Here is a 72,089-nt window from a genome sequence, read left to right on the forward strand (position 1 = left end):
TCAGAAAGCTGCCATGCAATTCATTGGTAATGCCAAATTTGCCATATTTACCATTATATATGGTTAGCTATGTCTTTGGATATTTCATATCTGGAGAAATTTTTTTTAATAGTTTTATTTAAATGACATTAATTTTGTTGAAATAGGGGAGGATCAAGGGAAATGGTTTGATATCTCCTTTTTAGATGCATCTGTTAGAATTGCATATGTTTGCACATCTTTCAAATCGTCAAGAATTGACCTTCTGGATTTATATCCTAAAACATTGATGATAGCCTTGCTCATTTGTGTTCTACAAAGTATACTTTTCATTTATATTAGTCGTTAAATATTATGGGGAAAGATTCTACCAACATTGTAAGTAGCTCTCTGAATGTTGTACTGCATGATAGGTATTTACCATTTCCGCACATGTAGTTGCATCTGTATTATTTCTTATTTTTGAAGAATATTTTTGTTTTGCAACAATATATGTTGATAGACTGCCCTGTACTGATTTATGCTTTGAAGATTTTTGATGCCTCAAAATATCATATTTCTTTCCTCCATTGTATTAACTAAATACTGTAGAACAACTTCCCCGCACTGATTATAATTATTTTTTACATTGTAAATTTAAAATTGTTTGTTTTTTTATAAAATCTTATTTATACATTAGCATAAAATATATTTTTTTACATTGTAAAATTACAATTTTTTTATAAAATTTTATCTTGTTTACATTCTTTTGTATTTAAAAAAGATCTTTGGTTATTATTTTTAAACAAAATTAATATATTATAATAAATCAATATGTTATTTTAATAATAAAGATAGTATTTAAGAAATTTTGTGTCGTACTATAATTACCTATTTTGAAAAATAGTTGCGTATTACCTTGTAAAAGAGGTTAAAAAAAGGAAGTACTAGATAATACCAAGGTTTAGGAACTCCGTAAGTTCCAGGTTTCACCGTCTCTATATACATTCCCAGGGTGTAAAAAATGACCAAATCAATAACTAACATGAGCATACAATAGCTTATATTAATTGGCTATGGCTTTCATGTGAATCTTTGTTCAAGTTTTCCCATTGAACTCCCTCGTGCGCCAATTCCCATCTGGCGATTTGCAGAATGCTAGCCGACATTGCCATCATTCGAAAGGAGACACTTGATTGATTGAAGGGTGGTTGTTTTGGAATTAAAGCACATAAAAGAATAGTTTTATTAAATTTGTAAAATTCTTAGTACTGTAAATCACTCTTGAAAACTGTTAGATATGTGAAATAGACATCATTATATTATAAATTTTTTTTTTATCAAATAACAGTTTATTTATAGCGAATATCTGAATTTTACAAACATTTTGAATATTTAACAGTAACAAATTATATTATAATTAAGAATTTTAAATTGAAAATATTATGCTTTTATTTTTAAAACAATCATATAAAAAAAATTCTTGTTATATTATTCTTTTTAGGCATCTTTAATTATAAAATTTAAATATAAAAATTTGTTATCATAAAATGACTTACATATAGGAGTTTCTCAGTTAAAGACAACAAACTTTCGAATCTGAAGAAGTAGCTGAACGGGAGATAAATTAGGAAATAGGCTATGCCCCCGACTGTGGCTGCCATTATAGATTTGGAAAAAAAAGAGCTTACGAAAAATGAGAAACAAATGACGGATATATTGAAGAGGGTCAACAATAAAAACACGACTAACATGTTGGAGTAAGTAAAAAATTTTCCGTGTATCAGCAATAAAACCATTAGGATTATAAACTATATGTCTACTTACTTACTTTTTATTATACTTTGGGCCTTGAAAATATTTTTAGGAATAGGTATGATAATAAAATTTAAAAATAAATATTGATTAGTCATTTTGAATTCAGCTAATTACAATATTAAATTTTTAGTTTTCAATTAATAAATGATTATTTATTTAATTAGGGTTATAAAATAATTTAAATAATAATAGTCAATTAGTTAATGCTAAATTAATATTTAGTATAAGTGATATTGATATTCTATTTTAAACACAAAATTTGATTGCTAGCTGACATAGTGAAAATTATTAATTTAATATAATATTTAAAATAGTATTCATTTAATAAATATTTAGATAGTCTTATTAAATTTTAAATAATAAAATTAAATCTATATTTTACCTAATAGAATTATAAAAGAAATCTTTCAGGGGACGATCAAAAAAATTTATTTTTGGTTCAAGGGGTTAAGATTCCAAAAAATTTTTTGCTTCAGTGGGCTATTCAAATTTTCCAGGGGGCTCGAGCCCCTGCGCCCCCTTTAACGATGCCACTACCACATAATAAAACAAATATTCGATAATAAAGTTTTTATACAAAAAAAACTTACTCTACACAGAATCAAATGCAATTGAAATACTTAATTTGAAAATGAAAATTTGAATCATGGGAATTTCCTGGAAGTGATTCGTATTATATCAAAGAATAGATCCATTTATACGAGAGAGCAGTCTATTTTAAAGAGAAAACGTAGAAAAGAAAATCTTAAACTCTCTGACAAATTCACTCATAACCTTATTGCCAAAAACAACTGTTAACAAAGTTATTGATATTGTTTTTGAACAAATCAGGAATTTAATAAAAAAGTAAATTGGTAACAAATGGTTTAGTTTGCAAATGGATAAAACTCAAGATATTAGCGTTAATGATCAAGGAACCGTTTGCCTACAATACATTTATAATGGCAAAATAACAGAAAGGCTTTTCGTACTTACAAATCTAACAAACTCTTCTGGAAAAGAATTTTTTGATATCTTTAGTGAATCAAATGAGAAATATAATTGTTGATGGTGCTGTAAATATGCGGGGTGAATTTATTGAGTTACAAGTTCATATTAGACAAGAGGTTCTAGGTAGTTTGTATATTTTGTGTTACAGTTACTCATTAAATCTCCATATATGTGATTCATGCGATAATATTGAAGACAAAATGGGTGCTTGGGTGAAACAGAATAATTCATCTGGCTAAAATAAGTTGAGAAGGCTGCAAAAAATTGGTTAGAAGGTGGGGGGCACGTAAAAAAGCTTTAAATCAACAGCTGATTATGCTTTTTATCTTTGATGTAGATGGATTCTGCATCTCAATAAGTTGTGAGTTGATTGGCTTCAATTTTCTTTTATTACTATTCAAATGTTCAAATCTCTTTCATTTTTGTGGAATGTACAGTCGATAATTTTTTAATTAAAATATTATTAATTTCTGAATTTTTTATTAAAAATAACTTAGCTTTTTTAATAATTGAAGATAATCTTTTAAAAATTTAATTGCATTTCTTAATCCCGAAAATAAAAATTGAAATTATGATTGCCAAAGATAATTTTTCAATTTCTTATATTTTTCAGATCAGAATTATCATTAAAAGATTCAGGAAAAATATCTAAGCTCCGTTCTCTAAAACAATTTTATCTTTTTACCTTCATATGTTTTTGTTTGAACTGCTGGACATTAAGTTAAATATTTGCGTTGGGACATAATTTATATTTACAAGTTGACTTGTATATTCATTTTCTTTATTGGTACAAAATATGTTTAAAATTGGATCCAGGGAAGGGTTAAATCCTCTTCATCTAAAAAAAGTAAGTACTATGGACATAATATTTTTAAAATAAATTATAAAATAGAATAATAATATTATTATTAACATTTGCTCTGAATTTTGATTGAATATTAAATAGATTAACATTCAACTGAAAATTTAAAGTATTTAAAATAAAAATGAAGGAATGGTGGTTGATATGATTTAAAAACTCGGCTTAAATTATTTAATTAAAAAATAAAAAAAGTAATTTTATAGACATAAAATATATTTTTCTTTTTTAAATAATTTTTAAAGAAAAATTTAAAGTAACAAGTAACGTTATGCTTTACCGTTACTCAAAAAAAGAAACACGTTACCGTTACTCGTTATCTCTAGACAGCGTCTACATGACAGGATTTTCACTGGATGCAAATCCCCTTCAAAAACCTTTGATTACACCAGATTTTGGTCTTAGATGGTACAAAGGTTTGGACAGCGTCTACATTACAGGTAAAAATTCCCACCGCCTTCGACTGAGGTGTTTATTATTATTTTCACCTTTTTAATTTATTGATACTCTTTTCAGAGAATTAATAAAGGAAACATTAATCTATCTCTACTACCAACTATCGATATTTTGTGAATATAAAGAATTTATTTTTTAGATAATAAAGAATTTATTTTTTAGATAATAAAGAATTTATTTTTTAGATAATAAAGAATTTATTTTTTAGATAATAAAGAATTTATTTTTTGGATAATAAAGAATTTATTTTTTAGATAATAAATTCAATTAAAACCTCCATTATTTACAATGAATTAATTATTATGGCATTATGAGCTTGCTGAAATATCTAAACCTTTTAAATTACATTACAAAGGATAGCAGAAAGTTTTATTTGGAAAACAATGTGTATGATTGTTTGCAATATATAGATTTGGTCGATGAATTGTATTATAATAATTCTATAATTTAATTTTTACAGCAATAAATTTTGTCCTATTTGATCTCAAAATTTAATAGATAACCCACCAAAAAATTTATCATACCCCCAATAAAGCAGCCTACCACCTACCCCTCAAAAAAATAGGATGCAAACTGTTCTTACCCCTCCCGCTCATGTAGACGCTGTCTCTAGAAGAAGGTAACGAATGGCGTTCCTTTTCTTCAAAAAGTAATGAAATTAGTAATGACGTTACTTTTTGACATTACTTTACAGCACTCTATATAATATACATTTACTCAAATAAAAAAATAATTGCATAAGATAAAAAAAATAGTATTATTTTTAGAGGGTATTTTTTAAAACACATGTTAAAAAAAATAAGATGTTTTTATTATATTTTTCTTTATGTAATACTTAAAATACTTAATTTTGTTAAACAAATATTGAACAATATTTTTTTAAATGCCATATTTAAATTTTACTTGTATAGAAAAATATTTATTTTCAAAAAAGTTTAAATTACATATTCCATTGCACACTTGGTACATTCACCACGGTATACTCTGCGCCCTTCCCCCCTTAAAGAAGTTGCTAAGGCACTCGCTATCATCAAAACACATTCCCATGCTATCGGACTCTCACTCAATGAACAAAAAACCGAAATCTGTCTATTTCATAGCTTCATCCCATTTACCCAGAACTTCCACAGAACAGAACTCTCATATCCCTCACTAATCTCGGCTCTCCAGTAGGTGGGCTGGAATCCATCAATCACTTCTTCACTAACGCATTATCCAGCTTACTTTATTTCAGAAACATCTCTAAGTTTCTCCCTCCTCATCAAGCTTTTTTTCTTCTCAAAATTTTTTATTACATTCCTAAAATTTTTTTATATCCTTCGATCCACCTCAATTTTCAAATTCCCCTACTCATTAAAATCATTTGAAACCTCTGTCAAATCTCTTGCTGAAAAGATCCTTAATCTCCACTTTAACCATAATTCATGGTTACAAGCATCATTTCCATGCAAGCTCGGGTGTATCGACTTACGCTCACCTCTAACTCTTTCCATTAATGGTTTCATGCCTCCTGTCTTTCATCTGACTCACACATTAGCTAACTTTCCTCACTTCCCTGACCCCTTATTAGCTGAAGCCCAGACTATTTGCTACAATTCCGTTGTCCCAAATACTTCAGAACCCTCCTCATGTTCACAAAGAGACTGGGATATTCCACTCAACGAAGGTTCCGTCGCTTACCTAAAATCGAGCCTTCACAATGACGATCTCATAGTTTCACCTGAACCAAGGATCCGGTAACGAGTTTCTGAAAACCATGCCCTCTAGCAACCTTGATTTGTTGCTTTCCGCTTACGAGCTAAGATTCGCTATTGGACTACGGCTTAATTGCGAAATTGTTCTACCGTACTAATGTAAACTATGCGAAACTAGCGTCGATAGTAAGAGTGGCATTGCCTCCATTGTCACTTTTTTCCAGGCCGTTTTCCACGGCACACCAAATACAACGACATCATACTACGTGCCCTCAAATTAGCAGGCATTCCATCTAGACTTGAACCTACCTGAATTTTTAGAACAGATGGAAAACGTCAAGATGGAATGTCCACGATTCCTTAATAAAGGAGTAAGCTCCTGGTTTGGGATTTCACCTGCATTGACTCAAATGCACCATCTAACTACAGTGTCGATGCCCTCGCCCTCGCAGAATCCCGAAAAATAACCAAGTACAGTTCCTTAGACCCTTCTTTCTTATTCATACCCATCGCCTGCTCCATTCTCACTACCTTCGGTAGCAAAGCTCAACGTTTTTTTAAAAATTAGGCAAACGGATTCGTGAAAAAACCGATCAGCCTAAGGAATCACTCTTCTTAAGACAAAAACTTGCTACCGCCATTATTCGCTCTAACTATTTAAGTTTTATCTCTTCCATTGTATAACCTTCCATGTCTATTCCTAGATTCCTTTATTTTTTTATCCCTTATCCTTTCCCATAAACTCTATTTATATATTTTCCACCTTTATTAATTTTATTTTTCAAATAATAAAAATTTAATTATATGCTATTACATTTTGATAACATATTATAGCAGCTATTATTCAAATAAAGTAGTATTGTAAACGAACGCGTTCAAAATGAACCAGTTCATGAACGAAGTTCGTTTTTTTGAAAAAATGGTGAACGGCGTTCCTTTTATTTTTGACGAACTTTGAACGTGAACGTGTTCGAATTTAATGTTCGTTCAATTTTAAAAACCCTTTTATTTTTATTTATTTGAAATTTAATATTAATCCAAATTTTTTAAGAAAAATGTCTTATATTTTATAATCAACTGTTTTTCCTTTTCACATTTAATTTTTTTAACACACCATTATTATAGTTAATTAATTTGAATATTATTGTTTATATTTTAATTTAATAGATTTTCATCATCATTATATGATTCTGAAAATTCAAAATCAGATGAATTAACATTACCATGGCCCAAATATGATAAATATTTTACGGTAACATTCTATATTGAAGGAACTAATTGAATACTAACCAAATGTAAAATGTGCCCAAAAAGTATTATATAGTTTCAAAATCTTCAAGTTTCAATTTAAAACGACATTTGATTGTAATATTAATTATTTTATTTTATATAAATCATTAAATTTGAAAAAAAAAATGCATTTAGGTAATTTGACCCCAACAATAACGATAGTTATTTTAAAATTAAAAAAAATTAGTGGCCATATGGTCAACTATTAATAGACGCATTATTAAATGGGATTAATAAAAATATTAAACATATTACTATCAAATTAATTACACATATTTTATTTTTTAAAGATTTGAACATATATATGAAGATCAATATGTTCTTTCTGCAATTATACATCCAATATTCAAGCTTCAATGGTCATGGATAAAACTTCCTCAGAACGAACTTATAAAAAATAAACTTATAGCATTATTGAGAAAAAATGCATTGAAAACCCTAGAAATGATAATGCAAGAACTGTTAATTACGAGATATCCTTTTTTTACGAGTAAGTAAAGGATGGATTGGAGGAGGATAACTAATCTCAATTCTTTGAAGTAAGGACAAAACAATAAATGTTTTTAATAAATTCCCACGTTAAAAGAGTTGTTTATTAAGTATAATACTGCAATCCCCTCATCTGCCCCTGTAGAGCGCGTTTTTAGTATAGCTAATGTCGTTATAAATGCCAAGTGTTCTGTCTATCAGATGGAAATTTTGAAAACAATTGTTATTAAAATTTTATAAGAAAAATTATTTATAAATAAAAATAAAAATAACTTTTTATTTACTATATTATATTATATTTATAATAATATTATCAAAATAAAACGATATTATTTTTTAACATGGCTAATATATTGTGTTAAAATATATGACATTTATTTTATTTAATTGAATTTAAAAAAAAATTTATCATAAAATATTGAACGAACGTGAACGCGAACATGAGCGTATTCGATTTTTGTCTATGAACGTTGAACGCGTTCGATTTTTTTAGAAATGTTTACAGCATTAAAATAAAGTAACATATGACCAGGGAAAAAATTATTATTATTAATTGTTTTAATTAATTTATTTTTTTTATTATCATTGGCATCTTTTATTTATTTGTCCGTCATTTGATTGGTTGAATTTTATTTATTTTATTTTTTTAATTATTGGTTGTTATTTACACATATTTTTTATTGAATAATATTTTATTATAGAAAATTTATTTCGCCATTTTTTATAAAAAGATAAATACAAATGAGATGGACAGGATAAAATTTAAATAAAGGGAACGGCAAATTGGGCAAAAAATCTTTATGAATTATAAAGATGCCGTGCAGATTTGTAATTTAGATACCTTTAATTATTTCTCAATGTCACTTATATCATTACTTATAAGCTTTATTTCTAATTACTTTTATCTGAGCATACAATTAAATACTTGACTCTTTATTTTAAATATTTATCTTACATGTATATAACAAAATATATATTTTATATATTTATAATAGGAAATGCTTGAACAATATCTTCTAAAACATTTTTAAAGATATTCTATAGATTTATATTTTCTCTTTTTTAAATAAATATATTTTGCTAAGCAATCTTTTATAAACTGACTTCCCAGATTTAACATATTTTGTTTTGGGGTCGCGCCAAAGAGGCTCTATGGACCGGGTATTTATGCTTCTATTAACCGGGCCCACAAAAAAAAGCAGCCAATCATATGACAGATAAATAAATAAAAGATAGCCAATGGTAATTATGGCATACAAACCATAATCTTATCATAATACTTTAGGCTGTGTCTTAAATAAAAATATAGATAAATAAATTTTGAAGAATAGCTATTTTTAATATAAAAATAAAATAGTGTTCTAAATCATTTTTTATCATATACAAAAAAAAAATTTTCGAAAAATGATTTAAAAACTAATTTATTTTTACATTAACTCTGGAATACTACACATTCGTATTTATTATGAAGCGTATTTGGCAAATTTGTTTATTTAGACCCGCTTTAATATAATAATTTTTTTCCTATTATTTATTTTTATTAAAACAATATTTTCCAATAAAAAATTATTTCTATTGTCCGCCATTATTTTCTGAATTAGAACACTTTGCTCGTAAAAATTAAAAGTCAACACGTAAGTATTTTTTTCCATCACTTTGAGACCCCTATATAATCATATCCGAGATATTCTGGGGAAACACCCGAAGAAAGGGAAAATCTTCCCAAATATATTCGCACTATTTGCAAGTTTTGCCTATCAAAATTGAGGCGTATGACGAAAAAATCTGCGGACACTTCTTAGGATACATCAAGTATCATGCTGCCACGAATGCTATTTATAATTAAATTTTATTTTACTACATATTTGTATTTAATACGTTTTATTAAATTTTAGAATAAAAATTTTTTTCCAAAGCTCAATTGGTTCTTGCCATGAAGCGATTTTTATAATTAAATTTTATTTTACATGAACTTTGTTTTATTGTTTTATGATTATTTTACAATAAAAATTTTTACCAAAGCTCAATTGTAAAGTTATTTAAAATTTCATATCGTCGTAATTTTTAAGATAGATTAGTATTAAAGTGACTTGTTCATAAAATTAGTAATGCAGGATTATAAATAGTTTTTTATTATTTTCTTCTAAATTAATAATTTATTTTTTGTATTTCGGATACAGCCTTATTAAAAATTTCTATATTTAAAACACTTTACAAAAAGTAAATATAATAGGATCATTTTATTTTTTTCATAATATATTTTTTAAAAAATATCCTCTTTCACTGTATATAACATTGTTTTAAAATATCCTCTTTTACTGTATATAAGATGTGTTTTAAAAAATATCCTTTTTCACTATATTTCAAAATAGGATGTGTTTTGAAAAATATCATCTCACTATATAAGAATAAATATATAAAAATTGCATTAAAAACAAATAAATTTCCTGACAGTGGAATAGTCTAGAACATGCAGAATTTAAAAGTCTAAAATTGTCAAAATTTAATGGCACGTTATATAGTAAAATAAATGAGTTAGTTATAATAACATTTTAAATTATTTCCTCAAAAAAAATAATATAAAAAAACCAATGAACAATAACTGTGCCACACCATATATAAACATTGACCATTAACGTGTAAACTAAATTAAAAATGTCTAAAGTAACGAAACCAAGTTATCTGATAGCGAATATTTTGTCACTTAATAAAAATATTAATTTTGAATGATTATTTTATAACACCTATCGGCTACCTAAAGTTATTTAAACTCGACCACCAATATTTATTTCATGTTTAAATTTTTAAAATACAAAAAAGATATTTAATTTGTAACCTCATAGGTAATATTGTTAGTTATATATATGTAAAATTTAATAAATTTTGATAATCTGGAAGTAATCAGTTGACCTTAAATTTTACCCTCCGAAAATGCTTGACCACTACGCTAATAGCGTAAATGAGGAGAGTACAAATTAGAGTGAGTAAAAATAAAGAAACAGGTCTGACTATGTAATACTGTGTTAAAAACAAGATACTTTGAATTTCAAAAGCAAAGATAAACTTTTGTTTTGAATTTACAAATCAAAAACAAAACAAAAACAAATATTTTTTGAAAATCTCAAGCCAAAAAATTAAATAATAATTGATTTTAATTCCAAAATTTCTAAATAATTGCATTATTTTGAACAACTAAAAAATAACCTGTTTTAACATTATTAATGATAATATTTTTTTATTATTAAAAATTAAGTTGGATCGGAGGAATTAAGGTTTATATTTTATACAATTTATTTTGATGCCAAATAGCAAAACTTACCAGATGTCTATTATTCCTATTCGTATAAAATTGTGATCTTGACAAGCTTTCTTCGGACGGATCCGTTACGTTTCTAATATCTTTTTAAAAATCTTCTTTTAAAAATATTTTTTTATATATAAAATAGCTAAAACGGAAAATGATGCAAAAATAAGCAAAACTTTTAAAAAACAAGCAAAATGACGTAAACAAAAAGTCAACTATTTTTGAGTTCACCTTTCAATTCTTTTTAATTTCATTTAAATTTTGCGAGATGAGGACTAGTCGGTGCAAGTGGCTTCACAATTGGGCGGATTTTATTTTAAAAATAGTCATGTTTAGAAGTTAAAATATATTTGAGGCAATTATTCTTTTTATTTTCATGATATCAAGTGGCATTAAAATATAGAGTTTCGAGTTAAAAGGTGACATTATATGAAGTTCATAACTCTTTTTGTATTTCGAAAAGTTTCATAATCCTATATCATGTTTAAAATTTTATTTAAAGAAGGTATTAGTGATATTAGTAACCTAGGGGAAAAAAGGATCAGGTCGGATCTTATTCTTTTAATAAATCCCATTTAAATTCATACTAATATATATTTTATAATTCTACAAAAAAAAATTTAAGATTAAATTATAGGGGAGACCGGGGTAAAACGATTAGCATTTTAAATTTTTACGATAAAATATAAACATATACAAATATATTTATATATAGCCAAATCCTTTATCTACGAAATTTAAAAAAAAGTGTGACTCTCTACCTGTAATACAGGGTAAAATGGCTCATTAAGAAAAATATATACTCTTTAATACTCATATGTGGTGACGATAAAAAATAATTCGGAATCATGCTTACTACTATTCATATTCAAGTTATATAAATTTAAAAAAATATATTACAATGAATTTAAACACTAAATGATCTTATCCAACTGTAGAAGTAGTCAGTAGTAAATAATTTGCTTAGAATTCGATTTAAATAAAATAATTAGTTTTTGGCTAGCATAAATCTTTAACGAATTAATAACTAAAATATCTTTATTTTACCATAATTTGGAGGCTCAAATGGTATCAATTTAGCAAATAGATCATTAAAATCCGTAGGCAGGAATTTGGTATCTGGATGCCCTATCATAAACTGTTCAATATCTCTGATCGCTAACATAATTCTATAGTATAATTGTTTACCAAATAATTTTAAATTGAAATAAATTAAAAAGAATACAGTAAGGTTACCTCTTTTATTGAAAGGATAGGGTTATTAGGGAAAAGGAAATTTGTATTTTTTTATATACTTAAAATTTACCTATAAAACTTAAAAATCTACCTGTTATTTATTATTTTTAAATTATGAAAAATAAGAAAAAAAAATAGTGAAGACCGGGGATGGTATAAAGTGAGGGAAAAAAAATAGGAAGTAAAAAAAATCAGAAAAAGAAAAATCCATATTTATAATTATAAATTCTTGAACTTGGTTAAGAGTCAATACTAGGTTAGGCGGTGCTTAATAAACTCTAAATAAATTGTTATTCATAGATGAATTAATTCAATAAAATTGGTAAAATTTTAAAAATATCAGCTGCAATTGAGTTCTATAAATATATATAATTAAATATTTTTAATTTAATTATAATTCAATGAGGTGCAGGCGTAAAGCGTGCACTTTTGAAACCGAGGTTTGTGGTTCGATAATCTTTAGCCAAATCCCAATATATTGTTAAGGTGGATCAAATAATTTGTACAAATATATAATTTGAAGAATGAGCGATGTATTTAATGATTTTCAAAATTTAAGCTCTGTTTATAACGTCTTTGTTAAAATTGGACGTATATTCAGGAAAGAAAAATTCCATATTGAAACTTGTCTTGTGACTATGAAATTTAGCGTGATTCTTATCTAGAGGTCTATTTTGGGAAAATAAATATTTTTATATTATATTCGGGCTTTCCAAAATATTTCGAGAAAGTTTTGGAATTACCGTTCCATGTCCTTTTATTCCTTTTTTACTAAAAACTGGAGAGTAAATATATTTTATATTTGGATAATTTTATTTGTTTATTTTATAAATAGAAAAAAATACTTTACTTTGATAATTACATTTATTTTGATAATTCTGATATTAAAAAGGTCATTCAAAATATAGATGTTAAATCTTATTAATAATTACGAATATAAATAATTAAGAAGAATTTTTAATATTTATAAAGTCAATTATTTAAATTTTTTATAATCCTTTTAAACATTTGATAATTTTTTAGGTATTAAAATTCTTGGCCCTATATTTAATTTAGCTATTTGAAATGCATTGGAGCAAAAAACTGCTATTTATCTTTCATTAATCTTCCTATTGCAAGGGATTATACGTATATAGATATATTCCCTAAATTAAATACCCATGAAAATTCCATTTCTCAAGCTTTAAATAGCATAAATAAATATTAATTCCCAAGCATTATCCACGAAGATGATGGAAGCAAGTAATAATTATACTTGACATGTAATTTAAAATTATTTCTTACTTGGAATCTATATCAGTATAAAAATTATCTTCAATGTTTTCGGTCTTGCAAGTATTGTTGAAATTGCAAACGAATTTCTGGAAAAAGTTAAACATACCGGCAGAAAGTAGAGCTTTACTATCGAAATGACCTTTTTTAGGATAGAAATATAATATTAAAGAAAATATAATTAGATTTAAAAAAAAATATTTTTTCCTATTTTTTTAATTAAATAAGTGCAGGCGATTTCTAATATATATCTCGTATTGGAATATGAATTTTATGGGATTCGGTATCTCTCCTCTCCTCTGATTTTCCTTTTCTTTATTTAATACTGATAAAAATAAGTCATCTATATATATTACATTCGGATGCTCCTAAAACTAACAATTCTACATTCTGTTTTCTGACCCATACCATAATTATCACCAAAAGCAAAGGCCAGATTATATCGAAAGAAAAACGGATCTGATAAGAAAAAAGATAATTTTTTATTGTTGTTGAATATTTCAGATATAAAATAATATATTATAATGAAAAAAAAAATGAAAGAGATGAAAATAATAAAGTAATATATATAATTACTAATGCTGAATTTAGCTATCAAATGTGCACTCTAGAAAGTTTTTAAATAGTGATCGGTACGCCCTATATCTTCTCTGTAAAAGATTTTTTATATGTAAATCTTTTGTAATTTCTATGCATAAAAATCTTTCATTATGAAATCAAATATTTTCTAAAAAATGATTTTGATCTTTTTTTAAAAAAAACTTATATTTTGTGATCCTCAAAGATTTTTTCAAAATTTGGACAAAAAAATCTTCTAAAAATCTTTGAAGTTATTTTCTAAACTGTGATTAAAGCTATAGCACTCTATTTTTTTCAAAGTAGTAAAAATATATTTTCTTAGTTTACAGCATATTCTAGTTATACTGCATAAAAAATTATGAATTTATGCATAAGGTTTTAATTTTATTTGTCAACACCCAATCGTCAGGGGCCCCAAACAAGAATATTTGTTCCTTTCCAATTTTTTCCAGCAGTAATAAAAGTGTCTGGTTGCAATTATGTTGGAAAAGTATTTGATTTTTATTTATTAACCATCACATTATCTATTACCCAACGTTAATAATGCTTGACCACCTTAATTTTTTAATCTTTACCTATCTTCTCATTTATAATATTGGTATGAAACAAATTTTAATTAATATTTATCAGAAAATATATTAAATTAAGATGTTGATAGAACTGACATTGAGTTATCATTGGGGGAAAAATTTATATTAAAATGCCCTTTAAGTGGTGACCTTTAGATTTAATAATTAATTAGATTTTGACATTGAGTTATAAATATGGAATTCTAAGTAATTTTAACTTTTAATAATCCTCTTATTTTTTAAATAGGAGTTAGGACAGGACTTTCTGCTGACCATTTCTGAAGTCGTAATTTTTTTGTCTAATAATTTATGGATTTACGTCTGCGTCTGCATAAATAATATTATAATATCTAAACCATCCCCAAAATTGTATAGTTTCTTTACTTTTTTAAAATTATTCTTTTATTTAATATGGTTACCATAAATAGCACGTAACCGAGTAATTTTTTATTAGTATTTAAATGAATAATAAAACTTTTATCCCGCTAGAAAAAATATTCTGTACGAAAATTGATGCATTTTAATATTTTCAAAAGTGATAAATGGAATATTAAATTTAAAATAAAATTAATATAGAAATAAAGTAAAAAAAATTAATAGTTCCACAAATTACATGAATAATATTTTCAGAATAATTTCAAATATTATCGAATAATTTTATTGAATATTAACAGGCTATTATCTGACAAATGACTTAAGCAAGTATAATCCCAACCAAGGAAATTTCACAGCCTAAGACAAATATGGCATAAACTCTTCGTTTTTTATTTTGTAGAATTAGGATGGAAGCTACTTTGAGGCATTTCTTCTCCCGGGATTTAAGAGTAATTTGGATCAATGGTAATAAATTTTGCGAAATTTGGCGACTGATGATAGATAAGAAAGATGATACGCGGTGGCATATTTGTCGAGTGAAGACCTAGACTATCGATCTTTAGTGGTAGGGTAGCTTACATCCAAGATAGGGAGGATAAATTTAGATTTAAAATGTATTCGAGAGTTTTTTTTAGATATATTTCAAGTTCTAACAATTTTCCGAAAACATTAAATTGGCCAAGAGCAATTAAATTTGTTCAATATTTATCAGAGACCTTCATAGGTAGGTCCATATATATTATAGCATTAAGTTGTAAATGAAGTTAGTTTAGCCTTTGTCATTATATTAAAATATAGACAATAATGGAAAAATAATTTTCATAGCTGAAATTTATCCTATCACCTTATAAATTGAATTGAGATATTAGTCCGATTATAAAAAATCATACATTAACGAATAATATAAAGGTACTTTATATCATGTCATTAATTATATTTGTATTATAATAATTATATTTGGGAATAATTTACACAAAAAAAATAAGAGCTAAGGTCAAACTACCAAAATCTTAACCGATATAACATTGGGTAGAACTTTGAATGGCTAAAAAAAATTAATTAGGGATCATGGAACTAAATCGCTTTTTCTTTCTTAATAAAACTATTGAACCCTGAAACTTATTTATAGTTTTTTATTATTTTATTTATTTATTTCACATAACACCTAATTAAAATATTATAATTTATAAATTATAATTATATAATTAAAAATAAAATTCTATAATTGAGTCCCCAAAAAGGAACCATAATTGTGTCTAAAAATTTCTATTTGAATTTTTTGTCTCATTCTTCAAGGCTTAAAAATTGGGATTGAAACTTGGTTTTCTTTTTTTAATTCACAAAATTAATAATATAAAATGAAAAGTAACCTTATTTTTCTTGTATATTTGTATATTCTTCTATACTAGCAGAAGGAATAAATTGAAATCTTGGTTAGTCGCCTAAAAAAACAAAAAATAATTATAATTTTTTATAAAAAATAAATATGGCTTACATGATATCTAAGAAATATTTTTAATCTCCTATCCACGTACAAACGCGTCGTGTTTTCAAAATTTCTAAGCATTTTATTATAAAAATTATTAATTATTTTCAAACAAAGAATAATAATTTGTCGTATTAAGTTTTTGCATAAAGGCTTATCCAAAACATTAAAAAATTAAATTCACAAACTTTTAAAACTTTAATGAAAATAAATAAATAAGCTATTTTAAATATAAAAATAAAACCATGCCCATAACATAATTCTAGAGAAATTTTATTAATTTCAAAAATTTTAAATAACAATTAAATTTCTTAAAGTTTATAATCATTTTAAATTTTTAAAAAAGGCAGACTATTAAAAATAAAGATCTATTGTTTCTTTTACTAACGAATAAATAGCGTCTGAGATGCATCTACCCTGAACAAGTTTTTAAAATTTTTATCATGCCACGACAAATTATTATTGTATGGTAATAAAATATGTATTAAAAACGTTCCTAGGGAACCATTTTCAAAAAGAAACTATAGAATAATTATATAAACTATTGTAATCAGATATATTTTTAAATTAAAATTTAGTATAAAGTGTTTTGCAAATTATTTACAATTGGAATTTATAGTAAATTTTTTTTATGAACAGCAAAAACTAAGTTTAGGGCTAGCATTCCAAACCTTAAAAAGTAGAGGAGAAGTGCCATAAATTGTCATGTTTTGGCCATCACCTTTTAACTTTTATGTATTGAATTAATTTCTCTCAAAAATTTATTCTAAAATTCAATAAAAAATATACTTTAAAATAGGGTTTATAATACTTCTTTCTAGAAAGTACCGTTAGACATTTTTTTGTTTGGTAAAATAATTACTCATTTAAATTACTGATATTTTATACAGTATCTCAAATTGGCGACAATTTTTATTATTTATTACAGGGGCGTCGCAGCCTTCACAATCTCAGGGGGCTCAACTAAAAAAATTTTATGAGGGGCGAAGCCCCCATATTCCCCAATTTGCGGCTTTTTTAAAATTTGTTAACTCTGAATAATTATTCAGATTTTCATATTTTGTCATTTATTATATTATGCATACAAAATAGACAGGCATATAAATAATCACATAATGCAATAATATAATTCTTAGCAACTTGCATTGACAAAAGGTTATCAAACTAGTATAATTCTCTGTAACCATTTTAGACAATGTTTTGTAGAATGAATTAATAAGGAAAAATTTATGGGCCTAAACCAAATAAACTTTTTGAAGGAGAGAGTATAAACGACCAATCCAAATCATAAAACTTATGGTGGTTAGAGCTTCCTCTTAGATGACATGATGGAAGCTAGATAAGTAATCGAGAAAATTAATGTGAGATATTAAATTTCTAAAAGATTATCTTCCATTAAATGCTATATAAACGACTACACAGTTGACTATTATTGTTTATCTAAAATATGCAATTATATGCTTTTAGCCATTATAGTAATAATCTTAAATTACATAGCAACACAAATAATAGATGCTGGTTAATTTGCAATAATAGCCATGACACTCACGATGTAAACTAATATCAGAATTTATTATGTTGGATAAATTGATAAAATAAAAACACTAAAAATCTTTGGAAGAAATAATTATGCAAATATATTGAAGCCTGGAGTTATTTACACTGCATTGCCATATTAGAAATGAAACAATTTCTTACTATAAAATAAGGACCAGAATGATATGATGAAACAATTAAGATTTTATATATTGTCGCACCGCCTTGGTATATTATATTTTAAAATAATAGTAGTTTGTAATAATATCAAAAATATACTTGTATTAAAAATTTAACTCAAGACTGTTTCGAAAAAGAAAAAAAAATAGCTTTCCTAAAAACAAGTAAAAAATGAGACAAAATGATATCAAATTTATTACATCTATTGCAGAATGAATAATAAAATGTTTAATTTTTAAATCATTTATAGCTAAATAGATGGCGTAAATACTTAAATGCAATTTATTATTTTATTTATTATCAAAACCATTTATTAGTAAAATTTATTATAATATTGACTGTAATATATTATATTACTGTCAAATACTTCTATAAAAGTGGCATTATATTTTTATAAAGAAATCTATCTCTTATACTTATTTGGACTTTGAAAATATATTTAAGGTACGATAATAAAATTTCAAAATAAATATACACTTGATTACTCATTTTAAACTCGGCTAATTACAATATTAAATTTGTTAATTTTTAAATAATATATGATTATATTTATTTAATTGGGGTTAAATAATAATTTAAATAATAAAAGTCAATTAAACTTCAACTGTTAAAGCTAAATTAATATTTAGTGAGTTATTGATAGTATATTTTTAATACAGAATTTGATTGCAAGCTGACATAGTGAAAATATAATTTATATGTATTAATCTAATCTAATAATTAAAATAATATTCATTTAATAAATTTAAATAGTCTTATTAATTTCTAAATAATAAAATTAAATCTATATATTACTTAATGGAATTATAAAAGAAATCATTCAGTGGGCAATCAAAAAATTTATTTTTAGTTCAAGGGGATATTAAGGAGCCATTAAAAAAAATTTTTTTTGCTTCAGGGGGCTATTCAAATTTTTCAGGGGACTCGAGCCCCTGCACGCCTCCCCCCCCTAGCGACGCCACTGATACATTATCTATTGAATTTAGCATTTAGCATTATTCACATAGAAAAATTAAAGCTATTAAGTCTTATTTAATATACATATAAAGGCATTTGATAATAGGCAGGTGAGAGTCATGCATCTACTGGCCAATATTCATACATTTCTATAGAAATGAAAAGCTTGCACAAAACTATACTAATTAGTCTTAAATAAGCATACACAAATATGGATGGCTTTATTGACTGGCAATCACCTGATATATATATTAATATGATTGATTTGTATGTATGACATTTATAACATTGATAATATATAATATAAATCTCATTTATAACATATCCCCACACATATGATCTTACAATTCCTCAATCAGCCGATTTGTAGGCTTCCTGGCTCTTTGTGATTTCCGCGTTTCTAGTTTTCCGTTATCTTCCACATTTTCTAAAATCTCAATTATATCCGACTCTTTATTTTTTATATTTTCCTCTTCTCTCTCTGACTCCATATTTTCTCCATTTTCTTTCCCTGGCCCAGACTTCTCAATTTCTTTAGCTACCTCCCTTTTTCGAAGTTGATCCGCATGCTTTCGTACCATTCTATCCTTGCTTTCTACCAAATAAGAATATCTGCCAGTTCTGGATTTTATATCTCCTTCTCTCCAACCTAAATTTATTTCATTATGCACCCATACCGGTTGTGCAATCTCAAATTCTCTCATATGACTATGTTCATCGTGTGCCACTTTTTGTCGTATATTCGATCGTTCCATTTCATAACTAACATTAGGACGTAACCAATTCAATCCCGTTTTTAAATTTCGCCCCAATAATAACTTAGCCGGTGAACGTCCAGTTGATTGATGCTCACCCATTCTATATGCTAGCAAAACTTCTCCCATGGCTTCCTCGGACTCCCTGATGTCTTTCCTAGTTGCAAAATATCGACTCTTGAGGGTTCGTATCGTTCTTTCCGCTAAACCGTTCGTTTTTGGATGGTACGGTGTTGTATGTATAAATTTAATATTTTTCTCGAAACAAAATTTTAGAAATTCTCCAGAAATAAATTGAGGTCCATTATCTGATACGATTTGTCTAGGTGTTCCAAACCGTGCGAACCATTTCCTTAAAACCCTGATCATTGTCGTGGACGTGGTCTCTCTCATTAACTCAACCTCAACCCAATTAGTATGTGCATCAACTCCAACTAACCATGAATACGAATTAATAGGCCCCGCGAAATCCAAATGAATTCGTTTCCATGGTATATTAGATATGTTCCACGAATATAAAGGAACCTCCATAATATTCGACCGATTACTTTGACAAGGCATATATTGACGAACATATTGTTCAATATCTTTATCGCAATTCGGCCACCAGCAATACATTCTAAAAATTGATTTCATAGCATTTATTCCTGGATGCCCTCTGTGTATAATCGTTAAAATTGATTTCCTCAAAATGGTTGGAATTACCAACTTCCCATTCCATTCAATAACATCATGATCTACTGACAATTCCTCTCTACGATTATAAAAACAAACTAACTCTGTATTTTTTTCGCATCAAAATCCACCCATCCATGCTCAATGTTTTTAACTACTTTTTTAAACAAGCTATCATTCCTTGTTTCCTTTTGGAGTTCAACTTGACTAATATTTATATCGTGCAAATTTATAGCTCTAATTTTTAACGCGTTTTTTTGATCATTATTTGATTTTATGCCATCTATTGGCAGTCTAGATAATGTATCAGCTACTTTATTTTCTTTTCCAGGAACATATTCAATATCAAAATCATATGCGGACATTTTCCAAGCCTAGCGCGTTAATCGAATATTGGATATTTTTGGTAGTTCCTGTTTATCACCAAATAATTGTTCCAAAGGTTTGTGATCTGTTCGTAATAAAAATTTTCGACCAAAAATGAATGTATGAAATTTTTCCATACCAAACAAAAGTGCTCGTGCCTCTTTTTCTATTGGTGCATAATTTCTCTGACTCTAGAAGTGTTCGCGAGGCAAATGCGATTGGTCTGCTAATATCTTTTTTCACTAAATGACATAACACAGCTCCAAAACCAGTGTTGGAAGCGTCACATTCCAATATAATTGGCAAGTTTGGCGAATATGAAATTAGCGTTTTATTTGTTGACAAAGCTGTTTTATTTTATCAAATACCTCTTGTTCCTTGTCCGACCAACCCCAGCAAGATTTAATGCTTGTTAATTTATGCAGAGGAGCGGCAATTCCATGTAGATGTGGCAAAAATCTCTCGTGATAATTCACAAGTCCTAAAAAAGATCGTAATTGGTGTATATTATTAGGAGTTGGTATCCTTCGAATAGCATCTATTTTTTCTTTCGCTGGATGTATTCCATATTTGTCTATTACGAAACCCAAAAAAGAAACTGATTCATTTAAAAAACGTATTTTGGCCCATTTTGCCTTCATACCCACCTGTTTTAGTTTCATTAGTACTTTTTTTACGTTATTCAAATGTTCTACATCATTTTTCCCCGTTATGATAATATCGTCAAGATATACTCCGGTCATTTGGCAGTCTTGTAATAAATTGTCCATATATCTTTGAAATATGGTCGGCGCACTAGAAAGACCGAAAGGCATACATTGATATTGGAAATAACCAATGTGGGTCGATATGGTTAAGTATTCTTTTGAACTTTCTTTTATTGGTAATTGTAAATAAGCATCTTTCAAATCTATTACCGTAAATTTCAATCCATCTTTTAATTTTGGTTAAAAGTTCATCCACCGTTGGTATAATATGATAATCGTACAAAATATATGGGTTTAATGTCACCTTAAAATCTGCACAATCCTGATTTCTCCATTTGTTTTTCGTACGTTTACCGTTGGAGTGGCCCATGTCAACCGTTTTTGTGTTGGATCAATCGCCTTCAATATTGCTGATTTAATCAATCTATCGAGTTCCATTTCAATTGGTTTTCGTAATGGAAAAGGTACTCTACGAGCTGGCCATGATTTCGGCTTTGCTGCCTCAATCAAATGTATGCTAACTTCTATATCATTCACCCGTCCAGGCTTGTCATCAAAAACACTAAAAAATTATGTTGTCATGCCAGCAATTTGTTTATTGGTTGTTATAACATCTTTATTTGTGATACTACGTATAGTCACTTGTCGTGGAATAAACATATTAAATGTCAGTATCCATGGTAGTCCAAATAATGGAATGTCATTTGAACAGATCACCACAATCGGAAGTGATCTGCTTATCTTTTCAAGACGAACCCTCACCATAGTTTCACCAAGCACATCTAGCGGTTGGTTACCATATACTGATAAAGGTTTGATTGGTCCAAGTTTGGGTCGGCCAATTTCATCCCAATATTGTTTCCCAATCACCGATACCTGTGCCCCCCGTATCATAGTCAAATTCTATAGGTACTCCATTTATCCAAACAAATATCTTTGCACTATTTCTACCAATTTGGGAAATATTATTAATTGAATCTGATGAATCATTGTCATCTATATGCATAGCATGTAACTTCTGTCCCTTACAATATTTAGCATAATGCCCTACCTTTTGGTAATTATAACATTTCACCCTTGATACAAAACATTGAAAAGGGGGATGAGTTCTTCCACATTTTGAGCATTTATTAAACTTATACATATCATTATTGTTAAATTTATTGTTATCTCTAAACTTAAAATTATTATTATTGTTATTGTAATAACTAAAATTACCCTTTTCTTTGTTATTATTATATGAGTACTTTTGATTCGAAAAATTTTCTTGATTATTCTCTATCTGCTCCTTAGGTTTATTGACTTTTTTTACATCATATTTGTCACTTCATCCTCAGCCCTTTCCATTGCCAAAGCCATATTTAAAACCTGTTGAAAACTCACCCTTTCTCCCAAGTCATTTATTCCATCTGGAAATCTAGTGCGAATATCTTTCTCCAATGCACCCATTTTGATTCCAGCCACCATCTGATCCCTCAATCTCCCATCTAGGTCAGATTCAAATTTACATTCTTGAGCCAATTTTTTTAAGTCGAGCTGCAAACTCCGCAACTGATTCACCAACCCCTCTTTCTATCCGAATAAATTTAATTCTCGAGCTAAATAATGTTGAAATAGGCTTAAAAACTTTCTTACCCATTTCAATAATCTCTTCATAATTAAGATCTTTCAATATTTTTGGATAAACAAAGGACCTCATCTCTGCTAAATTAACCCATATACGCAAATCATATTTTTTTTTTGGTTTCATTATTTACTAATATACCTCTTATCTCCAACATATCATCAATATATTCAATGTAATCAGCAAAGTTGTTTTGATTGTCGAAGTTATCAAATTTGATCATAATGTTATCATTTTTTTCTTCTTTATTCATAATTACTTTATTTTTGTCTTCTTTGTTCATAATAAGATCATCGACAACGTCTCCAATATACTAATTAGTCTTAAATAAGCATACACAAATATGGATGGCTTTATTGACTGGCAATCACCTGATATATATATTAATATGATTGATTTGTATGTATGACATTTATAACATTGATAATATATAATATAAATCTCATTTATAACAAAAACAACATTTGGTGTGAAAATGCAAATGATAAACAAATTCAATTAGCGATGGATGATATAATCATTAATTAAAATCCCACACTATCAGTATCCATTAAATTTAATATAATAATATAAAGAACAACTTTAAAGCAATGCAGTAATACAAAGAAACAATGTAATATCCCCATATGGGTGGAATTAAAATAGTCACAAAACATCAGGAGTAAATTTAGATTATATAACAATTCACGGGGTTTAGCATAAAATATTAAAACTAATAAATTTATAAACCATTTTTTAATGATATTTATCAGGGTTGGCAAGTCGGTCAAATCGATCAATTGACCGAAAGTGTTTTTGACCTGGTCAAATATTCTAAAATATTATTAATGAATAAAAACATTGATTTAATTAACAAATATGTATTTAAAGCATGTTTATCAATCTAATTCGATTACATTTATTAAAAAAAAAAAATTTGTTTTATCAAGGTATCGATTATATTATTATTTTTTTTAAAAATATAAGTTTTTTAAAACTAAAATATAAGATTTTCATACAAACATATTAGAATTTCAATTTAAGATATAAAAAGAAAAAAAATTTTCTCATCATTAATTTGATTAGATCTCAATATATAATTAAATATAATAATTTTGCTAAAGCATGGTTTGAGAAAATTACTAATTGACATTTTATATACATTATGAACAGTTATCCAAACAATGGGCATCTTCAATAAAATGTAAGAAGCATGCAAATATGCTAGATAGCCTTGATAGCAGCTGTTAGAGATTGAATATTTGTAAATTACCAATAATATATTACATGAAGAAATATTTTGAATGAAAAATTAAAAATTGCAAACAATTCGAGAGAGTCATATTTCAATGCGCTTTCACTTTCCTAATATTAATTGAGAATTAATTAGTTTTTATAAATAAAATAAATGTTTGGACAGGTATAAAAATTATCTATTAGATATTTTAGCTTCAATACATTTATAAAATTAAATTTATTCATAACTTTTTTATTTATAAAAGTAATAAATAATATTCTATGCACTAGAAGACGTCTTTAATTATTTTTAATTTCTATCATAAAATATAAAAATAATATTTTTGAATGTGTTTAATAAATTTTGTCTTATTTTATCATGATGACTAAAATATTTATTATTTTTTTTATAGAATTATCTATATTTAGGTAAAAAAAAAATTAGTAGTTTATTTTAAATTTTGCAATTTTTATTAATTAGATAAATAAATAATGATAGTAATTCGTTTTATTTGCATAACATAATTATAAATCATAATTATTTTTACCAAATTGATATAATAATATTGTTATAATATAATTATTGGGTTCATAAAATATAACTTGTTCAGCAGAGAAGATTTAAGTATAAATTTAGGATAATTAAATTATATATATTGACGAAATATATTCAATATTCAACAAATATAGGAAATGTCTTGGTCACTACCAAATGTGATATTTTTAATATTTATTTTATTTTTTAAAAGAATGCAAATGAGAAAAAAATTATGATATGTGATCATTTCAGAATCTCCTTGAAATATATTGGTCCTAAATATATAGGGGATTCGTCTGTTTTATATCTCTTAACTACTATATGTTTAAATACTATGCAGTAAGGTATTGATCACCCAAATTAGATGTTTTATCAAAACATAATATGCAGAAATCAGATTGGTTTGACAAAAACTTGATAGTTTTAATAATAGAATGAGTATAGCAAATTATCCGTTGTGTTTTGTCTTTGCTATGAATGATTGATTGGAATGGCGAAATATGTAGATCATTAGTAATTTGTAAAATATTATCCGCAAAATTTAGAGGTACTATTGTATCTCTTTTAAACTTATAATTTAAGATAAATTTGTTTTAAATTTCTTTGATTTAATAGGGTATTTGAAATATATAATTATTATAAATATTGCGACATGTTTGATTGTCCTTTATTTAAAAGCCTTTAATGAATTTGACGGGCAAAATATGTGAATTGGTTTGCCAAGAGCTGCACCTAATGCGCATATATGAATTTTCTCAGCCCAAACATTATATTTAGAGCCGAATCGAGTATTTCATGATACTCATCCATATATTTCGATTAATTTTATAGGTTTTGAAAAAATTAGAATGATTTATATCATAATATTTAGGCTTCATAATTATTTCTATTGCCGTTATCAATCTTAAAAAATATGATGTATTTGTGTTTTATATTATGACATTGAAACCGTCCGGTAAAAGCAATTGCCATCAGATTCAATTTCCTGCGGAATATAAATTTCTAAGATTGAAGATTGCGTCATTTGTATAATTTTTTTACTTATAGAATCTTTATTTTCTTTAACATTATTGGTTGTGGCTCTCTTAATTTATTTTTTTCTTTTAAGGCCATAGCTGGATCTCTTTTTAATCTGTAAAGAAGAAAAAATCAATAGATTGTCATGATACATTAAATAATTTATTTAATAGTCAAAGAAAAGATAAATTACATAGCCAAAAGGCTTAAAAAAACCACATAAGCGATAAAAAAATTTACAGCAGAATGGACTCGAAAAAATATTTTTTATAAATTTTAATTCTCTATTTTTTCCCAATTTACCCTTGCTCATTTCTTATATTAATTTTATTACCCTAAATTTATATTTAAATCTTCTCTGCCAAGCAATAATTATATTAGAACAACATTATTATATCAATTTGGTAAAAAAAACGAATTACTATCGTTATTAATTTATCTGATTAATAAAAAATTGCAAAATTAAAAAAAGATTACTTACCAAAATATAGATAATAAAATGCTAAATATTTTAGTCATCATGATAAAATAAGACAAAATTTATTAAACACATTCAAAAATATTATTTTTATATTTTATGAAAAAATTAAAAATATTTAAAGTCGCCATCTAGCGGATAGAATATTATTTATTACTTTTATAAATAAAAAAGTTATGAGTAAATTTAAATTTATAAATGTATTGAAGCTAAAATATCTAATAGATAATTTTTATACCTGTCCAAACATATATTTTATTTATAAAAATTAATTAATTCTCAATTAATATTAGGAAAGTGAAAGCCTACTGGAATATGATTTTAAATATAATACATAAATAAAGGACTATTTATAGCCGATCGATGTTTAGAAATAAATCATTAAAAACGCTGGGCAAATTAAATAAATTATTTATTATGTTGTTAGCTGATGTCCATTTTCCAATCGGGCGATATTTAATAATAAATGATTTATAAAATGGTTATCCGAGCGATATTTTCAGCTGAGCAATAAATAGACTCACTAAAACTATTTTTCAATATTTAGCTATCTATTGTTGTAAGTGCAAAGGAATAAATGTAATTTGGTCTACCTAAAAAACAAGATACTTTATTTGAAAACCACATAATTTAATCGTGCCATAATTATATAATATCTCAGTCTGAAGAAATAAAAACTAAAGATACGTTTGAAAAATAAAAAGCAATCCAGATACATGTGCTCACACTGTTGATCATTTATTCAATCCACATCTTACCAACAATGAGTTTGATGAAGCATGTGATATGATACAATAATTAGGGATTTTACAAGGTGATGATAATCAAAATATTTTGAATGATATTATAATTTCAGAAGTAAAAGTGGGAGGAGGGGGGGGGGTACTTAAACCAAAATATGTGGGTAGCAGTAACTTTCATAAAAAACAATCAGATTACGTTGTTAGAATTGACTTTGCTTATCTTGAACAAGAAATATCTAATATCTTACTAACAATTCTTAGTTACACTTCTTTTTCAGAAAGAAATCGGTTTGGGATAATACATATGAACTAAAGAAATCGATTGAAGATCTCGACAACAGGAAAATTGGTAAGAGTATATCATAATCTTAAAAAATGATAATATTGAATATAAATCGGAACAAGATTCTGCCACAAGAGGGAAATATTAATGATAGAATTAAAAAAATATATAATTTTTGATTCATTTTTATACTATTTTATATAAAATAAAGTTAATATTGTCTTAAAAGCATTTATTTGAATATGTCAGGTCAAATATCGGTACCTAATCATATTTAACCGTACATGTTAGCAGAGGCGTAAACAGGAGGTAGATGTACGTAATTTTTCTTTTAATCTACTGTCGTCCGAAAAATTATATTTTTTATGCAGTTTTGATACTCTTAGGTACCATTGCATGAAATTCTCACTCGAGTTCTGCTGTAATAAGTTAAATTTGTTTATTAGTTTTTATTTTGTACAGGTAAAAGGAAGTTAACTTTTTAGTCACTATCTTAAGATCTAATATGTCGGTATCAGAGCAAATTGATTTAATATTATCAAACACATCATCAGATAAATTATTATAAAGTATTTATTTTAATAGAGTCAGGTAATGTGCTGGTCGAAAAATAACTTAATATTCTGTCTAAGTAAATCTCAGTGAGTGGTCCAACCAATTTTGGAATTTTGTATATTAATTCTGGTTTAGTGTCCATATTTTATTTCATATACATATTTGGAAATCATAATAACACTTCAAAATTTTTTTTAATAAAAAATTTATTTATATTGTTAAACAAATTAGTTATTTTGTTGGGTCATTATTATAATGTCCTATATCTTCATTGGGTAATTCCATGATAAATAGACCAAAATAACTTGATTTTCGGACTATCATTTTTAAAATGAATGAAGCTTGGCATGAAGGTTAAATAGATCGTATATTTTATGCAAATCAAAATTTTAATGCCCTAGCTTAATTATATTCCTAGTTATGGGCCTTCAAAAAGTTTGATGAGAGCCTTTTCTACTTTTACTAAATCTTGAATACTCAAAATATTTCTGGCCTAAAGTAACAAATTTTAATCATTTTGTAGCCCTTAAATTCTCTTTAAGTAAATGCAAAATTAATTTTAAAAATATCTTCAGTGTCGTTGTATTTACGGTAAACAAAAAAATTATTTAGAAAACAGCTCCATTTAAAATGATGTAATTCATGAAATGTGTTTTTTTTACCAATGTATTTAAATATTTAAGTAAATTTATAATTTAAATGTTTTATTTATATTTTAATTTTATATAAAAATAAGTATAAATTAATTTTTAAATATTATATTAATTTATATTTAAATAAATTATTCATTACGCGATTAAAATAATATAAAATATATTCTAATCATCATGTGAGATGAGGCTGCCAATGAAGCTGATGTAATTGGCCCTGTGAATTGCTATTGCGAGTCTTTGTCTTAAGAAGAAGCCTTCACGAAGTTCATCTGTTAGTTTGCTGATTAGCGATCCAAGTTCCTTGAAGAAAGAAAGAGCACGATTTCCAAAGGTAGTCATGGTAGTGGAAATGATGGGAATGAATAAGTGATCTTGGGATATCTCTGAATATTTTGCAATTTTTAGAAGCTTATTATTCTCCAGAATGTTAAGGGATGGATTGGAAGGGGCCAATAGATCAATACAAGAGTAATCCCAGACCAAGAATTGACTTAATGCAGAAAATAAGAATTTAAATTTTATATTTTAAGTTAGAAAAATCAATTATAAGATTCTATAAAAGTTATTTTTTCTATTTTAAGTTATAAAAATGCGACACTGATAGTATAAGGTTAGAGAAATTGAGTTTTTTTTATTATAAACAAAAATATATTAAATTGCAAATAAAGCAGGCGATAAAATTACAAAAGTAGAAGATAGTAGAAATTACACAATTATTTTAATATTTGAACGGTCGGATATTGTTTGATATCTTTTAACCTTATAATCTCGAACGATCTGGTATGGCCATTAAGTTTAAATTAGGTTTAAACTTTCCTTTTTCAATATACAATTAAAAAAATATTTAAATCTGAAAGAATATTTTAAATAAAAATTTATATATTATTAAGAAAATATTTCAACAAAAAGATATTTAAGATGGAAAAGTTACAATCGGGATTGACATTTTCGTGTTACGTCGATTAAGCGTCTTTGTTACATAGAGCATCCTAATGTAATTTTAATATTTATTTTTACCGAAAAAATACATAAATAACATAAGGTTATTTAAATTTGTATGTAATATATTAGACCGTAACTAAAAGATGTATTTATTTTTATCCAAAAATAAATAGAAGTGGATATGATTGAGCTTAATTTTTAATTTGGGTTATCATAATATAAAGAATGAGATATAATTTAATATTTTATATTTAAAAATGCAACGATAGTTTGTGCGCATTTTATTTATTAAATAAGTAACTATAGTTCTTTATCAACCAAATTATATCTACTGTAAATCCAATTAGCATTAACAACACAAATTAAATTAAAAAAATTTTCAGTTTCCGTATTATTTTAATATTTTGTTTCAATTTCATTTTTTTTTAAAAAACATGAAAAAATTTGACCTAGCAAGATTTGAAACCAGACCTCGAATTACTAGGCAGACGTCAAGAGCAGTAGACTAAGTGAGCTTTTTTAAAAAGTGGTTTTAATTTGTACATTTTATATTTACTATTCAATTTTCACTCTATTTAGACCTAAAACAATAATTATGAATGTCACATTCAAAAAATAATTAACTGTATGATGTCTATTAAGTCTACTTTATTAAAAAAGAAGCGCTTGTACATACTTAAAACAAACCAAAATACGATGTCCTATTTCAATATTAACCTAAACTGAACGTGAACAGCAATAAGTTAGTGTTGTTAAAGGGCTCGTTTTGAGCCGATTTTTTAAAACTGCTAACTCAATATTTTAGCCAAAAAGAATATTGCCTAAGCCTCGATATTTCGAGAATATATGTCTTGACCTATGTTCCTTCTATAAACAAAATCTTTAGGCTTGTGTAATATTTTACATGGATGAAATATTGAAGCGGTATTCAAAAATCGGCTCAAAACGAGCCATTCAACAACTAGAATAAGTTTCAAAAATGAGTCGAACCAGAGCCTTTAACATAATTATTTCTTCAGAACGATAATTCAATAGTGACTCTCATTTTGGCCATTTTATTAATGTAGCAGTTAGGCAATTCTATTACTGGGGAAGCTAATTCTATTGCTAAGAAATTAATACTCACATTTCTTGGGGTAAATAACGAAAGCGTTTATAAAAATCTCAAGGAAAACATGGTAAAGGTCAGAAGTAAGCAATCGATGATTTTTAGCCAACTAGCCCCCCCCCCCTCGTTTGGTTGTTTTATATTTTTTTAACCCACCGCTAAGCGATAGAAGCAGAATACCCCCCTGAAATGTAGAAACTCCCCTTTTGAAAAAATGGTTTATTATTTTTTGACATCCTTATTTTAAAAATAATTTTTATTGCATCAATCTTTAATATATATGTAAAAAAAATAGATACTTTAAAAATAGATACTTTAAAAATATTATTTCTAAATTAGGGGAAGAAAAAGCGAAAGAATATATAATCTCATCAATATTTAATTGTTTAAATAAATTTTTTTCCATTTATAAAATGGTTATATTAAGAAATGGATCTTTCATGATACTACAAAGTCTTGTTTTAATTAATTTAATTTTACTCATGAATGACCCTTTCTGCAGTACATGAGGTAGTAGGAATGATTAATAAATATTTATATAAAATTATTAAATGAAAGCAGGAAAATTTTAAAGTGACGATAAGGTAAAATAAACGAATAGTCTTTCCAGTCTGAATCATAAGTCTCAGAATTAACATCATCATCAGAAGAAGAAGCTAAATGATGTTTTAGTAAAAATATTTTAATTAAATAAATTTACAATTCTCAGAATCGAACAAATCTTTAGATTCTTTAGCCTCTAGGTCATGTGTAATAATTACATCCCCCGTTTTAGCCATCTTATAAATATTTCGAAACTTCAACATTTCTTCAAAAATTTGACTTGAATTTAAATGGTAAAAGATATCCTCGATACCATCTTTAACATTTACTTTTCCACCATTCCCTTTGGTGTAAAAGTGATGTTTGATTTAAAAATTTCATCGATTCATCATTGAATCTTTCATTAAACTGCATAATAATCAAATCAAGTGCAGCATAAAACACACTGGTTTTAAAGCTAAAATAAAATATTATATTTAATGATAGTATATATATACCTCTCCTCTTTGGATTGTAATGTTTGAAGTCTAGAACTTTCAAAATCAAATGGCAGATTTCTCTCCTTCATAAAATCTTGTGCCTTTGAAAAAACATCTAAAAATTCAGTGTTATTATCTATTAGTTAAAAAATAATAAAAGATAATAATTTAAATTATACTTCTCAAATTAATCAGGCAATCTTTTGCCAATTGAATTTGATTTATTGCAAACCCTATATCCTTCTAAATGGTTTAAATTATTAAAAACGCTCGGCAAATTAAATAAATTATTTATTATGTTGTTAGCTGATGTCCATTTTCTAACCGGGCGATATTTAGTAATAAATGATTTATTATATGGTTAGCCGAGCGATATTTTCAGCTGAGCGATAAATAGACTCACTAAAACTATTTTCCAATATTTTATTGTTGTAAGTGCAAAGGGATAAATGTAATTTCGTCTACGTAAAAAACAAGATAGTTAATTTGAAAAACACATAATTCAATTGTGCCATAATTTTATAATATCTCCGCCTGAAGAAAAAAAAACTAAATATACGTTTGAAAAAGAAAAAGCAAGAAAATCTCTTGATTCATCAAGAAATTCATACAAATCTAAGTCAACATATCTCTATATATATTAGCCCTTGCACAAATGAATGAACATTTTATTTTTTAAGAACAATCAAAACATGACATTAATACTATTTATTTAGCAGATTTAAAAAGATCAAAATTTTAGCGACCCAAATATAAGCTTCGAGATATCCTCAAAAAGAGGCTAAACCTTTTTGCAATGTTTTAATGCAATCTTGAGGGCTAGATCATTATTTTTGGCTAAAATTGTGATTTTACTGTTTTTTTTTAAAATCATCTTCGAGTTTAATAACATAAACAAATACTTATGAAATCATTTAAAGAATTAACTCAATCACAAAGTAGAAGGCATATATATTTTTTATAATTAACTTGTGAATATTTTTGTGTATTAATCTACATCATTTTAATTTTTTAAATATAAAATATATCGTAGAAATTGGGTCATTTTTTTCTAACAAGTACAAATTTTTTTAATTCATATACATTTTAAAGGTACAAAAATATATTTTTTTATACAACTTTATTTAGCACATATTTATTTTATAGTGATTCATATAGTAATAGCTCTATTTTTAAACGAACCGATTCCAAAAATATGACAAATTTTTAGCCGAGGAAAATCCTCAGCCTCGGGTTTATAACCTTGTTATACACATTTAATAATTAGCTTTTTGTGAACAAAATAATAGAATTTGAATAGAGTTTGAGTATTCTACAAAACTAAACGTTAATTTCAAAATATTTTGAGCTATGTTATACTAAGAAATTTCTAAATATAGCTCATATTGGTTAATAGTTTTGAAGGCAATTTGTGACAATTGATTATATGATATAATTTAACAAAATATACAATTTTAGCGATATATTTTTTAAAATATTATAGTTTTGAAATAATTTCTTATTTTTATTTTCCATTTCAAAGGTGTAAAAAACTTAACCAATTTCAATATAACAACAGCATACCGTCTATGCATATTAATTTGCTATAAATTTTATGACATATAAGGTTTATACCATATAATACTATCAAAAGTTACAACGAATAATTAAAAAAAAGTAAAATTGCAATTATTAATAATTTTTTTTATAATTTATAGACATGACAATGTTATAAAAATCAGGTAATAAAAAGAATGAGAATTCTATTTATATCGAATAACCCTTTAAGGTTATATGAGAGTGCTATTATTAATGCGTAATATGGATTTAGATTTAAATTATAATATTATCATATAGTATGATGAATTTTATATTTTTTTTATAGCTTTCGCGATAATAATTTTATTTTATATTATTTAATATAGTATTACATCTGATAAATATTTATGTAAAAGTAAAAAAATTTGAAATAGATAGGCATTATTATAATATAATTGTTCAATTTTTTTTTACTTTTCCTCTTTCAAAAGTTCAAGAACGTTTATTATGTCAAATATTTAATAAATCGTTTTCTTTTTTTATACTTATTATTTTAATAACAAAAACTTTTTATCATTCATAATCCACTTTGTTATCATTAATTTTCCTTCTGTGATATTAAACATAATTTTTTTTTAAATATTAAATTTTGTAATTTACTTTACATATAATTTAAAAAATATATTATATTTTGCAATTTACGCATAATTCATATAAATTACTTATAGATTTCATAAACGACAGGAATTCAAAGATTCAGCTATAAAATGTCAACTATTTATCACTCAATTTGCTTTATCATTTACACAGTAATATAATCTCTTTATAAATAGTTTAATGTTTATTATATTATTTTAAATAATTTAAATATGGTAATTAATGTTTGAAAGAATTATTCTGATCTAAAAAGTGTTGTATTATGAAAAGTTAATTACTTTATCAATAATATTTTTAAAAATTTATCATCATAATCGATTTTTCAAAATATATGTGAGTTTTAAGAGTGGTATGTATAAAGATTTACTTTCTTATTTGACTTTCAAAATTTTATTAATATGGCCCTAATCCAAATAAAATGATAAATATTATAAAAATATTTTTGTATACAAGGGGTTCCATATTAAAAAATCTGAGGACTTGTAAAAATTTGAATTAAAATTTATATATGGCCAATATATATAGTAGAATTTGGGACTCAAATTTTAACAAAGTTACTGGGTATTTATTATCCTCGAGATAATATTTTATGTTTCTATATTATAGAGAAAAAATTTTTTTAGTAATATTTGCCTAATTTTTATGGATTATGTCATAATTTTTTAATACATAAAAAATGAATAATTTTTTTGTGGATAGTTAATTATAATGGCTAGTATAATTAATTGTAATGGTAATGAATCATTTTATCATAAAATTAATTATTTCTCCCTTTTTGCCACCAAACCAAATAGATAACCTTACTTAAAATAATCCGATGCCAAGTTGTAAATAACCATGAAAATGCTTCCCAAGCTATTGTTTCATTGGTTTTCGATGTATTTTACGAGTCTTTGTGCCCCGATAGCAAAAATCTTATAACCAAACAAGTATGGATTTTAATACAAAAGTTGCGCAATGAAAGTAACGATAAAAAGGATCTGGTCAAGTTTCGATTTTGGCCTTATGGAAAATCTAGCGTGAGCCTTAATTTTGGAAATTATTACTATGCTTTCATTTCACAATGAGTGTGTTCTTATTTAAATTTACATGCTTATATTATATAGTATTTCCATTCAAACATTTTAAAATTTAAATTAATTTCTAGATCTAATAAAACAGATGAGGGCGAGACTATGAATTACTAGCTAATAACCCATCCAGAATGAGGGGGTTGAGGGGTAATTAGGTAGTTTGTGTATATTGTACTAAATATACTTTATTAATATATTTTATGAAAATATTAAAATTTAAGAGAAAAAGAGGTAAATTTGTGAATCACATTTTATACATCTATCATCAAATAAGGGAGAAAAGTATGATGACCCGTCTTTCTTGAAGGGCAAAATGAAAAATATATAACTAAGAGTACCAGAGCTCCCGTTAGTCAGCATTGCTGACCCTGTCAAAAATGACGGGGAATAAGAATTTTATCCTTACTTTTATGATAGTTGTTACCTGTTATTTGAAAATAATATCCAATTTTTATTCTTTATAACCCCCTTCTCCCTTCAGGCTAGGTCCAATCCATTAGAACTAAGTGTAAATACTATGTTTTGAGTCAAAATATAATTAATTTACTTGATACCCATATCAATATTATTTGTTAAAATATTACATGCCTAATATTTAATTTTGAAAAAATTTACCCAAGCCCAACCAAAGAATAATAATTTAGGTAGTTCAGAACTGGAATAAAATATTTAAAAAATCATAATGAATTTAAAAATACAATCAAAATCAGATTTTCATGGGCCTTGGTTTATTGATCAGGCCGAGCCCAAGCCTACAAAAAAATTTCTTTTAGGTCAATGTCTGATCCATAGTTAACAATAAAAAAAATTCCCAAGCGTCCAAGTTGATTTGAAAAATTTTCCTCAAGCCTAGCCCAATATAATTTATTAAAATATTTTCCAAGCCCAGCCATACCCATTATAATTTTAAAAAATTTTTCTCAAACCTGGCCAACCGATAATAATTTTGAAATTTTTTTCAAGCCTGGAGCTAGGTAAATCTCTAAAAACTTTATCTATTTTATATTCTTTTTAATCCCGCTCAATCCTACTTCAGACCATGGCCAACCCATTAAGACTAAGAGTGAATATTATTTTTTGAGTAAAATTTATTTAACTTAGCTTTAACCTAAAACCCATATAAATATTCTGTGTTAAATATTATAAGATCTAATATTAAAAAAATTTCCAAGCCAGTTTCATGCATATAATATGTTGGGAAAATTTTCTCAAGCCCGCCAAAAACCATAATAATTTTGGTAGCAGAGAACTGAAATAAAATATATAAAAGTCATAATTCACTTAAAAATACAATTACATTGGCCTTGATTTTTGATCAGCTGCAAAATAAAATTTTCAGGCCATGTCTAGCCCATATTTAAAATTATAATTTTCAAGTATCTCTATTTTAAATTTTACCCAATATGATTTCTATCATAAATTTAAATTTTATTCTAAATATAAAATTAAATTTAAGACAGTGTTATTAAATTACAATAGAAATAAATGGCAAAATTTAAAGTTGTATGGGACTTGGTTTTTTGATCAGGCCTGTCTGCATAAAAATATTTTCAGGCCAATGTCTATCTTATTAATGTTAGATATTACCAAGTCAATGTAAAAGGATTTTCTAAGTATTAATACCAATCTAATTTGCTAAATACCGACCAAAATTTATTTAAATTTAATAAGACTCTTATTATTTGACATATATATTTTAACGGAATCACGTGGTCGAGTCCGGCATCCTATCTATCATTCCCCAAATGACGGAACCACCAAATTAGATTTAAAAAAAGCATGGACTTGCTGGGATTCGAACCCAAAACCATCGCACCAATGAGGCCACAGACGCTTTTCAAAATTCACGATTTTTTAGGTTAGATGTATGCTTGGAAACAGAAGGTCGCAGAGGACGCAGGTTCAATCCTGGTAAGGAGCATAAAAACTTTCAGGTTTTTCTTCGATGACTGATGTGTAAAGACATATGGTAAGATAAATTTCGGAGCTTAGAGATGACACCCCGGTCACCGACAGGCCTGGACAGCTGGGTGCTAAGGATACTTGTTCTATAAACAAAATGAAGGAAACAAATGAAATATGAATATGATAGCTAGGGCGTTCCTTCCATGCGACACGCAGGGTGTAGACCTCCATCTTGCGAAAGGTAAAATAAAGGTCAAAGCAAAGAAGACAAGGTTAACAAGTTTGAATATTGGGACACTTAAAGGTAAAACGAGAGAATTGGCATCAATGTTGAACAAGAGAAAAGTTGATATAGCGTGCATACAAGAGACGAAATGGAAAGGACAGAAGACTTTGATAATTGGAAATGGGTATAAATTGTATAATGGAGTTGTTAGCAATAGGAACGGTGTCGGCATCATCCCCAGTCAAGATCTAACCTCCTCAGTAGTAGAAGTCAACAGGATCTCTGATAGACTAATGAAGATAAAACTCTGCATTGGTCAATCAATACTACACATCCTTTCAGTATATGCTCCTCAAACTGTTTGCAAGGAAGAAGAGAAAAATGACTTTAGAGCTATCCTTGATGAAGCTGGAATGGAAATCCCTAAGGATGACCTAGTCATAATAGGTGGTGACTTAAATGCGCATGTGGGAAAAACAAGAGATAGCTACAAAAGGCATCATGGTGGTTTTGGATATGGAGAAAGGAATATGAAGGAGAGCATGTACTAAAATTTGCGCAAGCCTTTGATCTTGCCTTAACCAACACCTACTATAGGAAAAAAGACAGTCATATAATAACATATGAAAGTAGTACAAGGAAAACACAGATAGATTACATGCTAATCTCTCGCAGAAGATTAAAAGATGTAATAGACTGCAAAGTCATCCCAGGAGAAGATATAGCCGGTCAACACAAGCTACTAGTCAAGGATTTACACATCGCAAATAAATCCACTCAAAACAAGATAAAACTGGAACCATGCATCAAATGGGGTAAATTAAAAACAATGACAGATGCCTTTGCGTCAATGCAAACATTGAAACAATAGATTCCTCAGAAGTCAGTGAAAAATTGAGGACAGACCATTCATCTAGATTAATAGACACTGCCAAATCAACACTAGGCTTGACAATGGGAGGTAACAAATCATACAAAGAACTATGGTGGTGGAATGAAGAGATACAAACCACTATACAGGAGAAAAAAGCCCTTTATAAAATATGGTACAAATCTAAAAACCCAGATGACAAGACAAGATACAAAAAATCCAAGAGAATAGCTACTAAGGCGGTGGCTAGGGCCAAATCTATGGCATACTGTGACATGTATGAAGTACTACATACCAAAGAAGGGCAAAATAAAATATACAGATTAGCCAAACAGCGAGAAAAGAATTCTAGGTATATACAAAAACAAAGATGGGAAATTGATAATAAAGGAAAAAGGAATAATGAATAGATGGAAAGAATATTTTCAGGAGCTTCTCAACTTTAATCCCCACATACTACATCTAGATGAACACTCCCCATTCAAAACCTTGCACAACCAATAACAGAACAAGAAATAATCACATGCCTCAAGCCTATGAAAAACAACAAAGCTAGGGGTCCAGATGATATTCCATTATAAAGCCTTAAAGCACTAGGAGATGATGGAATACATTTCTACACAAATCTATACAATTAAATACTTGGAAATGAAGAGGTTACTCAAAAATGGAGGCAGAGCTATCTAGTTCCTATCTTCAAAAATAAAGGGGATCCACACAATTGTCAAAATTACATGGGCATAAAACTAATGTCACACTGTCTAAAACTATAAGAAAAAATAATAGAAAAAAGTTTAAGAGACATAATCGAAATAAGAGAGACTCAGTTTGGCTTTATGCCTGGAAGATCAACAACTGATGCTATCCACGCAATTAGGCAAATGAGTGAAAAATACAGGGAAACGAACAAAAAGATACACATGGTCTTTCTCGATCCAGAAAAGGGCTTTATAGAATCCCAAGAAAACTTATCTGGTGGGCGCTACGCCACAAAAAGGTTCCATAAGAATATATAAGAATAATACAGGATATGTATTTGGGCCATACAACAATGGTCCGTAGCACAACAGGTACTTTAGCACGATTCACAATAGCCGAAGGAGTTCATAAAGGGTCGGCTCTCAGCTCACTTATCTTCATTACAGTAATATATGTATTAGCACAGTCTATACCTCAAACAGTCCCGTGGAATATGATATTTGCGGATGATACTTGCCGAATCCAAGGATGAAATGAAAGAAATATCAGTGAGTTGGATAAATATCCTAGAAAAGCACGGACTAAAAGTAAATAGAGAAAATACGAAGTATATGGTGATAGGAGGAGATGAAACAGAGAGTATTGATATAAATGAATGGCAGATATCGGCAATTGAAAGCTGCAAATATTTTGCTCCCAAACAAACGGCACAATATAAAAAGAGGTAAAGAGTAAAATTAATCAAGGGTGGTTAAAGTGGAGATCTTTATCTGGAGTACTATTTGACAAAAGAATCCCACACAAATTAAAGGGAAAAATTTACACTTCCATAGTATAACCAACTATTCTATATAGTTCGGAAACATAGCCAACCAAGGAATTAGACGAGAGAAGTCTCAAACTATGGAGATGAGAATGCTGAGGATGATTGTAGGGGTAATAAGAAAGGATAAAGTGCGCAGTACAAGAATACTAAGTACTTTAAAGGTAGTGCCCATAAAGACTAAGTTAATGGTAAACAGATTTAGGTGGTATGGGCACACAATGAGAAGGCCTATGAACTACATAGGAAATAAGGTTGAGAGTTTGGAAGTGATGGGCAAACGTAAAAGAGGAAGGCCAAAACTTGGGCCATAAAGTTAGAGCCAATATAAAGAAGTATAAATTAGATAAAAGAGATTGTATGAATAACATAAAGTGGAGAGAGATGTTGAAGGAGCTAACCACCAGAAAGGTGAACTAAAGAGAAAAAAAAAATTTGGTTGTGCCTATCCAAATGAAAGATAAACAAAATACAAATTTGATAAGTACCTTAAGGCAATAATCAATAACCTGTATAGCCCATAATGAAAATAATAAATGCTCTTAAAACAAATAAAAAATATATATGGTTTTTAGCAGAGTTGGGCAGTACCGCAAATACTTTTATCTAAGATACAAGGTCCTTTTGTATCTTGTACTATATCTTTTTGACATTTTTAATAAGATACTAGTATATGTATCTAAGATCCTTTATTCTGAAAATGTATCTTTTTCATTTTAATTTTCTTGACAAAAGATACAGATTCTTTTAATATTCATGTTTAAAATTTTACATATCACAGTATATATCTTATTTTCTTCGAAAATCTTGTATTAATTTCCTTATTTTTTTTTCACCATATTTTAAATATAATGACAATCAAAATTAGCTGGAAAATTTACAACTCATATTAAGGTAGATAGATAAAAAAAATAACAATACCAAAACGAAATAAAGATTATATTTTATATATAAATGTCACTCGATGAATATCGTTCCAATTTTATGTAACATTTTTTTAATTTGTAGAATGATTAACATTCATGGTAGTAAAATTTAAATTATGGAAATAAGTTCCCGTGAATCAAATCCAAATCGTAAATTTTATATGGAAATTTTTTTTAAATAAAATTTAAAAAAGACAAGGTACAGGCTAGATATAAACAAAAAAATGATAAATGGTTAAACACAAATTTTGTTAAACATATTAAAGTATATTATTTATGTGTGGTTAAAAGGGGCATAGGTTATCTTAAATATTTAAGTTTATAATATTGCTACCTTTATTAAAAGCTGCCTAGATGGTATGGGCAAAAGATTTTAAGAAAATATTTTCCTATGATTTGAATATAATGAGGCTTTTTTGACATCAATATCACATCCATATTTTAATGGATTGAGTCAGATGATAAAAGCAAATATTTTCAAAATATATTAATAAAAGAAGCCCTAAATGTAGAACCAGAGTATATACAAGTTCAAACTATAACACCGATAGATTTAACATATTATAAAAAAATGATGATTATTTTTCTCTTAGTGAAACAAATTTTTCTGAGTTCAATAATACAAATAACATTGAACTGGAGGTTTTAAATTATATTAAAGAAAGTCGAGATACATTATAAATGCTTAAATTATCCTTTCTTAAAGAAATTTTTTATAAATATAATTCAGCTCATTGAAAGATAATTTAGTTTTGGCACAATGTTAAGTAGGCTAAAAGGCAATCTAATGATAAATTATTTGAAAAATTTGATTATCTTATAAAATAATGAATATATTTTAAATAATCTTTTGCAAATTAATATTTCAACTCCCATTATAAATACCAGTCTCCCTTCCCTATCTTATGTAATAATGGGCTATTTATTACTAATATTAAAATGCCTGATTATTATAATTAACTCATCATTAAATATTTTATTAATTATTGTAAATATTCATTCATATTATATGCGTATATTATGTAATTCACAAATAAATAATAAAAATTGTAATTTATAAACTATTAATTGATAGTGATAATTTTAAAGTATCTTGTATTTAAGATACTCTAATTATGTAAAAGACAAAAAGTATCTGTATCTAAGATTCCTTTTTTAACAAAGAATCTGTATCTAGATTCTTTTTTTGGAGGACCTGCCCAACTCTTGTTTTTAAAGATTTACTTACCCCTGGCTTGGGAAAAAATTATCTCCTATGGGAATAATTTTTCAAAATTATTATGTCACAAAAATATGGCAATATACGGCAAAATTTAAAAAATATCAGCTAATTAATTCAATTCAATATGGTAATAAATGAGAAAATTTTAAAAATATCAGTTAATAATTAAAAATATATTTATTTTGATGTTTAATATTTATTTATTTTTAATCTATCTTTCATTTATTTATATATAAATCATCAAAAATATATAATTAGTATAATAAGTAAACAATTACGAAAAAAAAAATCATAATAACAAAAGGACAATATTGAGGCATAAGCGAAAGCAGCAGAAATTATTCAAAACCTCCTTCATCTAATCATCAGGAGGGATCGAATTAATAAAACAAACATAATTAGCCTTAAGAATGGCTATTGCGATCCTCTGCCTTAAGTAAAAACCTTCGCGAGGCATCCCAGAATTTTTTCTGATTAGGCGCCAACGTCTTTAAAAATTTTTTTAGCCAAATCACCATTAAGGTGGAGCAAATGATGGGTATGAATATGTAATTTGAGGAATCAGCGCTGTATTTGCTGATCTTAAAATTTTGAGCTCTGTTCAGAGCGTCCTTGTTAAAATTAGAGGGGAAGTTAGTGTCCAGACAAGAGAAATCCCATATTAAAAACTTTCCTTGAGACCATGGAATACGTGTGACCCCATCAGGACGCCTACTATCGGAAAATAAGCCAGAAGGCTCTATTTAGGTAGGAAAACCAGCTGACCTAAGTGCAAGAGATATAATTTGATTGCATTTCTAATGTCGAGTTTGCCGGCCGGGATTACGATTGCAATGTAAAGGATGAAGCGCCATATTGTCATCAACAGTATGACATTTGCTGCATTTATATGATAATGAAAAGGGAATGTTGAGCCTGATACATAAAGCATAACTGAGCTCATGGTTGTCCAATTCGAGTTTGAGATTGGTAGATGGAATAACATCTAAAAATTCATATCCCCGATCTTTGATAAGTTCAATAAATAAGGATTTAGCCAATGGTAAGAGACTCGAAATAAGGTAATCAACGGAGTTTTTCACAAGTGGTAAATCCCAATCCTTCTGCTTCACAGAGATCGGAAATAGGGTTGAGGTTGTGACGGATTTTGCCCATTCTATCTTAGCTGTATTCAAAAAAGGATCGTGAACCGACAGATGTCGGTCAATTAATATACGTGGCTGAAGGTGGCTGGCAATGAAGGCACATATTGAGATCGACAATGGGGATCTTATACCAAGGCCGCCATGTTTGGAAGGAAGTATGGCTTGATGCCAAGCTATGTCTGTAAATTTGAAATTTAAGCAGTCGCTAAGGATGACTTTTATTCTGGTATATATAATACTAGCTGATAGCCCGTCAAGTATGACGGGTAATCAGAATTTTCTCAATATGGATAAATAATAAATTTTACCTTCATTTGACGATGGATGAATCAGAATAAAGTCAAATGAGAGGAATAGATTATCCATATTCATCCTTCCAAGATTTCTATAAATTTTTAGAGAAAGGGCCAAATATATTATGAAAAATATGTAATAAAAAAAATAGGATTTGTGAGTTATGATATTTATCAATTCTTTTAAGAAATTTTTCACATCCAGACGCAATGGTTTTTGCTCTCTCACTTCGTTTAAAATCTACATTCTTCTCTAAAAATCATTTAAATGCATTTAAAACCTTCCTAAATACTCTTTTAAAAAAAGACCTGCCATCATAGATTCGAATCAATTATGGGAACACCTGGTTATCTCACAAACACTGTTGTGGTATCCACCCCATTGCAATGGGCTATTTAGAAGATTATTGGCAAAAATAATTGTCATGGGTCAAAACTCAGGGTCTTAACTTATTAAGTATACTTATCACTTAGGATTTAGTGTTAAGGGAGAAGACATACCTTCGCATGCCATTTGTATTCCAAAATCCTCCTCCTAACATGCTATTATCAAAGTAGACTTTAAAAATGCTTTCAATAGCAAATTTCGTGAATATTTATTGTTTTTATCCCAAATTTCCTGTTTATTTAAAATTCCTAGAGACATATAACATTAAAACTCCTTTATTCAGCCCACATATCATAGATTCTGACAAAAGGATCAGTAGGGGGAAAACGTCCTCGTTTATATTACCTTGGTATTCATTATCTCATCCATTATCTTAAATCTAAATTTGATTTGGATATAAATATTTGGTATCTTGATGATGGAACAATCTGTGATGCTCTTCCTAAAATAATTGATTTTCAATTTCTTGAAGCCAATTTTAAAAGACTCATTCTTATAAGTCAATCCGAAATCTGTTTCCATGATAACAATATACAAAACCCTCATCTAGCAAAATTAAATTTTTAATTGAGTACATAAATAATAAAATTAAAAAAAAAGGAAATTAATATAATTAAAAAAAACTATACAAAGTTGGATTAACCAAAAATGCATAGCTGTGATTCGAACCCAAAGCTCAGATTCGTAAGCGACGCTCTTGCCAATTAGGCCACAGACGCTTTTCAAAGTTGACGATTTTTAAAATATATATGATAAATTGTGACACTGTGACTATGACACCGCTTTTTTATATTTTATTATAGAATAGATATATGTTTATGATGTATAAGATGGTAATGTTAGATATTATTTTAATGGATGCTTTGATGAATGATTGTTTGATATGGTATGATGCTTAAAAATACTATTGGTTATTACGTTGTGAAAAATTTTAAAATATAAGAATACCTATTTAATAGTTTGAATTTTAAAATAGCAACAAACTATGTGAATATGTAACACTTAATTATTTTATCTTCTATTTAATTAATTTTGCCAGATTAAGTAAAAAAAATTTTTTACTAGGTTTGAACCCCATGTCCTTCACATTTGTGAGCGAGGCTCTTGCCGATTAGGCCAAAGACGCTTTTAAAAAATCGTAAATTTTTAAATATATATTATAAGTGACACTGAGAGTGACATTGTGACTGTGACACGGCTTTTATATATATTATAGATTTTTATTATAGATTATAGATGAATATTATTAGATGTTAATTTTTTATTATATAATTTATAAGTTTAAGTAAAAAACATTAAAATAATACATAAAGAGCCAAATCAATCAATATAATAATTTTTATACATTGTACAGGCAAGTTAAACGAAGTTTTTAAATAAGTGAGCAGGCAGGTGTACCAAAACTTTCTCATTGCAGACCTCTAATCAGGATGACATCGGAAACAACAGATCATAATGGATTTTACCTCTGCCAAAGAATCCATTTATAAATGATATGCGTCTGCCACTTTTATTTTCCCATGCATTTACCACTAGAGGTCTGCAAATGACTCAGGTCCAGTGGGAATTTAGTTAACATCTCAAAGGACGGAACCACGAAGTTGGATTAATAAAAAAAATAATCATTGTTGAGATTCGAACCTAAGTCCATCAAATCGACGCTCTTACCGATTAGACCATAAACACTTTTCAAAATTCACGATTTTTGTGATGTGACTCTGACACTGAGATTATGACGGCTTTTATATATATTATAGATATATCAGTTAGTTCTAGTATATATATATGATGATGTATAAGATGGTAATGATTTATGGTAATGGAAGATGAATGATTGATAATATATGATTCTATGGTGATTTATTGGACGAATATTTTTTAAAAGAATATTAGAAATTTAAAAATATAAGAATATCTATTTAATAGTTTGAATTTTAAAGTAGCTACAAATTTTGAATCGTATCTATTTGATTAATTTTGCCAGATTAAGAAAAAAAAATATTTTGCCATATTAAGAAAAAAAATTCTTTGCCGGGATTCAAACCTAAGTCCATTAGATAAACGACCCTCTTACCGATTGGGCCATATGCACTTTTCAAAATTAACGATTTTTTAAATATATATATTATAAATTGTGAAAGTGTGACTGTCACAGTTTGACTAGGTTTTTATATATATTTTAGATTTTAAATTTATTATAATTCAAGTTGGTGCAAAGTGTACACTTTTGAAACGGGAGGTTTGTGGTGATACTGGTAGATGGCAAAAATTTAATATTTTACTATATAGTCTCCTTAAATTTTAAATACATTAAGAACATACGAAAACGATCATGTTTTGATTATGGAGATTATTTATATTAGATACATAAAATTTTTCACCTCTGTTTCTTTTTTAAGATATTTCCTGTAATATAATTTATTTTTTTAAAACAGCGGATTTTATTTTTAAAAAACTTTCTATTCTAATAAATATTCTTTCAGCTGATTATTTTTCTTATCATAAAAAGGAGATTTATAATAATGAAACTTTGAAATGGGAATTCAATTGTCACCATGGTGCAGAAGAGTGCTTAGGAAATCTATGGCACGTGAGTATTGTATATATTCCATCTTTTCATAAAGGTTTAAAATAATATATATGTATAATTCAATTTGTGCAATCTATATACATTAGTTTAATTAGTTTTTCTTTATGTAGTATATATTATAATTATATAATATCTATGAATAAATTTCTTAAATAAATAAAAAGGGTGTCCTTATAAAATATTTATAAATTTTTCATAGACATGTGCGTTGTATGGAAATTTAGCTAAACAGGGAGACGCAGAGAATTTCATAGCCTGCACTTTTGGATATACAAAAAACTTGTCCGTTGGACTATCAGAGGTGAATCTTTTTCTTTTCTTTTCTTTTCTTTTCTTTTCTATCTTATTTAATAAATGAATGTATGAACAAAATAATAACATATTTTAATGGTTATTATCTACTAAAGGTTATATATGTATACACACATTTTTTTAAATATCGATTATTCCCGTCCTTACCTTTATATAATGCAATTTGAAACATTGATAAGGTTTATAACTTTTATAAATTGATATTAGTGCTCTCAATTGGCAAATTTTAACTTTAAAGAGCTATCTATCTGCGCGAACTCCATCGAAGCTACTCGTTTTTTGAGAAAAACAGGCGTTAAAACTAAAGAATTAGCTCCTGCAATTAATTACATACCATGGGTCTTGATAAACAATGTAAGAACAACTTTAATAATGAATTATACTATATAATACTGTATACCTTAAAATAAAGATCATCTAATTTAGACCTGTCTCTTCTTGAGTGATAGGTTTATGTAACGAAAGTTGTAAAGAAAAATAACGCGAGAGGTAAGGTGGAGGCTTTTAAACCTTTATTTTAGAACTCACATGTTTATTTCATATTTTTATATTATCTTTGATATTAATAAAAATGTAAAAAAATTTAATATTAAATAAAAATCCTATAAGAATTTTTGTAGAAAGTGTTGAATTGCATTAAATAATTTTATATTTAATTAATATTTAAGGCCGTATCTTGATCTAAACAAACTCTATTTAGCCATCTATATAGCTTCCTCATAGCCTTCTAAAAAGAAAGAGACTATTTAGATTTAAGAATGCCACTCATTTAATTTTCTAAATAGTACATATCTATATAGTAAATAAATATATTAATTAGAGATTGCAGAGGTACCATTTGTCAGGCCTGGGTTTTCAGATTTTTTAAAAATATATTATATTCGGTTTTAAAGTACATGGCCCGGCCCTGATATTTTTTAAAAAATTTTTTAGGCCGACCATAGTATATTTAAAAAAATACGAGGTCTCTTATATAAATATACAATATTTAGAAGCTTAAATTTAAATGCGTTCTGAACTGCAAATTTAAGAAACTGAGAGCTAGGTAGGCATTATAAAAATTTTTTAATTATAAATAAATATAACTTTAAAATATGCGAATACTAGAAATTACAAATAGTAAGCAGACAATAAAATTTTTAATGCATAGATTAGTAATATTCAATTTTTTTAAATGATATTTAGAAATACTTTAATTTTTGGGATATAATCATATAAAGATAATGAATGAAATATATTAATTATATTTTTAAAAATACAAAGTAATGAGTTGCTTTTGTAATATATCAACAAATGAAACTAATTATGTTAGTATTTACATTTTGTCAAAAGTAACTAGTTATAGTTATTTTTGCACAATTATATTTTCGGTATAAATAGCTATGGACCATGTTGGCTACAAAAAGTGGTTTTAATTTGCATATATTAAAAATTAATTAATTGTTAGTCTACTTATTATACCATATCAGCCCGGGTGGGGTATTGTAACACTTTTATATAAAAAAACAGTTATAAATGATTGAGCATGGCAATCAACTTTATTGTATTATATACTGTACTTACTTCTTATTATACTAATCATAACAAAATTTTAATTCTTTAAAAATATGCTATTTACTTTCCAATTTTAACTTTATTTAGATTTAAAACAAAAATTAAGAACAATTAGAACACATTCAAAAAAGATTCGACTATTATTAAGTTGTTTTTTTTAAAAAAAAAACCAGCTTATACACACTTAACACAAACCAAAATAGGGTGTCATTGTCATAGTTCAATATCTGAATAGCAGAAATAAGTTTCAAAAATACGACGAACCAAGAGATGGCCTAAATATTTATATAAACTTGCTTTAAAATGCATTTTTTTTAAATTTAAAAAAGTTAAAAGGATTTGTTTTTGCTTCTTAAAAATGTTTATATTTTACTTTTAATAAAATTTCATGAAACTTTCAGAAATAAAAAATCAAGTCAAATTATCTACAAATTATTTTATAATAGCAATTTTAAAATCATTGCTGTGTGAATAGACTCTACCCTAAAGAGTTAATAAAGAAAATAAGATGAGGAATATGTTATTTAACAATATTTTAGATTATTAAATAGTAATTATAAAAACATAAATAATAAATAGCAATATGATGTCGAAAGAAGAATGCAAGCCGAAAGTCGCCTTCAAGAGCTTGTGTGCGGAGTTATGGTTTATAATTTCTCGATTATTTTATATTTAAAGAATGAGTGACTCGGAATTAAAACAATTTTTTTTAAACCTAGTTAATTTCATGCTTTTTAAAATTTATTTATATCTCAACCTTTAATATGAAACATTTGAATAAATTTTTAATATGTTAAGACTTTAAAATTGGAAATGACTTTAGACAATAACTATTTTCTATGTTGTGTCCATTGAGGCAGGTGTCAGTATTTTAGGCCCGGCCCAGATTAAAAAAAAATTAATCATCCTGGATTTAAAATTTTTTTTATTTTCAAGCCCGGATTGGCCGGGATTAAATTTTTCGGCATGGCCCGGAATTTATGTATAATTTTGGCTCTTCTTTGCAAATTGTTTTAATAGGAAATTGAAAATATGAGCAATAAATCAATATATAATACTCTGCTATATGATTTTTCAACTTTGATATAATTTTTTTAAAAAAATTTAATTGGCTTGGCCCAGATTTTAAAGGTACGTTATTAATTTTTTTTATATTTTTAAGCCCAGCTCGTATTTTATAAATTATACAATTTTTGGCCCATCTTGGTCCAGGCTCTGGACCGACCTGACCTAGGTCTCTGTTTTTGCTTATATTAAACACCATGCTTGCTTTAAATCATCAAAATAAACTGGTTAAGAACGTAAGAGCAACTTCAATTCTAAATATATAAATTTCTTTAGACAATTGCATAATGGTCACTTTTAGATTATTATATAAATTATCGATATCTTCTATAAATTCACCAAGAATAAATCCCAATCTTTATGAATTATTATTCTAAGCCTCGATTATCTTACAATATCATTTTTATATTATATTCAATACAGAACTCTCAATTCTCCTTCTGTGGACAAGTATGAAGATTTTTTCTCCATGAACAAGGCAACTGCATCATTTTTTATCCCAATTCTCTTATAAAATATATTTATTTAAATATAGAAAATCGTTATCGATAACTTTTTTTAAAAAATAAATAAATTTGTTGAATATTTTATTATCCCATCTCCTCATTCAGTATGAGAATCTATTCTAATATAATGTTGCAAGTAAACAAAGTATGCTGTAGCACTTATCGCTCAAAAACTTATAATTAAAAAATTAAACACTGTATAGTACTCGCTTATTTTAATAGTAATATCTAGTTATGTATCGATATTTTTTATAGGATCGGGCCGATTTTTCATCTCTTTTAAAATGTCAGTTGTCGGCCGATATTGTAAAATTATCCGATCCCATAAAATGGCGTATTCATTTTAAAAAAATTTATTTCAAATTTATAATATAATTTTTATATTATTTATGTAAATAAATTAATAATTTTATATACTTTTAGATTCATTAATATAAACTATAACTGATCATTATAATATATTTAAATGATGTTATGGTATAGTTAAATAATAGATGTTATACCAATATGAGATGAGTAGATGTATGTAGTAATGCAAAATCGCTCCTTTTGAGCTGATTTATAAAAACGGCTGACTTAATATTGTAGCCAGTAAATATTGCCTAAGTCTCAAGATTTGGTTAATGAATGTCCAAACCTCAGTGTTACCCATAACTATAATTTTCTGGCATGTGCAATATTTTTCTGGTTAAAATACGTAGTTAACCGTTTTTAAAAATTGACTCAAATGTAGCCATTTTGCAACACTAGATATATGTATTAAAAATTAAAACGAGTAGTATATTTATCGGATAGATAATTGACCGATATCAATATAATTTTGGGATCCCAAAACATGGTATTGGTACACGCAATTGACATTCGACTATCCTATATTAGTCGATGTCTTTGGAAATATTAAATTATTGAAATTATACAGAAGGATTCAAGTTTACATATACTAGTGCCGTTTAATGTTATCCAATAAATTATAACCTATCTATTGCGTAATTATAAGGCTCAATCCCAATATGTGTAATATATTACTATGCTACTGTATACTACATCTATTGAGAATTAGACTCTAGTAATCCATTTTATTGAGTTATTATTCGTTTATTAGGATTCTAGAGGAATGTGTAATACATGTCTTTCAATTATTAATAGATATAGAGATTGAGTAAAGAAATGTATGAACAAAGGTGAATTCAATAGCCCATCATTGCAGGGACTGGTTATGAATATTTTTCGAAATGTGGGGGTGCCTCAAGATTCTCAAAATTATTGTGAGGGGCCATGAAGTTTTAGTTTTTTGTTGTGCATTTTTTGATAAACCATAAGATTTTATATATATTCAATTATTTGAATAGATTATTTTTTCTGTTGATTTATCACGACAATCGATATCATAATAAACAAATATTAAATATATAGAAATCAATCAAGCAATTAAATCGGTATTGTAAACTATTTTAGGTGATAGATATTTTATTATTATAATAAAGATAAATTAATTCATTCAAAGCCAGTTTTATTCTATTCTTCCTATAAAATCATTTACTATTTCTTATTTCTACTCTTCTAAAATTAATTTCCATCGCCTTAGGGTTATTAGAGACCGTAAAGACCGGCTATATGTGGAACCTAAATGATGGATTAACCTTTAATATTAGTTAAGATGAGTTTGCTCTACATATATTATATACGGATACGGAAGACTGAAGTTAGTTAGTGAGCCTGCACTTTTCGAATACCTAAAACTTCTAAAATAGTTATTTTTTTACTACAAGGTTTACAAAGAGAAAAGTCCAGATCAAAAAAACTAAAAACTTAATTAGAAAAGTAAAAGAAGTGACAATTAAAAAAAAAGGTCCAATCTAAATATGAAGGGGCCCGAACAAAAATATAAAATTACCCAAGAAAATGATAAAAATATTATTAAAAAAGCGAAATTTCCTTTCAAAATAGAAAAATCGTATTTATTATATTTATCAAAATTATTTGTCTTTTTAAAATTATAAATGTTATATTTTTTATAATTTTTCTTTAATTTTTGGTTATTTTTAATTTTCCTTATAAATTTTTCCACCTTTTTCGATCTTTAATAATTTTATTATTTTTATCCTATTTTATCATATTTTCTTAATTTTTTTTCTTCCCATTTTCTTTATTACTTTTATTTTAATTGCGATTGCGGGAAATAAATTAATCTTTTAGTAATAAAATTCCATTCTAAAATTAAATAAATCTTAACTACAATACCAAACAATATAAGTGAATTATTTTATAATCCAGTCTTTTATAGTAAAAACAATTGGTATCTTTATTTTAAATTCTTTTTGTATTTTATAATTATGTAATTTAACTTCTAATATTATGCAATTAAATTAACCTCGACAAATATAATAGGAAAGTTATAAAATTGTATGACAAATATAATATTCAAATAGCGTTGAATATAACCTTTTAAAAGATATAAGATATTAAAATATAAAAGCGTCATACTTTATCGAAACCTGTTAAGGATAAGGCCCATAGCAGTTGGATCCTTTTTTTGTAGATTAGCCGCCAAGTTAATAATGAACAGTATTAAAATTCAAGGCGTAGATTACCTTGACAATTATCAATTTGGCTTTGGGGTTAAAGGGAGTAGCGAGGCTTTTGCCCATTCCCATCAGATTTATATTGGTAATACTCCTCCTAATTCAGTTTTGTAAGTTGATTTTAAAAATGCTTTTATCGAAATTCTTTGAAAGATATCCTGACTATTCCCATTATATAAATACCTGTTATGGTCTGAATTCATTCTTAGTTTTGGGGGAAAAGATTTGGAATTCCAAGGAAGGTATTTAACAAGGAAATCCTTTAGACCTTATCCTCTTTTTCTTAGTTATTTATGACAACGTTTTTAAAATGAAGTGTAAATTCAATCTTGACTTCAACCTTTGGTACATGGACAACGAAACCCTATCTGGTCGAGAGGTTAATTTATTAGTCATTCATTTCTTAATTAATGAATCCAAAACTATAGGTCTTGTTTCAAATATTGATTAAACAGAAATTAGTTTTTTAAATGGATCCCTTTCAGAAGGTTTTAATTGTTTTAAACTTATTGACAGGGAGTGTTAAATAGTGCTCGATAAGAGAAAGCCTAGAGAAAGCAACTCTTTGCTTAACTAAAATCAATTATATTTAATATGGAAATCGCTATGGTTCCCAAAATTTTACATCTTTTTAGGACTTTATCTTCATTTTAAACCTTTCCTTCCTTTTAGCAAATACTTGTGGGTCAAAATTGAGGTCATGAATGACTTGAAGCTGTCTCTTGTGCCAATCTCAATCTATTAATATTCTACGGGGAACTAAGGATGATCATAGGATATAGACTTTGTTGTGACATATGTCTTACCCATATATATAAGAGATGAAAACGCCTATCGTAAGGGTCGACACGGTTCAGTCGACATAGAACTATTAACTCTATAAATAAATTAGGGTTGACCAACTTCCATAACCTTCTAGAACCCATCCACTTATCTTTGTCTGCCGGAATAGACCAGATGGGCTCACAAAAATTCTATGGTTTAGAGAAAAACACCTTATTTGGGATTTCACTTGTGTTTCCCAATTTTCCTCCAACCCAAACATTGATCCGATTATTCAAAAATTAGAAAGTGCTACGATTTTTTCTGATTTTCACTTTACCCCAATAGTTATTTCCACCAATGGGTACCTAGGCTCCTAGGGTATTATTTATATAAGATTTTTGGTAAAAAAAATTTCTCAAATTAATGGTGATCATGGATCCTATTTTAAAATGTTACAATCAAGAAATAGCTGTGTGTTGAGATAAATATCTTAGTTTCCTTGGATCTCAATGAGGGCCCTTTTTTTGCCCCTCCCCCATGTATTTTTTTTAAAAAAAACTTTATTTGTATTGTTTACTTAATTATTTTTCTTTAAATCCATTTTAATTCTTTATTAAATGTTATTTTATTTACATATCATGTTTTTTAATTTAAATATAGAAAATTGAATTTTTTTTAAAAAAAAAAGATTAATTTTGCAAAAATATATTCAAATTCGTATTGTATTAGTAAATAAACTAAAATGAAAATAAATATAAAATATATTTTTGAATTAATAAAACAAAACATTTTTTATGAAAGATTAGGATATGTAAAGATTTTGTCACATATCTGTATTATTAAATCTTTGTTTAAGTTTGATGGAGTCAACAAGTGGATGTAAAATAAAATCCCAAGTTAGTAAATTGAAATCTTTTCAAGGTAAACTACTGACTTCATCTGGCTATTTTTGAGATACAAACTGCTAGATTACGTTGAGGGAAGAATCCAACAGAATTTAAAGCAGATTTTTTACCCGAGTTGCATAGATTCTGCTAGAAGGCTCATCTGATACTTATGATTCTGATGCTTTGAAATTAATGTATGCCAGAATCGGCCTGTTTTGGACATCTAGTACATTTAGAATTAACGTTTAAACGAATAGCCAAAGCTAAAATAAATTCCTGGTCATTGAGTGTTAAGGTTTTTAGGTGGGATTGCCTCTAAAAATTTATGTCCTGAACTATTGTTCAAAGTAGCAAAGAAAAAATAGTTGATGGACAGATTGGTGATTCATCTCATCTAGACTTGGGAATAGTGATATTATTGGTGCTCATGCCTTTTCTTCACACCATTTTTGATGGGTTTTTGGTACAACTCAAATCTTTCTGATAATCCTTTTCATTTCAAAAGCAGAAGGACTGGGATGAGTTAATGATTTCTGGTACTGTAAATCGATAATGCAATTGGAGATGGAATTCAATTCCAATTCCTCGATTGAAAGTTGGAAATGGAAATGTATTTTGAGACTACGAGAGGTCATTAAAACAAAGATTGCCAATTTTTTCCATTATTTTTAACCACTATGTTTTGATGGTAAATTTGAAGATAGCAGTGGATCTTGGGGCTTAATTTTTTTGAGGATATTGATTTTAGTGGTTATTTTAAAAATATATATTTCTTTTTTTAAGTATGGTTTTTATAATGATATTTTGCATTTATCGACTAGAGGGAGTGTGTGGGGAGGCTTAAGATGAAAATATTTATTAGCTTAATGATATTTTCAAAAATTTGTAAATTTATCAAGGAGCAAGATATTTGCCCATGCCACTCTACTACCTTTATGTTTTACATTATACTTCACAGTATTTATTTTTATGTAAATATTTTATTTTTTTTAACAACTATTTATATAGGATTTTATTTTGAAATTTGTTATTCCGTCTTTAAAATAAAATGGTTAAAAAGTTCATATTATGTTAAAAAATTTTTTTACCTTTAATGAAACTATGTGATATAATGTTGTCTAGTTGTTATGTATCAATAACGGTGGTGTTGTATGGACAAGAAAAAATGTTTTATTTATTATAAATATATCTAAAACTAAAAATGATACTAAAAATAAATATAAAATAAGGTATATATATATATATATGTATTATAAAAAAAACAATTTAAACGAAATACATGGTTAAAGGCTAACATGTTTAAAATAAAAGCAATTTAAGTTAAACAAATTTAAAAAGTCAATTTCGATTAACAGCTGTTTAATAACTTTGCAGTCTTATACTATATATTTAAAAGATTATAGTATGACGAGCTTTGGGGAAGATCTTGTACCGGTTTAAACCCGAAAATTATGTATATTCAATCTTATTTAAGGTTTTTCGATACAGGGGCGTCACTAATCTTTACAATCTCAGGGGGCTTAAAAAAAATTTTATAATTATTTTTAAAACTACCTTTTTCTTTTTAGCTAATTGTTGTAGCGGTTAGAAAAAAGAAGAAATAAATTTAATATAATATACTAAATGTCAGTCATTTTTATGACATGAACAATTAAAATTCCTTGGGAGAAGAAGAGAGAAGGGGAGATCACGGGATGTCAGTGGGGAAAGAACAAAGAATGGATGAGATTGTGAAGATTTCAGTTTTTGATTATGTGTTTACATATTATTATTAATGTTTATATTATCGTTTATGATACTAATTAGAGTTTTTTATGTTGGACGTTCGCCATTGGAAGTTTATAGATTGGACTTCTTAATTGTTGCCAGCTGACCAGAATCGAAGGTACATTGGGGTATACACAAAACAATGATTAACCACTATACAGGGGTAATGAAAAAGTGAGATTAAGGGATTTTTTTAAATATTGAGCAAAGAAGGAAAAGGATAGAACATATGTAATGAGTATTAGGGCTGAAGATGAAAATAAAATAAGTAATTTATTATATATATATGAGGTATAATATATATTATATGTCTAGATGTTTATTTTACATCCAATGTTTGACAATAAGTATTGTCTTATTATTTGGGAGGCTTTAAGACTCATTGAATGGTGTTATAGGTATTCTGTCATAGGAAAATCAGACCTCAAGATATGCAGGATAGAAAAGATTGCTGAATATTTAAATGTTGGGGGTTATAATGAGCAGGGTTATATATGTTGATAAATTGTTATGGAAAGGTTGATATATTATTAAGGGATCTATTGGGAGGTTAATGTTATTTATTGTAATTAACCATTTTTATAAAATATGGTGTCATGTTAATTACACATATGATATATTTAATTATTAATGATAAACATATATAGGATACATTTAGATTTAAAAGGATATCATTGGTGAAAATATGAGGTAATGTATCGGCAGTGTTATGTAATAAAATTATGAAATACATTAAAATTAAAGGAATTGAATTATGATGAAGTCAGAATAATATCTATAATAATGTTATATGGGCATAATTATTTTTGATGTAATATATGAATTTGATATATATATAAATTTGGCATGGATTTATATGATATATGGGTTAAATATGAATTTGATATATATATATAAATTTGGTATGAATTTATATGATATATTGGTATAAATATGATATATATATAAATAAATTTGGTATGAATTTATATGATATATTGGTATAAGTTTAATATTGTTGTTATATATATAAATGTGACATGGATTTATATGATATATTGGTAGAAATTATGGTACTTTTTTTTTTTTTTTAAATTATGAAATCTTTATATTTAATTTTTTTTTAAATTATAAAATTTTATAAAAATTTTTATTTGCATGTATTATACTAAAAGGAAAATATTTTCATAGATAGGGTCAGCCGTGTGTTGATGGGTAGGCCTTAAGATGGAAATATTGTTTAGTTTAAATACTTGAGAAAGTTTTTTTTTTTAATTTTTTTTTGTAAATTTATTTTGTGTATTACATTTTTGTTTATCTTTGCAATAATTTTATAGCACATCAAATTTTACTATTTATATTATGAACATGTTTTTTAAAAAAAAAAAAAGACTCAGATTATTTTATTGTGAATGTATATTAAAAATTCTTTACATATATACCATATAGCCCATTATATTCTCAATTTTTGTTACTTTGCATTCTACATTTCTGTGAATTTGTGCTAATTCTGATGGCAGAGTTAGGTAGAAATGGTATATTTTTCTTAGGATAATGAGTAATTCCTAGATGGAAAATATTGTATTTTCTACGTATTATATATTTTTCCTCCCTATAAAATATTAAATTTATTTTTATACATGTTCCTTGTAATTTTATTTAAAATCTTTGTTCGGCAAATTTTCGCCATTATTTTCAATACCTAAAAATGGATTTTTCTATCTATTTTAGGAGATATTTATAAAAAATGTAGCTTTGTTTTTTTTTCACATGACCGAAGGAAAATTACATGTTGTTGAAATTGCATTTCACACATAAACCATTTGTTTACATTACAGTATTATATGTAGAATCATTATTTCCTAATTCTCATTAATCAGACCCCGAATAATGTATATTATATATAACTTATATTTCCCAAATGTCTTAAAATGAATGAATTATTATCTTTTGCTGATATTACATTGTTAGTATTAATTTTCCGTAGATTATAAATACGAACAACACGATGCAAATGTCATTATTGATAATATGTTTTCCAGCGATTATATATTGAAATATATCGGAGATATTATACTATAAATCATCAATAAAGGAGACGATTCGATAAATTCCCTGAACGTTTTCAAGGCACACCGAAAGTTGATACAATTCAAATGGGAAATTTGATACAATGCCACCAGAGAGAGGGGGACGCTGGGCCTGTGAGGGATGGGCGTGTTGTAGCAGTTGGAAAAAAGAAGAAATAAACTTAATACAATATACTAAATGTCAGTCATTTTTATGACATGAACAATTAATTTTCCTTGGGGGAAGAAGAGAGAAGGGGAGATCACGGGATGCCAGTGGGGAAAGAACAAAGAATGGATGAGATTGTGAAGATTTCAGTTATTGGTTATGTGTTTACATATTATTATTAATGTTTATATTATCATTTATGATACTAATTAGAGTTTGTTATGAATAAATTGGACGTTCACCATTGGAAGTTTATAGTTTATTATCCAAAATTACCTCTTTTTTAGCTAACTTAAGGGCTCGATCCTGCCCTCTCTCTAGTCACGTTAAAAACGTCACGTATCATCAGCGGCATCGAGATCCTTATTGGAGTTCCATATATGAGCATTTTAGAGAATATTTTGTTGTTACTATTAGATTCCCTTCTATTTGGTCTGCCTCGGAGGTTAATCGGTTAATGATGCTTACTACCAAATGAATGTATGGAAATATTTTAAATACCAATCTAATTTGCTAAATACCGACCAAAATTTATTAAAATGTAATAAGACCCTTATTATTTAATATATTAATACGGAATCACGTGGTCGAGTCCGGCCTTCTATATATCATCCCCCCAAGGATGGAACCACCAAGTTAGAATAAGAAAAAAAACATGATCATTTCTGGGATTCGAACCCGGGAGCATAGGATAAGTAAGCCAAGCTCTTGCCTACTAGGCCATAGAGGCTTTCCAAAAATCACGATTTTTCAAATATATATTATAAATATATTTGGTAGTGCCTATCCAAATGAAAAATGAACAAAATTCAAATTTGATAGATGGTACCTTAAGGTACCAAGCATCATTAACCAGGTTAATCACCTAGCTATATTTTATCACGACGACACTTTATCACGACGACACTTTATCACGACGACACTTTATCACGACGACACTTTATCACGACGATAATTTATCACGACGACACTTTATCACTCAGTCATTTGATAACGCGACACTTTATCATGCGACAGTTGAACACGAGAAGCTTTATCATGCGACACTTTATCGTGATATACTTAAATATATTTGAAAAGTTATATTTTGATAATATCTGATTTTTTGACTTTTCCGTTTAAATTTCAATATTTAAAAAATTTAGATTAATTTTTTTTGTATTTTTTTATTGAAAAAAACTAATATTTTAATTTTCATTAGTATAATTTTTTTAACATAATTATCATCTTATCTAAGGAAACAGGAGACATAAGCAATAAGAATGATTTCAATTTATACTTTTTATTAGTAAGTAACTATAAATCAACACGTCATAGTAAAAAATATAAAATATTTATAAAATATTTAATTGCATGAAATATGTGCAATAGCTTTTTTAAAATGTTAAAGAATCTGATACTGCATAATTCGAAACACATATCTGATATCGTTTTTTTATATCTTCATCTTTCTATGAGAGTGCACTATTGTCCCTATTATGACTTGAAGATATAGCAACCTATGTTTTTGTATATCTTTTTGAATCCCATCTAAAAATTCCAAAGCGTTGGGTGAGAACATTGGTATAGGGATAGAATTCCTCAATGTCACCCTTCAACACAATTTGTTGTTCAGGCGACACCTTCTAACGTCGAATTGTGTTTGTTCTATAATCTTACATTATAGAGAAGAGCTGCAAAATTATTTCATTGCTTTATAATTATATAAATTTTCAACAAAAAATTATATTTTTTACTGGGATTTCTACGTCCTTGGATTTAGTTCTTCTCAAAGTAGGAAATAAGCTAAGGTGAGCCATTCAATTCTCCAAATATTTCTGCCAAGGTATCAAATGAATTTCCAACATCATCCTCTGGGACATATGCAAGGGCCAATAAACACCTGCTATACAATTGAAAGTAATCATTAGACTCATGCATTTCTTTTAATCCCAAATCATTTATTTTTCTAATAACGTTCTGTTTTAGATAAAAATAACATCCAAGGATAACTGCGAGTAGGTACCATCACATATTCATATATCAGATCTTAATAATCCTTCGAGTAGTTCGTTCGAGCTTAACATTATAAATCTTAAATTACCATTCTCAGGTCAGGAAATATATTTGAGCATATATATCTCTGTAACATTCGTGATATATGAAAGTGAGATCCATCGGGATTGGAGGCAATATAAAGGTTGAGCTTAATTTTTTATGCCGATGTAATGATTGATAAAACTTATGTGGCATAAAATCATTGTATTGCTATAATTAATGTAGTTGCGTGGATCAGCGATGGACTAGAATACCCACTTAATTTTGATTTCATCTCTGATATAGCTTTTCAGCATTAGATTTGGAAATGCCATCTTCATAATTATAATCAAGGGGACTTCTTAAAATATTATTAAATTTTGTTGTTATAAAAGAATATTTTTGGTGCACCTCCAGCATATTGATTTATTTTTATTTGTTCTAAATTTCGTATATTCATAATTTTGATATAGGGTAGGTTTATTTTTTGATGTATATCCAAATTCTAACATTATAATTAATAAAAATATATTCTTTAATATATAATAATATAGAAAATTGAGCTATATATAGAGAAAAAAAATATTATTATATTTATGGATAATTACAAAACCTTAATTTTTAATAATTATAAATCTATGAGGAAAAACGATTGATTTAAAAAACATCAATAGATTAATACATTTTTTCAAGAATTTTAAGAGATAAGAATTTTTTTTTAATGTTAATAATAAGCATAACAAATATACCATACTTAAATTTTCTTATTTATAATTTTTAAGTGTCGCGTGATAAAGTGTCGCATGATAAAATGAAGCGTGATAATGTGACTGAGTGATAAAGTGTCGCAGTGATAAAATGTCGTCGTGATAAAGTGTCGCATGATAAAGTGATGTGTGATAAAGTGACTGCAAATCAGCTTTATGCTTAAATGTTTATAGGTGTTAAAAAAGATAGTTTAAAAGAGCCCATATCCGCTTTAAACCAAATTTTATTTTATTTAGTAGGGGGTTGATTAAATTTAATTTTTATTTAATTGAAGTTTAATAGGTTTATACCTATGTCCGTGTGAGAGCTTAGTTCTGAGATACATTTTGTTTTATATGGATATTCTATATAACATTTCTATGAATTCAAATCTATTGAGTGAAATTTAATATTAAATTCCATATTCCTTCTAAATAACTATTGGTCAAATTCAGATTTAATTGTCGTGTCATTAAAGGTTACAAAAAATTAAAAGACTATGCCCAGTTTTGTCAAATGTAAATTTTAAGTATAATTTTAAGATTATATCTCATTCGAGGTTCATAAGGCTTTTTAATACTCATGTATATAGGTATATTTTTATTGATTGATTGAGTTTCTAGATGTATATGTAGTTATTTTTCGTTTCTAAATTTTTTATGGATTTTTTGTTGTTATTAAATTTGGTGGATTGCTTCATGTTTAAATTGAAACTGATTACATAGCCTGTCGTAATGTGATTGTAAAATCCGTACTTCTTCCCTTTGTATGAGTTGAGCCGCCGCATCATATATTATATTTATTTGTGATTCCTTAATATATACCCAGAAGTTCGATTCTCTTTTTCCGTAATGTTAAGTGTAGAGATAATTTTTCCCATAGTTTTTGTTTGAGATGATCTTGAGTGCACCTGTTTAGTTGTCTGAGGCATATTTGTAAAAGCCTGAACTTTTTTAGTTTGGGTTTTATTTATGTCCCATATATACCTACCATATATAATGATAAAACTGTAGAACTGAAAATTTTAATGCGTGTTTTTACTGATATCTCTTTTGACGACCATAGTTTGTAGTATTTTGCAATATATAAGTTCTTTATTCTGACTTCTATTTCTTCATCACTATTACCTATATTGTATAATAAAACCCCAAGGTATTTTAAACATTTAGTTGTTTTTATTTCTATCGAATTAATTATGATGCTATCCATTTGAAAACTTAGTGATAGCATAATGATGATTTTATTATAATAATGCTAATTCCGGCTTTTAAACAATGCGTACTTTATCAATTCCATTGTTTCGGTAACTGATTTCGTGTATCATCAGCGTTGAAAATTATTTTTTGATGTTGTAGGGTATTTTGTGACGACCCTGCTAAGGTATCTGAGTCACTAATTGTATCGGATATTATTTTATTCATTATTATTGTTACATATTTGTAACAAATTGTTTTCTATATTAACTTTTATTTTTATTATTACTCAATTTATATTACTTTTAAATTGTTATATGAGTTTGCAGCTATGTTTCAGAACCGTAATTATTGACTTTTTTTATTACTCAATTTATATTACTTTTTAATTGTTAATTGCAGCTATGTTTTATAATATTAAATGATTTACAATTTATAAAAAAAGATATATTTTTTTTATATATAAAGCTCATGAGAAAATTACATTTGTATCAGTTGATTTTACATTATTTCTAATTTAGTTATTTTTATATAATAAAGAAACTTTTCTCACTTGATTAATTAAATTCTTATATTTAAATTGAGCTAAATTCCTACTACTAATATCCATTGTACAAAGCAATTCCTCGCAATACAGACTACCAATATTTTATTCTTCTTTAATTATATTTAATAGGGGAAACTGGGTTTAGTCGAACCAATTTTTACAAAATTGGCTATATCTCCTGGTTTTATTTAGATAACATAAAAAATAATATATGATTAGATACCTAAATCTATACTCTATAAAGGTGCCTTATGAAAATTTTAAAAATATAATCAATTTTTTTAAATTTTATTTTTTGTAAAAGTGAAAATTTTGTTCAACAAGCCCCAATAACGGGGTGAGGCAAACCCCTTCAAGGGGCTTCCTAAACCAATGGTTTTTTAGGCCATAATAAATTGAAATGCATTTTTATTTATTAATAATGATACTTATAGAATAATTTTATTGTCTTATTGTTCAAAATATCATAATACTTATAAATTGAAGCCAATTATATATAAAAATGGAAACTTAATTTTGGTTAATTTAATAAACATTTTGGACATAAAAAAATAAGGATCTTCAAGTGAGAATATGATTTCTTAGCATAAATGCTAAATATCACTCAGAAAACTGGCATGAAATTGCCTTTTCAAGATTTTGAAAATTTTTTATTATTAACTACCATAATTGACATGTAGGGAGCAAGCCCCGCTAGCTCTAAATTGACAAATTATGAATGAAATAATATCTAGATATAATAAATACTCATAAAACTTTCCCAAATTATAGAAGAGTTTTTAAACTTTACTATAAAATTTAATTTACACATAAATTATTATATATTTTAATAAAAATTATAATTCTGTCATGTAAAAATCTTTTGAAAACTTCATCAAAATTTTATTTCTTAAATAAAATTTTTAATAATTAAATATTTCAAAAGTTTTTTTGTTTATAATAGATGTAAACTAATAAAAACTATATTAGGACAAAACTTTCACCTTCTGGTGTATTTAATTTTAAAATAAGATTAAGTAGTTTGCCAAGCCCCGGGGTTTACCTAACCCCAGTCTCCCTTATGATTGGCGACAATACACAATACAAATTCTTGCTATACACCTCTTTTGACTCTCAAAAAAGAGGATTGAATTTGTCGTTTGTCCTATTTGGAACTTGGTATACTAGTTATTATAAAAGCTTTTTAGCTAATTATGATACTTTCTATTCCGCATTCTCTAAGGGTGTCCCATCTTGTAATATTATAATATTACATTATTGATATTTTATGAAAATAATCCAACTCAAGGAATCTACAACTCAAGGAATTTTTTAATTGGGTGAAATATATTTGGAGTTATACAAGTAAGTAAGATTGATGGTTAGAAAGATATGGGTTAAAGTTAATTGAAAGTTTGAAAGAAATGTGTTAGGGTTAAGATATATTAAAAATGGTTTTGTCAAATCTGACAGGTCATATTTCCTAGAATTGGTCCATAATCATATTTTATAAGATATGGCAAATAATAATAATTATTATTTATTAAAATATGCAATAAGATATATTACATTTCATATCATTTACTTTGCAGTAAAATGATAAATATATTAAAAATATAAATCAGTGTCATTTATTAAGTTTAAAAGAAGGAAAAAAATCAATTAGTAGTAATTTTGTGGTAGGTATTATATTTATGTAGTCTCTTGCAAAAGCAAATACCTTCGTTAAAATCGGTTCTTATAGGCCCTAAAATCCTTGAAGATAGCTGGGGAATGAATGTCAAATATTGTAAGGGTAGTAAGTATGCAGGCGCGTACGCAGGAATTTGGTCTGGGGGGGGATAATAAATTTTTTAAGAAATAATATTTTTAATTAAAAATACTAAGCATAAATTTAGATTAATAACTTTTCTAATACACAATTTTAAACTAATGTGAATTAAAAAAATTATATATATAAACCGGCATTTAAATGTGAATCATAAAATATAAAGTGAATATAACCCACGATATGAATCACTTAAATGACCCAAAATTGAAATTTGAATTTTTTGAGCTTTTAAAATATATAAAGTATAAAAAATTTAAATGTTGTAAATATAAATTAATACACAAAAAGTTTCTTAGGAATATTGTATTTTGTATGTTTTGAGCTAATTTTTCAATTATCAATCCTTGCTTGGCGTTAAATGTCTATGAATATTCAAAAGATCCAAATCATTCAATCTACTTTCAGATGTTGTATTTCATAGGTATGTTTTTCACAGACTTGCAGGCCCGGCCCCCGAATTTTAATTTTTTTAAATATACCCGGGCCGGGCTCGTAATTTTTTTTAAAAAAACACCCGGGCTGGGCCTGAAAATTTTTTAAGAAAAAATATCCGAGCCGAGTTGTATATTTTAAAACCAAATATTTGAAATCGCCATTATTAGCTATAAATATCAAAAATAAATATAATTTATTTTAAAAAATTCGGGCTGGGCTAGCCGGGCCGGGCCGGAAAATTTTTTTAAAAAAACCCGGGTCGGAAAAAATTTTTAAAAAAAATCTGGGCCTGGTCCTGCAAATGGTATCTCTGCAAGGCTCTGTTATTCTTCTTAAAAAAGTGAATGTTCTCTCATTAGTTTACTAAAGAGCTGCTAATATATATATAACCATTTTAATAATTGGGAGTATAATCTAAAATGTGTTTGAAATAAAAAGCATTCATAGCATTTTTTGGGACTGTATCAACCATAGTTAATCTTTTAATCATAGTTATTCAGCTAATAAGGCATCATAAGATATTTTAACATCTTCATGATAAAAATATAACAAATATTTATATTTTTTTTCTATCACCATATGAAAAAGGTTGGGAGATGGGACATTTGTTTTATAATACACTTTTACTGATCCTATATTAATGTTTTGATGATGAGCTTGCTTGCTGCAAGTCGAGGGGGACAAATATTTAACACGTATAGCTCTGCTTTTGACTCAACAATAACATATAAAATATGAAATTCTTCAACAACACTAGCTCTATTTCCTTGAGTTCTAATAAAATGCTCTCCGCTATTCTCATCTTCTTAATCAAGTCAATGTTATGTTTTTGAAAAGTATTACATAAAATAGTTGTATAATTAAATAATACATTCTAATGAGAAAAAAAATTTGGAATAAGTATTGAATCCAATAATTTTCTTGCTTCTGAGGAAATATTTCTTTCAAGCCATTGTGATATTTCAGTAATAGCATTAATAATCAGCTCTTCTAACTCCAAAATAGCTGTTACTGTGGCGGAGACTCGATCTCGTTGGACAAGCTTGCAATTTTTTTCTCCCTGTTGGACAAGGAGTATCAGAGATAATTATTATTTTATTAGAAATTTAGATAAATATTACGCCACTAAAATTTGAAAATAATAGGTAAATTACGCCAAGGAAAACTTGAAATCGAAATTGATTGATAAAATAACTTAGTAGATGAATGTGATAAATAAATGTAATTAACTATATATATATATATATATATATATGTATATATGAGATAAGAATAAATATTAACAAATATAAATTAATATTAACAATAATATTTTTGAAAAATATAATCCGGCATCTGCATTTTTTGGCTTTGGGGGGGATTTGTCCCCCTGTCCCCCCCGCTGCGTACGCGCCTGTAAGTATGATTTAAGCGAGTACGCGACAGGGGGGAGGGGGGTAGGGGGATAAATCCCCTCAAATATAAAAAATTTAGTTGCCAGCTAAATAATTTTTCAAATATTATTTTGATTATTAGTTTATTATTATAATAATCATTCCTATTTTATATGGCATATACATTCCAATTTACATTTATTTATCACATCACAGTAAATTTATTTTATGAATTACTATCGATTTCAAATTTTCCTTGCCGTTGTATTTATCTACCATTTTAAAATTTCTCGTCAAACATGAAACCTTTCACTACAAGACTAAAGTGAAATATTTCAAAAAAATGACATCAATTGAAATCATTATATTAGAATTTAAGGAAAATAGAGTAAATGTAGAGGAAGAATTTCATAATTATGTCTTTTTGAGCTATTAGCAAAGCTCTATGATTAATATTTCTCTACCTTCACTCGCAGCAAGTTCATCGTTTTAATATTAAATAGGGTCAGTAGATGAATATTCTAAAATAACTACATTTATCCCAATCTTGATACTTTTAAATGAATGAAAAGTTCTTGATTAATCAAACAGCACTCACAAATTTGCAAATATAATTACCACAGAATCCTTCCAAATCAATTTCATAATAGAGATAATATTAAATATTTGACAGATTTTAATTGTGAGGCTGTTAATTCTATTGTACACTACTAGCTGAATGCAAACTGGTATAAAGGGTTAATATTAAAAAAATTTATAATACTTCGCATAATTTCAAACACACCTTAAACGATTTACCTAATATATTAATATTATTATATATGCTAACTCTACCCATTAGTACTTTTACAAATGAAATAACAATTTCCCTTACAAGAAAAAAATACCTGAGGATTAGAATTGATAAATGACTCGATTTCAAAATGGATAACTCAACATTTTAGACAGAAAAATATTGCCTAAGCCTCAGGATTTCGCAAAAAGATCCAAACCTTTGTGCCATCTATGAGCAAAAGGTTTGCGTCTGGATAAAATATTGAGTTTTTAAAAATCGGCTCAAATAGAGCCGTTAAACAGAACTAATAAATTCTTGCGTCTGAAGATAGATTAACTCTTCTTAATATACATAGGAAGTTAATTCCAAGCACTCATAAAATCATTGAAAAATTAGCTCAATTCCAAAAAAGAATGGATTTCACATTGTAAATTTATATCATGCTTAATTATATTTTCTTCCATTTTTTAAAAAGCCTATATATTTTTATCATGAATACTTTGTAAGTTTATATATATGCGATAATTTTTAGGAATATTTTTGTGAATTTATATATTTTCAACATTTTTTAAAAATATAATATAAATTTTTGTATTAAATTTTATATTTTTTTGAAAAGTTATCCTTCGACGCTTATATTTTGTATTACGTCCATTATAAAATTTAATATTTTATCATTAATTTATATTTTAATTTATGCATTAGAAATTGACAATATTTTATAATTACTAGCAAATAATCTTCTAGAATAATTCTAAGAAAATTTAATTACCCCCCCCCCCACCCACCCCCGCCCCATAGCAATTTAGGCATGAATAAATATTTGAAAGGCAACGCAAATGAATATTTGGTAGATTTTTTCTTTCTGAGTCGTGGCAGCATTATTCTTTATATTAGAGGTTACTTATAAAGTCCAGAGTAAGAACTTAGCACTTTTACAGAGATCTTGGATGAGTAGTCAGGACGTTTATCCTCTTTGTTGCAAAGTCAATCGGCTTGAGTTAAAAAAAATATGAGTAGATCATAGGGCACAGGCTAATGCCATATTGCTTTATAATGCAAATGCCTGTCCCACTATCAATGCAGTGAATGATGACCTTTTGAGTCAGAAGTTTGATATATTGCACATTGGAACTAGTCCTGTGAGTCAAGAACACACAGGAGAAAGAATTTTGCTTGAAATTGGCCGAATTGAAGAGGAGTTTAATCTGAGAGATTGTGAGTATGAAAATCATTCGTATCTTAGTCAGGGTCTTTACAGTCTGGAAATGGTTGATGACATAAAAAGTTTCAATAATAAAAAATGAATGAATTAATAACTGCTCTGCGATACAAAACGATAGATCTCAAGTCTTTTATAGAGGAAGATTATAAAAAAGCCTTACATGAAATTAATCAAGTATCAAAATTCTCGATCTTGACAATAATGACACATACTAGGAGGATTATTTTACAGCACCAATGATTTTGATACTCCCAACCATTTTCTGTTTCCTTATATGATTTTAAATTGAATATTCCCTTCCAATGGCACAATATCCTGATAATTCTAGAAAGCTACGTTTGTATGGCAGATGGGGTTTTAAATAAAATCGGAAGGCAAATTTGAAACTTTTTACTATTCTAATGGGATCTGGTAGAAGCATTTAAAGTTCTTAAGCTTGTTCAAGTCTGTTACTTTTCTATCAGTTTAAAAGAGCTTTGCAACCAATTTAGGGCTACTTTTCACAGCGAAATTGAAAACCAATTGGTTCCTAATAAATCAGACAATCAAATTATTAAATTACTTAAGCAAAATATGATGGAGAAACTGGATTATAAATTTTCAATAACCTATTTAATAAAATCATTTAAACTATTTAATAATTTAATATTTTTTTTACAAATTGATATTGTCAAACCATGCCTTTTCTATCCTCGATGTAAACGACTTAAAATAATAATTAAATATTTAGAGAATGAAAATCCAACGCCAAAGCAATTTATATTTGAACAATTGAAAAACACTAAAATATTAAAACAAGTATATAAAAATATGTAAATTTACTAAATAAATTCTCAACCTTTCATTATCAGACTTTAATTGGCACCTAGCCCAATTACCGGCTAAACTAGGTGGTATCAACTTGATTCCCTCAGAGCTACTTTCCCTAGCTTTATTTATCTCAAATCGCCTATCGCTTAATTCTGCGATTTCATCATTCATAACTCCCAATGATGATTTTCTAACAGCAGCAATTGAAAAATGGAATCTACTTATTCCAGACGGTTATACATTTTCAACCGAAATCTCTAACAAATCTATCATCGAACCCCTAATAAAGAAATTAAAAAATAGTCTTAACCCTACCGATATTAGCGATATACAACAATTACAATCCAACGATAAATACGGCGGGCATGAATGGCTCCAAGCCAAACCTTAGATAATCTTTTAACCAATGACCAACTGAGAATTAATATAGGATTTAGACTTGTATGTTAGCTTACAAAGTCAAACACTTGCCACAATGCAGCTTACCCGTTCTACCTAACGCCAGACACAGCCTAAACTGCACCCGCAGCCAAGGTTGCCATCTCCGGCAAAAATCAATTAATATAATCATCCATAACGCTTTTAATAAGGCTAAAATACTCAACATCCTTGAACCAACCAACCTCTCATTACAAAATGGCCTTAGACCCAACAGTTTAACTGCACCCTCTGGTCCAATGGAAATCTATTTGGGACGCAACCTGCGTCTCCTCCTTTCCTTAATCAATTAATTCAAACCCTCTTACTTGTGGGGAAAATAAAAAAATTAATAAATATTCAAAATTAAATAACTTTATATTTCAGCCAATAGTCATATCAACTAACGGAAATTTTTCACAAAACTTTATCACGAATATTTTTTAACATAACAAACGAAAATCGCGAATCCTTATTTCATAAACAAAAACTCAAATAGAAATTTTTAAACACAATATGATATTTAATATTATAATCAAAAGATATTTTTATCATTTTATTTGCAACCCATATCAATATTTTGTGGTGAGAAAGATATTCCTGACCACCCTCCTTTGATATCCATATCAAATATTTTGTTCCTATCACGCCCCAGACTAAGTCCAACCCATTAAGACCAAGAGTCAAAATATTTTTTAATTATCTTTTGTTTGATATAACCAAATTTCTAATATCTACCTCTCACCTCTCCCAGACCAGGCCCAACCTATTAAAATCAATATCAGCACACAGGTTTACTGTTGAGTAGATAATTCTTTGCTAAATAGATTAGCCTTTTGTAGGATTCGGTAAGAGTATGGTAAAAAGTCAAGAGAAAGTTGTTATGCAAAATGGGGTGAGATTGTTTGTATAAGATTATGATATTTGGAGCCTCGCACCTTTGAGTATGTGAAATAAGATGTGAGGCTTGGCAATAATAAATTACTTTATAGCAAGAGATTTTGGGCCAGCAAAATCAATAGAGGCATCAAAAGGAATATCTAAAGCAGGAATTATAGGTGAAGGCGTAGTGGCTGGATTATATTTAGTTGTGAGAGCTATTAAAAAGAGTATAGCTAGAATTAATCTAGGCTATCTATCTAGATTAGATGCATTTAATTCTTCAGATGCTATGGGATGGCCAGAACTAAACAGATTTGCTAGGGCAATATTAAGTAATTAAAATTTTTCAGCAGTGAAAATAGACAGAATATAATGGCCTCATTGTTCTACAAAATCCTGGGAGGGGGGAGATTGAGTGGCCGGATCCCCAAATTAATTGTGTAATATCTTTAACCTAATTTAATTTTTAAAATTTTTTTTATTTTAAAAATTTGGATCCGCAGCATCATATTATTTTACTTCCCATTTAGGCTACATATGTATATCTGAAATAGAAAATTTTAAAAAATTTCTAATTTAAATTTCACTCATTTTATTCCTTTCCAAGGAACCGAGTATAATAAAAAAAAATTTACTTTACTAATAAAAAATTATATAAGAACTATTCTTTCTCATCAAAATAAATGACAAAAACAAAAAATCAACCTTTGGCAGACAAAATGTATATTATATATGCCATTTATTTTTAACTAAACTACTAAACATCCTCATAAAAAATTATCATCACTACATGATTTAATGAATAAATTTAATTGTTCTTTCTCTTGAACACAATCCCCATTTTCCAAAAAAAAAGAAGAGAAAAATTAATTTAGATAGTCATAAATTGTCCAATTCAAAAATATAATAAAAAAAATTTTATTATTATTTTTTTTGCTCGTTAGTTATTGTTATTTTTTTTGTCATGTCAAAAAAAATATGGAAAAATGAAAAAGTTGAAAAAAAAGTTATATTTTTATTAATCCAATAATATTTCATATAAATATAAAATCATAATTTTCATTTTTTGGTTATATTATATATAAGAGATTAAGTCTTGAAGATGTCAAGCGATTTAAAAAAAAATATTTATTTTATCAATAATAAAATTAATGTGCCGGAAGAGAGGAGAGGATAGAAGATATTATTTAAAACTGTCACATTTTTATTATTGTTACATTATACTACATATAGTAGAGTTCGGTCGATTGACAAGTTTATAACATAATACTAGTTGAAATATTACATAATTTGGTGTTTTTTTAAGTTAATTAGCCTTGCCACTTCGTGTCAGTTATCATATATATTTATAATTTTTTTAAAAAAATATATATGATAGGGACATAGAATAAATAAACAGAAATTTTGATTTGCTTAAGTTGGAAATGTAACTAATTCGTTTGAAAATGTGACTAATAAACTTTTTTTAAAAAGAGTATAATTAAAGTGGAAAACGAAATAATTAAGTTATAAAGAATATTACATCTGTTAAAGCATACGAATTAGATCTAAAATAAGATAAATTCGGTTAAACTGGGAATTTAATTAGAAAAGAATACTCATTTTGTTGAATATTAAAACTAATTAGGTTAAAAAGAATAGAATACTAATGGGGTTATATGTGAAAACTTTATTAAAAGAAATATTAAGAAGGTTTAAAACGAGGCTAATTAGGGTTTATAAAAGATAATAATTAATAAAAAAAACAGGGACAGTTGTTAGTGATATATTATATTAAATTACTAATCCCTAAAGGAGGAAATTTGATTTATATATTTTCTAAAAAACTTATCGGCTAACAAATTATAGCCAAAAATATTTATATTTCCCTGGAACTCAATTCTTATGGAATATCGCTAATAAAAACACATTTTCAATGATTATAGAATTTTACTGGTACACTATTATTTATATAAGGTGTAATTATTTATATAAAACAAATAAAATATTTTATAAAAGTATTTACAAATTATAGCAATAATTTTGGTAAACAGAAATTTCAACTTTTATAATACACAGATCTAAATGCTAGCAGGGAAGAAACATAAAACTTTTTAGCTTAAATTTTGTAGAATGTGATGGCTATTATCAGTTTTCCTA

General features: G+C 27.0%; 1 protein-coding gene across 1 annotated transcript; it reads left to right on the forward strand.

Annotated features, from left to right (window-relative positions):
• Nucleotides 1-31,540: 31,540 nt before the first annotated feature.
• LOC135924549 (GILT-like protein 1) lies at nucleotides 31,541-49,492 on the forward strand. Its single transcript, XM_065459613.1, has 7 exons — nucleotides 31,541-31,606; nucleotides 34,699-34,923; nucleotides 45,985-46,065; nucleotides 46,265-46,366; nucleotides 46,585-46,731; nucleotides 48,511-48,576; nucleotides 49,420-49,492. Exons 1-7 carry the CDS (start codon nucleotides 31,541-31,543, stop codon nucleotides 49,450-49,452), a joined length of 720 nt encoding a protein of 239 aa, XP_065315685.1. The 3' UTR covers nucleotides 49,453-49,492.
• The last annotated feature ends 22,597 nt before the right edge of the window (nucleotides 49,493-72,089 follow it).

The sequence above is a fragment of the Gordionus sp. m RMFG-2023 genome, chromosome 1 (genome assembly GCF_954871325.1).
Source record: "Gordionus sp. m RMFG-2023 chromosome 1, tfGorSpeb1-WG-v2, whole genome shotgun sequence".
NCBI lineage: Eukaryota > Metazoa > Nematomorpha > Gordioida > Chordodea > Parachordodidae > Gordionus > Gordionus sp. m RMFG-2023.

What these genes read in the sequence shown, in the direction of transcription:
- LOC135924549 (XM_065459613.1), top strand. Translation starts at nt 31,541, where the DNA reads ATGGTAAAAGATATCCTCGATACCATCTTTAACATTTACTTTTCCACC. An exon ending in CCATTCCCTTTGGTGTAAAA is followed by an intron (nt 31,607 to 34,698) that starts GTGATGTTTGAT and finishes CAAACCAAATAG; the next exon opens with ATAACCTTACTTAAAATAAT. An exon ending in GGCCTTATGGAAAATCTAGC is followed by an intron (nt 34,924 to 45,984) that starts GTGAGCCTTAAT and finishes TATCATAAAAAG; the next exon opens with GAGATTTATAATAATGAAAC.